General features: G+C 38.9%; 4 protein-coding genes and 1 long non-coding RNA gene across 6 annotated transcripts; 4 read left to right on the plus strand and 1 right to left on the minus strand.

Annotated features, from left to right (window-relative positions):
- Positions 11323-12846, plus strand: LOC109826386. The gene has a single exon (XM_020393418.1). The coding sequence runs from the start codon at positions 11323-11325 to the stop codon at positions 12844-12846; it is 1524 nt and encodes a 507-aa protein (XP_020249007.1).
- Positions 36888-38378, plus strand: LOC109826041. The gene is made up of 3 exons (XR_002243178.1): positions 36888-37145; positions 37226-37363; positions 38140-38378. It is a non-coding gene; the product is annotated as an uncharacterized LOC109826041 (long non-coding RNA).
- On the minus strand, positions 39687-40579 carry LOC109825560 (3-hydroxy-3-methylglutaryl-coenzyme A reductase-like). Of its 2 annotated transcripts, none has more exons than XM_020392415.1 (2): positions 40424-40579; positions 39687-40049 (listed from the first exon to the last, which is right to left on the minus strand). In XM_020392415.1, exons 1-2 carry the CDS (start codon positions 40448-40450, stop codon positions 39765-39767), a joined length of 312 nt encoding a protein of 103 aa, XP_020248004.1. In that variant the 5' UTR covers positions 40451-40579; the 3' UTR covers positions 39687-39764. The 2 variants fall into 2 exon arrangements, with proteins under 2 accessions (XP_020248004.1, XP_020248003.1); XM_020392414.1 differs by having other exon boundaries at positions 40364-40579.
- On the plus strand, positions 43065-43388 carry LOC109826387 (histone H2B.3-like). Its single transcript, XM_020393419.1, has one exon. It carries the CDS (start codon positions 43065-43067, stop codon positions 43386-43388), a length of 324 nt encoding a protein of 107 aa, XP_020249008.1.
- On the plus strand, positions 49157-51392 carry LOC109826388 (subtilisin-like protease SBT1.7). The gene has a single exon (XM_020393420.1). The coding sequence runs from the start codon at positions 49161-49163 to the stop codon at positions 51390-51392; it is 2232 nt and encodes a 743-aa protein (XP_020249009.1). The 5' UTR covers positions 49157-49160.

The following is a 54455-nucleotide window of genomic DNA, read 5'->3' on the forward strand; positions in this document are numbered from 1 at the left end:
ATATATATATATGTAAGGATATATAAACTAACACAAGGGTAAACAATATGAACTAGATAGTGGATCATATAAATGATGAGCTAATGACAATGGCAACAAGAATTATAAACACAAGTATAAATAAACGCCAAAGCACACTCAAACACAAGATATGATCACGGAGTTCGGACCTTCCGTCCTACGTCTCCGCTCCCCACTCCCGGGGAGAAATCCACTATCAACCGGGTTTTCTACGTTCACCCGAATAACGTTTACACCTCACAGTATCGGTTTTCAACGCTCACCGATCAACGTCACTCCTCACACTCGGTTTCTAGCTCACCGAAAACCTCACTACACACTCGGTTTCTAGCTCACCGAAAACCTTACAACACTCACAATGTAACAAATATAAATTTGTTCTCTACAATAGATGAGAACACAATGAAAGCACAATCTCAAAGTTACAAACTCTCACCACCCAACTATACTATGTATGTAAATACTAAAAGCTCAATGTGGGTGTGTGTAACAATGAGTAAAATGAAATCTAACTCAAATAGCAAACTAGCAATAATTAATATATGATAAATCAATAATGAAATTGCTAGGGAAAAGAGTTAGAAAACTTCTCTATAAACACAAAGAGAGGATGGGAAGATTTTGAGGATGAAATCCTCAACTGGTGATGCAAACTCCTCTTTGTAACAGCAAACCCCAAAAACAAACTAAACAAACTCAAACCCTTGTTTAAAACTTTCTTAAACTTGTTTTTAAAAACTCTCTTAAACTTGTTTTTGAACTCTCTTAATCAAAATGAAAAGACATCAGCAATGGGGTATATATACCTACTAGAAATCTCAGCAAAAACCCCAAAACAAAATGACCAAAAACCCCAGCAAACAGCTCAGAGAAAGAGCCGTTAAAAGACAACGGTCATATTGTCGGGCGTCGACCGAAAACTGACATTCTAGAAAATTCGGTTTTAGAGCTGATTTTAAAACCCTGTTTAAAAATATCAAATAAATTTCAAAAAATGTAAAACTTTGGGGAATGATTGTAGACATGATAATACACATGCTACAAACGAAAGAACAAACGAGCGGTCGACCGGTGCGGTCGACCGAATACAGATACTTCTGAAAACTGTTTATCTGATTTTGAAACACTGTTTAAAAATAACAAATAAATTCCAAAAAATGTAAAACTTTGGGGAATGATTGTAGACATGATAATACACATGCTACAAAAACTGGTTTTCTAAGAAGACTTCCCAAATGAGAAATATCATCATTTTGCAAAATAGTCCAAAACATGAAAATATGAGATACTTGAATTTTGATGTTTTGACATAAACCAACTTTTGAAACTTTGTGAAATGTTTTTATAGACTTAGTAAAACATGTATAAACTGATATTGAAGTCTATAAACTAAGAATACAATATTTTCACAAAATTGCATATTCTATGCAATGTTTTCAAAAACACAATAGAAAATATGAAATTTATAATTTCATATATATAATCATAAAAACTCAAAACACATGTATGTATATATATATAACTATATATATGCATAGAAACCAAAACTTGTATATATATATATAACTATATATATACGAAGAAACCAATGAATGTGTGTGTATAGATATTGAGCTTAGAGTATATAACACACATAATATAAAATCTAAAACTACATTACCCAAGCAATCTTGATCTTCAATTAAGCTTGACTTGGTAAACTTGCGGATGAAGCTTGAACTTGATCTTTAACTTGAATTGTATAGGCTTCAACCCGACATTCCGCCAACCTCCTTTGGATATCATCGCTGAAGCGCAATCCATCCAACCTCCAACTACGTTGTTTGTCTACAAAACATGGGAATGCACAAACACTAGACAAACAACATTAGTAGTAAATTGTTTGTAAATCATCATCAAAACAAGAAGGCCAACAATCTCCCCCTTTTTGATGATGACAAACAATTTACAAAAAGGATATATGCATGAAAGGAAATGAATATATAAATTACAATTCACATGCATATAAACAAGAAAGAATATACTTACAATATTTCTCCACCTTTGACAACATCAAAAAGGGGACAAAGGTATGAAGAGAGCGAAAGCTCCCCCTATCAATAAGCATGGGTGAGTATAAAAAGAATATATATAGGGATTGCTTCCCCTATCAAAAAGCCATATAGAATATATGCAATGAAGATCATGGCAAAACATATGTGAGCAAGCATACATGAATATGCTAAAAATTTACTCACATACATAAAGATAATGAGAACACATATAAATATGTCAATATGAAAATAGTGTCTCATTAACACAAAAAAAATATAAAAACCATATAAAAGAATAGATTTATGAAAACAACTTTAAGAGGAACATGAGAATCATGCAAAAAGTTTTCAAATGAAAACAAATCAACCAAAAGAAATCATAAATCAAAGTTTATATTCAAAAACAATGTTTGATCAATAAAGACAATTTTCTTTGTGGGATTTGATCAAACTACATATGGAATACATTATAAGGCACGAATAGATGATCCATAAGCACAAACACATAAATATCATCATATAGGTAAAATATAATGAATTCAAAGCAATAATTCAAAACAAAATCTTTAATAAAATAATTTCAAGAGAGGCAATAATATATCAAGCTATTAAGCTTGTTCTAACCCATATAATCATTCTAGCATCCGGCAAACATGATTTAGAAATAAACACCCAAAAAATCCGGAGGGTTATATAAATACAAACCTCTCATCAAAATCAAAACTAGGAATTATGAAAACAAAAGAATTTGACCAAAGATTTTAAGACATAATTTTAAAACCAAGAAAGGAAAAAGTATGAACACTAAAATTCTTGGTTTAAAATTTAAATTTGTTTTGGTACCCAAGAACTCTTGGTACCAAAAGATTTAGGGACATGACCCCTATCATTAAAGCTCAAAGCCTTAGGGTTATGAACCCTCTTAGGCACATATGGTGCACTAACATGGTCAAAACAATATTCATTCAAATGACCCTTCCGATTGCAATTTGTGCAATGAAAGAGATCCATTTGTTTTTGTGGACCATTAGCTCGTGCACGGGAACATTTGCAAATAAAGATTTTCTTTTAAAATTATTTTGCAAATGAGAAACATTCTTAAACAATGGTCTATTTGGAACATATTGCAATTTAGAAGCTTTTTGTATATCAAAACAAAATTTAGCAAGATGTCCAAACCTACCACAAACATCACATTTAAAAGCATGTGGTCTACTAGAAGCATTTGGCAAATGAGATTTCTTTTTCAAATCAAAACAATATTCGACCAAATGACCAAAACGACCACAATGATCACACTTGAACACACTAGCATGCTTATGATGAACTTTGAGAATGAGCATGTGAATGTGTAAGTGTACAAGATGAAGAAGCTACATGAGATGCACCGACCACAAAACTCACATTTGTACATATGGGCATGTTTATGATGATCTATACGTGTGTGTACATGTGAGTGTGATGATGAAGCTTGATGGGATGCACAAACATGATTAATCTTGATGGGTTTTTGTGCATTATAACAAAATCTAGCAAGGTGGCCTTTACGACCGCAATTAGTGCATTTATAGACTTTGTTATACATGTGTGCATAGTGTGTAGGTTTCTTAGAAGAGTTTGCATTAGACTTTGCACACAAGTCCATAAGCTTGTTATGATTATCAATGCATGTGTTTAAGGTTGAATCTAAACAAGATATGCGGTTTTTCACATGATTCAACTCATCATTAGATACAACATCATTGATAATAGAAGTAGAGCATGTATGGTTATTCTTAAAAGAATCAAATTCATTTCTAATGCATTCTACTTCTAGCATGGCATTATTTGCATGAGTTAAGCTAGAAATGGATGAGATCAATTTTTCATTTTCCAAATTTAACATATCATTGTTTTCTTTAAGCATTATATTTTCATTTTCAATGATGTCAAATTTGGACACTAGCTTCTCATGATCGGATTTCAATTCTACATGCTTGCTTTTAAGATCAATAAAATTATTTTGTAATTTTGTATAGGCATGCAATAATTTCTCATATGCACAAGCGAGTTCATTGATGGATATATCACTATCGGATTCCGAATCGCTTACCACACTAGGGCTATCGCCTAGTGGCCGTGTGCATGATGATGCTCCACACTCACTTGAAGAACAATCCTCCAAACTACGTCGGATTTCCTCCAAGTTGCCTTGATGTGCTTCTATGAATTTCCATAAATTGTAAGCACTATCAAAATGAACAAATTTGTTAGAAAATGATGAGTCAAAGGCATTAAGCAAATATTCTAACAAAAGCTTGTTCATTGAAAACATTTTCTTATCATGATTGCTCCACTTGGATATCTCCAAAGTGGGCACAATATAAGCATAATCAATAACTTCCCATAAGTCGATATTTCTAGATTCAACAAATAGTTTAAATCTAGAAGCCCATTGTGCATAGGAAAAATTAATGAATTTAGGAGCAACATTGGATTTATAGCCTAAACAAAATACATTCATATTCAAGATATATATGTGAAAATATGCAAGCAAGACTAATGTAATCATAACTAGATTAGCACAAATAAGATAACTTGGATCTTTAACTCAAGGCGGTTAGACCTTAAATCAAAGAGCACCAAGCTCTGATACCAATTGTTAGACCCTAGAGGGGGGGTGATTAGGGTCTTATGCTAATCTAATCCGATTAAATGCCAATTAAAATTAATTAATACGTTATCCTAGCAAGTATAAAATACAACAAGATGTGTGAGCTAGGATAAACAATATGAACAAGGGATATATCCTAGCAATGAGATATACTATGAGTTATATGCAAGGATATGAAACTAAGGGTGATATAAACATAAATAAGATAAACAAGATAGTGGATAATATGAACTAAGAGTAAATGACAATGGCGATATAAGATATGAGCATGAATATAAATGAACGCCAAAGCATACTCAAACACACTATATGATCACGGAGTTCGGACCTTCCGTCCTACGTCTCCGCTCCCCACTCCCGGGGAGAAATCCACTAACACAATCCGGTTTGGAAGCCGGAACTTCTTCTACACACTCGGTTTTCTAGCTAACCGAAAACTCTACAAACACACTATTTGTAATCCCACTCTACACCCACTAAGTGTTGGACCTAGCCGTGTCTCCCTCAAGTGCTCGGTTACAACCTCTCCCTAGGCACGTCAACCGACGCCACTCCTCTTGGGACGATCCCCGACTCTCACCACACACTCCTCACTCGGTGTACAAGTGTATTACAAAGTGATTCTCACGATAAACACAATATAACAAATGATTGTTCTCTCTAACAAGGTGAGAACTCAATTAAGCACAACTCAATGTTATAAACTCTCACAACCCTAATATACTATGTATGCAAATACAATAAGCTCATGTGGGTGTGTGTAACAATGAGATTAAAATCAAATCTAAACTCAATATAAAACTAGCTTTAATAGAAATGATAATCAACAAATAATCATAAATAAAAGCTAGAGTTGAGTTTAGGAAAACTTCTCTAGATCAAGATGGAGAGATGGAGATATGAGCCCAAACAAGAAGATAATCTCCTCCACTTGTGAAATCCAAAACAGCTTTAAACCAAACCCTAAAACAAGCTTAAACCCTTTTTCAAACCCTTGTTTAAAAACTTCTTTTCATTAGTAAAAAAAAAGAGATAGGCAATGGGGTATTTATACCCTCTAAAAAAAACTCAGCCAAAACCCCAAAACAGATGACAGAAAAGTCCCCAGAAGACAGCTAAGAAAAATAGTCGTTAGTGTCTAACGGATCTATTGTCGGTCGACCGAAAATTTTGTCGGTCGACCGATGAGAGCAAAAACCCTATGAACTGTTCTGGACCATCGTCGGTCGACCGATGAGAGCAAAAACCCTATGAACTGTTCTGGACCATCGTCGGTCGACCGGTGCGGTCGACCGATGGAGATTTCGGTCGACCGGACCGGTCTATCATCATTTTACAAAATAGTCCAAAACATGAAAATATGAGATACTTGAATTTTGATGTTTTGACATAAACCAACTTTTGAAACTTTGTGAAATGTTTCTATAGACTTAGTAAAACATGTATAAACTGATATTGAAGTCTATAAACTAATAAAATAATATTTTCACAAAATTGCATATATCTATGCAATGTTTTCAAAAACACAATAGAAAATATGAAATTTATAATTTCATATATATAATCATAAAAACTCAAAACACATGTATGTATATATATATAACTATATATATGCATAGAAACCAAAACTTATGTATATATATATAACTATATATATACGAAGAAACCAATGAATGTGTGTGTATAGATATTGAGCTTAGAGTATATAACACACATAATATAAAATCTAAAACTACATTACCCAAGCAATCTTGATCTTCAATTAAGCTTGACTTGGTACACTTGCGGATGAAGCTTGAACTTGATCTTTAACTTGAATTGTATAGGCTTCAACCCGACATTCCGCCAACCTCCTTTGGATATCATCGTTGAAGCGCAATCCATCCAACCTCCAACTACGTTGTTTGTCTACAATACATAGGAATACACAAACACTAGACAAACAACATTAGTAGTAAATTGTTTGTAAATCATCATCAAAACAAGAAGGCCAACAGGTTACACCCCCTTAATCCCCTATAAATAGTGGGGAAACTCAATTGAGTTTAGACTGGCTTTTTGGATCGGGGACTTGGCAGTAAAGAGGGAAATCTTGGAGCATCTTGAAGATCTAGAGATTGGCTTCTTGGGATCATCTTCTCGGTAGCAGATCATCTTCGAGCTTCCAGCAATAACAAAGTTCTTGGAGTTTTCGGCCTTGGCTGATTAACCGACTTTCGGTTCAAATCAACTCTTTTACAAGAGTTTATACTCACTCAGAGTTTTATAACTTGTTCAGAGTTCTAAAACTTGCTTTGTAAGTTCTCCATAACGTCAAATCGTGAGGAGAAGACCATGTTCCAGTGAAACAGGACGTTCGGAACGTCAACGGAGAGCAAACTCGACGCGAGCATTCGAGGGAGGCACTCCATCCCCACTGTGAAGAACCCAGAATTAAACAAAGGGGAGAATCTAGATCAACTCTTCTATTTTGTAATCAGGAAATCCAATTGTAATTGAGATCGAGAGAATACAAATATATTTCTTTCATTTCTTTTACTACGAATTTTTCCACCAAACACCCACGGGTTCATACAAGGCTGCAGTCCAAGATGAAACCAATGATGTCAAACTTGCCATGCACCTACACTGTGCAATAATATGTTTCACCATCACAACAATATCTCTCTAGTAGAATCAAACAATAAATGTAGGTACAAAATAGGCAAATGAAAGTAATAATGAAATGAACATGATAAAATAGGTATATCAACCTCTGGTCGCACCCCTGTGCGGATCGATAAATAGTATATCAACTCATCGCACCTCATACGGACCGATAAATAGGTATATCAACCTCTACGCAAAACCATGCGGACCAAAATCATAGATTCAACGACCTATGCGCACGCTCGTACGGACCAAAAATACATAAAGGAGTGAAGTCCATCGTGGTCTCATTACGGTTCTGACTAACGCACTCAGAGTGTAGTCCATCTACGGTCTCATTGCAGGCCCCAACTAACCCCACTCAGCATCCTCAATAAAAGCTAACTATAATAGTCGTTACTCATAACGATTGCAAACTATTTGGCTATTCCGAACAATGGATTTGTGCGTACTCAATCTCTGTACGTGTACTCCTCAAAATACGTGTATAGAATATCACACGACTTGTACTACGCGCTCGCACATCGACCCCACATGTAAAAGGTTCAAACTCACAATATTGAGCTTCTTCAGTCGACCGACGAAAGCTTCGGTCGACTGATAAGCTGAGGTCACACAAATCACACACAGCTGAGCCCGTCAGTCAACTGATGTTGCCCATCAGTCAACTAATGACCTCCCGTCAGTTGACTGATGGCAACATCAGTCGACTAATGTTGATGTCGAATATCACACAGCCAATTAAAATCACGGATTTTGTAGAAAAAGGAGGGGGGATGCTTCCTTCTTCGACTTTATGCCTGGCTCTACTATTAGGATGACTGGGCAATCTGCATAGAAAGAGTCGTAAGAGGACCGGGCTAAAGTCCCCCGTGGTACCTCCGACGATCAAGTCAATTGATGAACTTGAGTGGAACTAAAGAAGAACCATTTATTATTATCATTGTGCAGTGTATCCTCTAGGAGTTTTTAGATTGCCCACCTGTTTCTAGCTTGAATAGTACTTGTATTTATAGAGGATGTCTAGGGAAAATTAGTCACTTCAAGAATACATAGTTAGAGGGCGGCGAAGAGTGAGCTGGAAGTTAAGACATTTCTTGCTCGACAGGTGTCGGCTGACGACTGGAAGAAGATCCCTTCTGCCTCGATTTGAGGAGCGATTATGGGCTGATAGGCGGCGTAATGATGCATGGTCTATGAGTAGACGTGATGTGACTTGTCGTCAGGATGGATAGGCTTTGGCGAAATTATCTTCTAGCTTCGTTGAGAAGCAATGTTCCTTATGATGGGATTCGCGAAGAGAACCGTCTTGTCTAAAGGAAATGAAGACTCGTCCCGCCTTTCGGGTCGGCATAGAGGAGCGTCGACTCATCTGATTGATTGAGTTGGACCGCTAGCTGATTTCTAACAATCTCTTCCATCGGCGAGATGTCGACTCACTTGGGAAGTCAGTACTTCTCGTATTAGTTAACACCGCATCTCGTGTCGACATTGGGGCGTCGGCTCGTCTGACTAGTCGAGATGCTGATTCATCAAATTGCATGTTCGTGGAATAGATAGACCCCATAACAACTAAACAGACCAAATTTTACAAATTCAGGTTTTTACTTGATTTTCTTCAAAGCTCGGCTTTTTATTAACTTATATGAATAAAACTTGATTCAATACTCATGACTACTTAACCAAGGGTTTGTTTAAACAAGATGAAACCAATATGAACTCATGGATCTAAGGTTTAACATGCAAATTAACTAAATTCATGTTTATTTCGACAAATTAGTGCATATAAACCAAAATTAAACTGTAATTAACATATTAAGTTTAACTCTAATGACCATGATCATCTAAACATGAAAATTTCTGACTTACTCTAATGTTCTATGCATGGGTTTAAGATACTACATCACAAATTAGGTTCTAACGCATAAGATTAACCCTAAGCATGAGATTAATTGCTAATATCACGTAAAAACTTTATTTTTAAAATAAGGGAAAAGTTTGGATAGAGGTTATCTTGCCTTATCACGTGTACAACCCTCTGAAAAAATCAGGAAGCGATCCCCCGTCGCCAAAAGCCGCAAATCTCGTCTTCTCTTCGCTTCTCGCCTCACAAGACTTCCCTGAAACCACAAATCTAGGGCAAGGGGTTGAGAGAGGAGGAGAGGGGTTGCTAGGGTTTGAAATACCGATGAAAAGATATGTTTTTCATGTATAAACACATATTTATATAGCTCCAAACCCGAAACAAAACAGCCCAAAACCTAAACAGGAAACCCAGTCAGACTAAGAAAATTGACTTCAGTATTTTTGCTGTAACTTTTCATACAACCTTGGAATGAGGTGATTTAAGATGTGTTAGAAAGTTATGGAAGATATCTATAACTTTTGTCTTTTGAGTTTTTCCAAATTCGAACCGCATCGGTGTGTAATGCATATATACTCTTAACTGGTCATTTTTTCAGATTCGAATTGCATCAGTGTATAATGCATATATACTCTTAATTGATCTCAAATCAATTGTGAACATAATCATGCATCCATAAAAGATATTTTTCATATTTAAAAACTCACTAATCAAAAATTTTTACGGGGTTTTACAGTAGAGTAGTTGATTTGACGAGATTGCTCTTCAACTTGGGATATGAGATAGCCGAGAGATTTGAAATGGTAAGAGTAGTTGATTTGACGAGATTGCTCTTCAACTTGGGATATGAGATAGCCGAGAGATTTGAAATGGTAAGAGTGTTGTATTTTAGCTAAAAATTCTTTGTCTTGACATATCTATGACGGACAAATTTTCAAAAACAACCCCTTTAGGATTTTATTTGTAAAAAAAGACCGGTTTTGAAAAAAATTATAAAAACCGACCTGTTTTCAACCCAGCGCTGAAAACAGGTCGGTTTCTATAAATTTTTTACGAAACTTCACGGGAGTTCAACTCCCGTGAAGTTTAGTACATTTTTAAACATCACGGGAGTTGAACTCCCGTGAACTTTAATTTGTTCATAAATCTTCACGGGAGTTCAACTCCTGTGAAGATTTATGACGCTCTCACAACGCCCATAGTTACGTGAAGTTCGCGTGGAGTTGGGGCTAAAACTCCACGGGAGTTGAACTCCCGTGGAGTTACAGGCGACATTTCCCAGAGAGTTGTTCTCTGGGAAATGCAGCCTCGTCGCTCAGATCTCCGACCACCGATCTAGATCTGACATTCCATTTTTAAGGTAAATTCTTCCTTAAAAAATTTGTATTCTTAATTTTTTTTTGTATACTCTCAGTATTTCATGGTGATTATATGTAAAAAATTAGATTTTAGTATTTACTTATGAAATTTGTGAAGAAAAAATTAAAAAAAATTGTGTAATTAGTGGGGAAATTATCAATAATTGTTGAAATGAGTGTTACTACATATGCATGACATGAATTAGATTTTAGAATTTAATTGTGAATTATTTATGAATTTTGTGAAGAAAAATAAAAAATTTTCGTTTAATATCAATTAGTAACAATCAATAATTTCCTCGAAATAGAGTTACTACAAAATAAAATAATTTCGTGAAGAAAAATAATTTCGTGTAATATCAATTAGAGGTGAAAATATCAATTAATGTGAAAAATAGTGTTACTACAAAAATGTATAAATTAGTAACAATCAATAATTAAATAATTTCGTGTAATATTGATCTTGAATTTTTCACTCTACAGAGATAACGATGAACGATCGAATCGTAATTCTCTGTTCTTATGATGGGAATATTAATTACCTCGAAAATAATATGCCCGTATATTGAAGGCGGCGCGACGAGACCGTTGTTCATAACAAAATCGTGTACTTTCGATGAGTTGGTTAATGAATTACACAAACTTACATTAACCAATTCACGTGAGTATCACCTCAGTGTGGTTTGCAATTATCCTGTTGTGGGGAACAGAACAAGTGGCATTCAAATATCAAGTGACTACGATATGAGTCTCATTCATGTCTTACACGACGAGAAGCGTTCGATCGAATTGTTCATTGAAAAACATCAGAGGGATTTGGGCAAATCGTTGAATTACGAAGGAATGTATTCCCGCATGTTGGCGGACCCTGAAGTTGATTCCGTAGGCTTTTTATCTCCTCAACAAGAACCATGTTGGACACAATCACAATACATGAGCGGTCCTTCGTTCGTGGGCACTTCGAATGCTTTCGATACTAACACGGGAATTCAAGAAGATAATGCAAGTGTCGAATCAGAGAATGATGATGAAGAGGAGGGATTACAAATTAATAGCATGACCTTGATAGATCGCGATGACGGGGAAAACCAACATATCGACAGCTGTTATGATAATAATGAGTATGTCGTATTAGAGGATCTGCCGCCCGATGAACTACAAGGAGATGAATGGATTGATAACTCCGTGATGGAAAGTGTTCCTATTGACACTAATATCGGTGTTAATACACAGGCCGAGGACTTCTCATTCATAAAGGGAGATCTTTACGAGAGTAAGGAGAAATTGATCCATGCGCTTCACACATATTCCATTGCAAAAAATGTGAAGTTCAGGCCAACCAAAAATAATACTACAAGCTATAATGTGGTTTGTTTCTATCGCAAAGATGCCGATGATGAAGATATTGGTGGACACCACAACGGCAATGCGAAATGTTCGTGGAAGCTTAATTCACACTCCGGTGTAAGAGTAGGCGGGCAATTCAAAATCACGGCATACAACGGACTCCACACTTGTAGCAATCCTCGATTAGAGATGAATAACAAGAATGCATCCTCTTCCTTCATATATCTGTTGATTTTACCGCATCTGAGGGAGGATCTTGATCTAAGGCCGAAAGATATTCGTCTTCTAGTGCAAAAAGCCACCAACTTGGATGTATCATATCACAAGTGTTGGAATGCTAGGAGGAAGGCGATGATAAAAATATTCGGTGATTGGGATAAATCGTATGAGATCTTACCTCATTATCTTGAAGCACTCAAAAGAGAAAATTCGGGGACTGTCTACGAAGTATCTTCAGACCCCGTTGATGGCGAAGAACGGCGGTTCACCAGTGTATTTTGGGCATTTGGGCCCTGTATTGAGGGGTTTCGATATTGTCGTCCTCTTCTTAGCATTGATGGCACCCACTTATACGACAAGTACAAAGGCGTTTTGCTTGTTGCCACCGGAGTTGATGCGGATGGTTGTTTGTTTCCTTTGACGTTTGCAGTGGTTGATATTGAAAACACAGAGAATTGGGCATGGTTTTTTGCATGCATTAGGTATCATATCCCTAGTGTGGGGGCGCGGCCGATTACATTCATATCTGATAGGATGAAAGGAATTCCAAGAGCACTCCAACGTCATTTCCCGTCACCACATGCACATCGTTATTGCTTGCGACATATTAGGGACAACTTCAAGAAGAAATATGAAAACGGTCAGGTTCAAGATCTTCTTTGGCAAGCCGGCTGTGCAACAGAAAAATTAGTTTATGACTAAATACGAGAGAGGATTAAGTTTATCTCCCGAGCTGCACATGATTGGATCGAAACTAGTTTGGAACAACATAATGTTGATAAGTGGGCTTTATGTGAAGATGGCGGGAGACGGTTCTGTATGATGACTACGAACGCTTTAGAGAGTTTCAATGGCGTGCTCAGGGGAGCATGCGGTATGCCAATACAGTCACTAGTTGCTAAAACATTCGACAGACTTAATAACTTCTTTCTACGACGTCGCGAACTTGGTGAAAATATCCGCTCGGAGCTCACACCGAAAAATGATGAAATGTTAGCGGCTCGGATTGTGCAAGCTCGATCCTTTCATGTCGTAAGATACAGTTTTAATGAATGGGAGGTCATTGAGGAAATATCACATAGAGAAAATCGCTCTTACAAAGTTAACATGTTAGTGGATCACTCGTGTACGTGCACTTGCAATGTACCGCAATTACAATGGATTCCTTGTTCACATGTTGTCGCGGCTTGTTCTGGTCTACAAGGTGGTGCGAGGATTTCACATTATGAGTTCGTCAAGGCCTGGTATTCTACTTACAACTATCGACAAACATACAAAGAGTGTTTTCGTCCACCATATGATAGTCGATATTGGACACAAGACGGGCCACTGATATTACCTCCTTTGTGTAAAAGGTCGGCGGGGCGCCCTCGTTCCGTACGAATTAGAAATTGTATGGATGACGGTCGTGAAGGAGTTAGGAGGAGAAATAAGTGTAGTAGATGCGATCAACCGGGCCATAAGAAAAATAATTGTCCAGTTAGGATTAGGCGTTGATGTTGTAATTTGTAGCGGTTTCGATCTGTGTTTTCTTCCGTATGTCATTTGTGATTGTAATTTGTAGTGGTTTCGTGAGTTGTTTGTTTCTGTATCTCATTTGTGATTGTAATTTGTATCGTTTCGTACTATGTTATATAAATTTAATGTTTGGTTTCAAGTTACTATGTTGCGCATTCGTTTGTTGTTTATATATAACTAGATGAGTATTTTAACAGAAAGATCTAACACATTGTAGTTGTTTATATATAACTAGATGAGTATTTTAACAGAAAGATCTAACACATTGTACATTGTCTTCTAATATTATTCTCAGTTATATTCCATTGTACATTGTCTTCTAATATTATTCTCAGTTATATTCATTATGGATCCGGGACCGATATGCCCCGATGTTTTGACCCTCCAGGCGAGCCACGTTTCAGACCATATTGGCTCAGGATAGGTAAAACATCTTTTGTATATGCTAGTTAGCATTGGCACTAATTTTAATTTTTTACATTATACTTAATCAATTCTTTTTGATGTGCAGCCCGTACCAGACATCACCATAATCGAGCATTCCCAGAGCCATTCAGCTTGGGTCATTGAGGATGTGAGAGTTCTAGCGTTGATCTCTCAGGCCGGTTTTCGGGAGTGTTTGACGGTTCGATATATCAGGCTTGATTGGCCGCTTATCACTGCACTGATTGAGAGGTGGAGGCCAGAGACCAACACCTTTCACATGCATATAGGGAAGTGCACCATCACTTTACAGGACGTGGTCGTCATACTTGGGCTCTGAATCGATGGGCCGGCAGTTATGGGCATCGATGATCATAGTTGGCCGGAGGTATGTGCCCGGCTTCTTGGACAGGTTCCTGACTTGAGGAGTGGTGCGATGAAGCTATCATGGCTTCGTCAGACATTTCAGGGCGACATACCAGACGATGCCAGTATGGAGAAGCTTTAGTTCCATGCTCGTGCTTACATATTGCATATGATAGGGTGCGTGCTTTTTCCTGATGCGAGCAAGACTCTTGTACATGCACGATGGCTGCCGTTGTTAGAGGATTTTGACGTATGCGGCGCACGATCGTGGGGTAGTGCGGTGTTGGCATACTTGTATCGAGAACTAGGTAGAGTATCTCTGATGCAGAATAAAGAATTCAAGGGATGCTGCACATTGATACAGATTTGGTCATGGGAGCGCATTCATATTGGACGCTCTACTTTACTTGTGCACCGTGACCTACAGGGGCAGTTTCCTTTGGCGTACAGGTATAATTATACACACAAATTTTATTTGCACTGAATTTGTACTTATATATTCTCTATTCTACATATAGGTATAACGTGCGGTACGCTAAGTACCGATCAGCGACGCGCCATCGTGAGTTTTACCGAAATAAGCTTGATGGCCTCCAACACGAACAGGTAAATATAAATCTCAAGTCGTTATGAATATTATAGTTTTGTTGTTGATACTGATAAATGTTTTATTTTATTTCAGTTCAAGTGGAGACCCTATACACCGCCGGAGCTTGATATGCATTCTCTTGCACCCATCTGCCGAGATAGTCCCGACTTGTGGAGAGCCAGAGTTCTATTGATTTGTTGGGAGATCGCGGAGATGCATGTCCCTGACCGTATGCTACGATAGTTTACGCTCTCTCAACATGTGCCAGACCCTGTCGAGCAGATCGATCGTCGGCGGCGACCTACTTCGCACCATACCGACTGGGCCGTAGTCCGTGCGGCCTACATAGACAGGTGGGCTCACAGGTAGGATTTCATCCAGGATACAAGGCCCACAGCTGTTGACTATACCGCGTATATGGGTTGGTATTGGGGTATCACACGTAGATGGATCACACGTGACCCACAGCCCTTAGCTGGACACATGCCACGGCCACCGACAGACAGTTACATCCCTAGTGGGATGAACGAGAGAGATTACGTAAGTTTCTAAGCTAAATTATAATATTTTTTTCTTGAGTAGGTACTTAATAAATTATTTACCTCACAGGTCCGTTCTTTTGATAGCATTGGGGCTGATATTGATGTGACTGTGCCTGAGATTCAGGATCAAGTGGCGTTAGAGCTCCTCAGCAGGATCAAGAAGACCATAGCACATGTATTTCATAAGACTCACGTCGACGAGTTCGTAGGCCGTGAGGACAGGTCTCGATCATTTGGGCAGGCGTACACTCGGCGCCGACGGCCACGTGACGATGACGGCGGCACTTCGCATGCTGATGGAGCCGGCACTTCGCATGCTGATGGAGCCGGAACTTCACATGCTGATGAAGCCGGCACTTCACATGCTGATGGAGCCGGCACTTCACATGCTGATGGAGCCGGCACTTCTCAGCCTCATACACAGCCGGATACTCAGATAGTCGAGGCTCATCAGCGCGGGGGGCGGGGAAGAGCGAGGGGGAGGGGGAAGAGAGGGAGAGGAAGGAGAGGAGCTATATTGGGTTGTATTTGAACTTATTTTGTTAAAATTTGTAAATTGTATGAATTTTTAAATACTATACTTTTATGGATCAATTATAGCTCGATATGTGATCTTTTTGCGTATTGTTTGATTCGTGCGTGTTTAAATAATATATATATTGCAGTAATTATTGTCAACAGGTAAATAGTTGTATATATGAGTTAAATAGGTATGCAGCGAAATGATCTTCACGGGAGTTCAACTCCCGTGAAGTTTAACAGCGTACTAAACTTCACGGGAGTTGAACTCCTGTGAAGTTTCGTAAATTTTTTTTAAAAAACCGACCTGGTTTCAGCGACAGCGCTGAAACCAGGTCGGTTTCTCTAAATAAAATGAAAAGATGTCTTTTTTTGCAAATAAAATCCTAAAGGGGTTGGTTTTGAAAAATTTTCCTATCTATGACAAAACCGAACAAACTAAACCGGACCACACTGAATCAACTTGATTCGGTTTTGTTCGATTTTGTATCTAATTCTGTTCGGTTCGATTTGAAAATAAAAAAAAATTCAATACCGACCGTGCTGACGGTTTGCACACCCATATTGGCGAAGTAACTATTATAGTATCCACTCCTTTTCAGTGGAGTTCTTGTGGTTGTGAGTCCATGGAAACAAGCTGAAGTAACTATTATAGTATCCACTCCTTTTCAGTGGAGTTCTTGTGGTTGTGAGTCCATGGAAACAAGCTAACCCCTAGATTCACTAGCAGTCCAGCAACGACAAGTTATAACACATTTTCAAAATCTCATGCAATTATACGAAACTGTGAAACATGCACACTACAAAATAATTTATTTTCATATTTTACTAAAACAGTAGAATTTGAAAGAAAAAAAATACGGATAATACCTAAAGAGGAAAAAAGAATCAAAAGAAAGTTAAGAAACAAATATTAGATAGACTCATCTATATTATTTATTGTTTAATATAAAAAGGAAACCGAATATGAAGGGATCCAATTAGAGTTCCATTATATTCAGAAGGTTGTTTTATTATCACCTTTATTTTTAAAACTGGTAAAGTTCAAAATTCTATCATTAACTAAGTTAAAAGATGATTCTACGCTCTATAATCCAAAAATATTACCATAAAATTCATTTTTAAAAGCTACTTACTTCCATCATCTATCAAATAAATGTAAGCAATAAATCAGTTAAAGTGGAGAAAGTATCTGAGCTAAGCTAGGATATTATTCATAGTATTCAAAACAATGGATAATATTAATCCAAATATAAAAATTTTGATTTTTAAAATTGAAATTATAACTGTTATATGCGACCTCATATGCATGAACTACCTTAAAATAATATTTCAAATGATTTACATTCATCACGTGAGTAACAAAAATTATGCAATTTTTAAAAGAAGTAGATCATATTTAAAGTTAAGATTCTTCAATTTCAGAATCCAGGTTTTATATTTTGACTGATGTCGCTAAATGTTAATATCTATACTACCATATAATGAACATAGTGATGGTAGCGAAAATTGTATGAGCGGTGGACATTTTTCTCATTCATATTGTAACTTGGAGGGTAAAACGGTAAGTTTATAAGGGAAAATTTTCCCCTCTTTTCTTTCTTTTCATATATTATTTCTAAAAGATTATAAATTATGACATGAGAATAAGAACTCGTATAATTATTTTTGTTCTTTTCTAATAGAAACATTTACTTTATTTCTTGTCTTCTATCCTTTCTAATTCTAGAACATTCTAAATCATGAAATGACAATACACATTAAATTAATTTGTAATATATATATATCCTTATTTTTCTTTTTTTATTTTAATCACTTACTTTAATTAAATTATCTTCAATTTGAAAACTAATCAACAAAATCGGGTTGAAGGATGAATTTATTTGTTAAATAGCAGTTTAAGATACATTTTCTATGCAGAGCTCTATAATAAACTTGCATAAATTAAATTATCATTAAACTATTATTACATGAAAATGTAAAATTAATCATATAATTAAATAAATTTGTACCCGCATCGCACGTGCCAATGGCCCAATGCCCTAGTAACTTTAGGAGGCGAACGGAAGCGTCCAAGTTAGAAATCCCACCCAAGTCGAGTCCGAAGCTCAATCCTAATCCGCATCACATACCAAATCAAAACCAACGGTTGATCTAACACACTCACTCATACTAGAGCCCAATCTGATCGAATCCCGGACGGACATTTAATTGAGGCTTCGTTTGGATACCATGATGTTTTTTTTATCGTGTTTTTGTAAAAAAACACCATGGTGTTGTGTTTTTCCCTTAAAATGTCTTCAAAACACAATGTTAAGTATTTTTGGTCAACACTAGTTTGACTCATTATAACATTAGTATTAAACATATTAATATATTATATATTAATTATAATAAAATATATTGTAAATAAAATGTTATAATATTTAGTTTACATTATTATGTTGGGGATTCGAAACAATCAATCGAACCCTTGCCCTTCCGGACCTTGTGTTGAAAGTAGAAAAGTAGGAATAATACCACAAATAAAGATCTAACCTTGCAAAAATAGTAAAGGAGACGAACACACAGATTTAACGATGTTCGGCAACGTGCCTACGTCCTCGGGAGCCACACCACACAATCTCTTTGATTAATTGAAAAAGAATACAAGCTCTCAAACTAGGGTTTTATCTCTCTGAGATTCTCTCTCTTTTTTGCAGTCAAAAAGCTCTCTTTTTCGTGTCTTACAAACCCTAAAAACGTTTGGGTATTTATAACAAACCCCAGCCAAACAGGATAGGAAACAGGGAAACAGCGTCGTGGTCGACCGTCGTACCAAGGTCGGTCGACCGGCCAGAGAGAAAAATCCATGTTTACAGGGTCCTGTGCACATTTGCGGTCGACCGCAGCGGCCACGCCGGTCGACCGACCAGAGCGAAAACTTCTTCTCAGTCTCCTGCAGTGCACGCGGTCGACCGGCTCTGCCACTACGGTCGACCGCACAGTCTTCTGACTGTTTTCTTCGTCTTTTCGATTGCAGCTTCGGGTCTACACACTTAGACTAACAACCTCCCACTTGGAGACCAAAGCGCCATCAACGAGCTCACCCGAACTCTCCCCTTCTTCGCATGTATCTTTTCCCTGAAAAAATTCTTTCTTCAATCAACATCACGGTGATCGCGCCGATCCTCGTTGTGTGGCTCCGCCTTCGTCTTCTACTCGTGAAGGCCAACTGAAGTTGCGCACAACTCCAGTTTCTCAATGGTGACTGCCTTTGTCAACATGTCCGCCAGATTTTGACTCCCCAAAATTTTCATTAAGTGTAACTTTCCGTCCTCGATCAGCGAGCGTATGAAATGGTATCGTACATCGATATGCTTCGTTCTGGCATGATATATTGGATTCTTGGCAAGATGTATAACGCTCTGGCTATCACAATAAAGTACTCCTCTCCTTTGCTTTAGATCCAACTCTTCCAAGCACCCGTTCAACCAGATTATCTCCTTGCTTGTTTCAGTCACCGCGACATACTCAGCCTCGGTTGTAGACAAAGTCATAATCTTCTGCAGACGTGAGACCCAGCTCACTGTTGTCGACGCTAAGGTATAAACATACCCCGTGGTGCTTCGTCTCGTATCATGATCACCGGCGAAGTCCGCATCCACGTATCCCTGCAGTACCAACTCCTTCCTCCTGAAACATAGTGGTTTGTTTGTTGTCCCCCTCAAGTACCGTATTATCCACTTCACGGCCTCCCAATGCTGCTTCCCTAGATTGCTTGCAAATCTGCTCACAACTCCCACTGCATGGGTAATGTCCTGCCTCGTGCAAACCATCGCGTACATGAGTGTCACGCCCCGCTTCCCAAAATACACGGGAACCGGAACGTGAACAAGCCCGCGACGTATTAGGTTGAGAAGAAATATACTCTACTTTTTTTCTCTTTTCTTTTCTTCTCAATCCAATACGCTAAGCGTCTGGAAATAAGTACAATACGAAGTCACAGGTCCCCGATCACAATAGCAAGAATATAAAGACAACTCAGAATAAGGAATAGACATATCATCAACAGTAAATCATCACAGCATAAAAATATGGGTCAAACACGCCCTTATTACAAAACAGTTCAACTAGGAAATAAGAAATACATAGTCCAAAATAAAAGAAAATAAAATAACTAAATCTATCATCAAACTAAAGAAAAGTACGGTAAACGAGTTCTAATGTCCAACTACTACTACAGGAGAAAATCACTATGCTTCAGATGGTTCTTCTACTCCTTCTGCAAGACACCCCTGCTAAGAATCTTCTGGCTCCTGTACGATTCCGTACTGAGGCTGCTCATCTCCTAAATCCGACGTACACCCAGAAAATAGGAGTACGTCAGCGTGTGAAACACACGGCAAGATCCCCCAAGGCAGAAACAAATACAATAACAGTATTGATAATATATGCGTGGTTAATGCGATAACAGAAATAGAAATAGAACATGTGATGATAATAATAACAATAGAGACATGCAACTGGAATACTAATAATCAGAAGAATCTAAAAATCAACCAAGTAACAAGATCCTGTAGGTAGCGATCAAAAATCATCCAAGCAACAAGATCATACAATAGATAGAATTAATATTTAAAAATCTACAACAAGAGGCGTAGTACGTCGAGCGAAATAATCCAAACAAGGAAACCCTCATGTATATACCATATGTCTCAAATTATAGATAATTAAATACTAATCCCGATCTATATATGAAAAAGAGTACAACCGGCCTATATCTCACAAGAATCATACTTAGCCAAGAATCGATGTCATGTAACTAACTATCACATCACTCATCTAAAATACATCAACAATCACATATCACGATACCTCAGACCCACCCCAGGCCGAAACAAGGCACTGGCGCGAGCCTGGAAAACAATCAATAATCATAACCGCTCACGTGGACCAAGACTTCTCACCTTAATTCTCGTAATTCAAAGTTAACTATACACGAGATCTAGATCATAACTGTGTCATACAGGTCACTATAGTCAGGTACTTCTCATGATTCTTAACATGGAATAATAAACGTAATTACGCTAAGCGTCAAAGTCATAAAGTGTGAACAGGGGGTCGTGATCACATGCAAGAAACATACGAAAGTAAAGCTACTATTAACAATGCAAGATGAAACTACCATTATAAAATTCCAAGGATAATTTACTTTAAAAATTTATCTCCTTTATTAATTCCAAGAATAATCTCCTTTAAAAATTATTTCTCATTATAAAATTCTAGAATAACCTTCTTAAAATATATTTTATTATTCTTTATAAACAGTAATACTTTTAATTTCATAAATGATTTCTATGGTATTTTATAAAATAATCTAAAATACTCTTTTTCTTAAAATAAAATCCTTTCAGTCATAACAATTATTCAAAAGTACTCCTTATCCCAGATAAATTATTTTCTCGAAATAATTCCTTTTTAAAATATTTTCTTCATTATAAATAATTCTAAAAATACTCTATAAATATATTCTTCCTTTCAAACAACACAAAATTAACCATAAATTATTTTTGACATATTTATTCATCATTCATAGCATCATTTCACAGCATATATCCACCGCGATATCATCAACAACTACGCAATTAAAATCATATCAACACAAACTAATCTACGCACATACACATAATAAATTCATAAGAGATAAAAATGAAATTAACAAGACAACGGCAAGAGGGATCTTGCCTCGGGGTTCGTCGAAGGAATCAACGTCGACGGCGCGGGGATCTCGGCGCGGCTACGTGGCTACCGTCAGCGGGAGGGATCGTCGGCGACGACGAAGGGCAACGACACGACGGTTGGAGGAGCTCTCGGAGGGGGTGACTGCTGGGGTTTGGCCGGCGGTTTGCTGGTCGGTGGAGGGGAGCGGCTCGGTCGGCAAGGGCAGCGGGTTGTTGGGGCTCGTTGCCTACGATGTAGAGGGGGCTGTTTGCGTGGCCGAGGGGAGGACGAGGGTTGGCGGATCTCAGGCTTGCCGGCGACAGGGAGACGAGTGGGGCGGCGAAGGGGATGGTCGGAGAAGGGTGGCGGAGCGGTGATGGAGGTCGGACAGCGGCGTTGGGCGAGGCTGTGGGATCTCGGCGGGGAGAGAGGGGGACGGCCGGAGGCGAGCAGCGAGGGTGGGGCGTCGAGCTGGTGGAGGGAGGAGCGGCGAGTGGGGGTGCTGCACGGCTCGGATGGCGCTATTCGTGAAGGCCAACTGAAGTTGCGCACAACTCCAGTTTCTCAATGGTGACTGCCTTCGTCAACATGTCCGCCGGATTTTGACTCCCCAAAATCTTCATTAAGTGCAACTTTCCGTCCTCGATCAGCGAGCGTATAAAATGGTATTTGACGTCGATGTGCTTCGTTCTGGCATGATATACTGGATTCTTGGCAAGATGTATAGCGCTCTGGCTATCACAATAAAGAACTCCTCTCCCTTGCTTCAGATCCAACTCTTCCAAGCACCCGTTCAACCAGATCATCTCCTTGCTTGCTTCAGTCACCGTGACATACTCAGCCTCGGTTGTAGATAAAGTCATAATCTTCTGCAGACGTGAGACCCAGCTCACTGCTGTCGACGCTAAGGTATAAACATACCCCGTGGTGCTTCGCCTCGTATCATGATCACCGGCGAAGTCCGCATCCACGTATCCCTGCAGCACCAACTCCTTCCTCCTGAAACATAGTGGCTTGTTCGTTGTTCCCCTCAAGTACCGCATTATCCACTTTACGGCCTCCCAATGCTGCTTTCCTGGATTGCTTGCAAATCTGCTCACAACTCCCACTGCATGGGCGATGTCCGGCCTTGTGCAAACCATCGCGTACATGAGACTCCCAATGGCTGAAGAATATGGCACCCTGCTCATATGCTCTCTATCTGCATCTGTCTTAGGCGATTGCTCCTCAGATAGCTTGAACTGACTTCGAAGGGGTGTGCTAACAACTTTAGCATTCTGCATGTTGAACCTCTGAAGTACCTTCTCAATGTATTCAGCTTGGCTCAATCTCAATATCCCTTCAGCTTCATCCCTACTGATTCGCATCCCTAGAATCTGCTTCGCTACGCCCAGATCCTTCATTGCAAATTCCTTTGCTAGCTGCTTCTTCAAACTGTTTATCTCTTCTAAACACGGTCCTGCTACCAACATGTCATCAACATATAATAACAAAATAATGAAGCTGGACTTTAACCTTTTGAAATAACAGCAATGATCCGAATTGCATCTTCTGTAGCCATTGTTCTGCATGAAGTTATCAAACTTCTTATACCACTGTCTCGGAGCATGTTTCAAACCATATAAGCTCTTCTTGAGCTTGCACACCATCTCTTCCTTTCCTTCTTCAATGAAGCCAACAGGCTGCTTCATGTAGATTTCTTCGTCCAAGTCACCATGAAGAAAGACAGTCTTCACATCCAACTGCTCAAGAAAGAGATTTTCTATAGCTACCAAGCTCAACACCACTCTGATGGTAGTGAGCTTCACAACAGGCGAAAATATCTCCGTGTAGTCCACTAGTCTTATAAAAAGGCTATTTCTTTTGAATTTGTTGTAATCGACCGAAGATATAATGAATTCCACAGCGAAACCAACTTTTGACGAAAACAAGCCTGGCCTTATACCTCTTGCTTCCATCACTCTCCTGTTTGACCCGGTAGACTCATTTATTATGCAAGGCTTTCTTCTGCGCAGGTAGCTGGGCTAACTCCCATGTCTCATTAGTGAGTAGAGAATCCATCTCCTCCTGCATCGCATGCTCCCACTGCTGAGATTCACTCACTTGCACTGCCTCTTCATAACACTCCGGCTCTCCGCTATCTGTTAAGAGTAGATAATCAAGTGACGAGAGGTATTTGGGATTTGGTTTGGGTACCCTGGATGACCTCCTAAGCTCCACGCCCTGGGTAGTAGCTTCTGCACCTGTAGTCTCCTCAGTTCTACGGTCAGAACTGACATCGTCGCCCCCATCTGGAAGTTCCTCCAAATCCATGTACTCTGATCCACCTGTATCCGTAGTGTTGCTCCCACTACTTTGGCTATCCTTGGCATTGTCCCAGTCCTTGTACATCACCTCCTCATTGAATATCACATCCCGGCTCCTGATGATCTTCCTGTTCTTCTCATCCCAAAGGCGATACCCGAACTCATCAATGCCGTATCCAATGAATGTGCACTTCTGTGACTTAGCTTCTAGCTTGTCCCTGACATGGTCACTGATATGAACATAAGCCATGCAACTAAATATCCGCAAGTGTGAGAGATTTATCTTCTTTTCACTCCAAACCTCCTCTGGAATCCCAAAATCTAATAGAACTGATGGCCCGTGATTAATCAGGTAGGCTGCCGTATGCACCGTATCCGCCCAAAATGTCTTAGACAGACCTGCATGTAATCGCATGCTCCGCGCACGCTCAGTTAAGGTCTTGTTCATTCTCTCCGCAATGTCGTTCTGTTGCGGTGTCCCTGGAGTAGTTCTCTCTAAACGAATCTCATTCGTAGCACAGAACCTCTTGAACTCCTCCAGCTCGTATTCTCCACCATTATCTGATCTCAAGCACTTCACCTTCAGATCTGTCTCGTTCTCGACCATGGCCTTCCACTTCTTGAAGATTTCGAACACCTCTGACTTGTGCTTCATGAAGTAAACCCACACCTTCCTCGAGTGATCGTCGATAAAGGTGACGTAGTATCTCGAACCGCCAAAAGAAGACACACTGGCTGGGCCCCATACATCTGTATGAATCAACTCTAGCTTCTGAGCCTTAGGTGGCCTTCCACCCTTCTGAAAACTAACCCTCTTCTGCTTCCCAAAGATACAGTCTTCACAAACTCCGACTTCAATGACGTCGATCCCGGTTAGCTTTCCTTGTGAATGTAGGATTTTCATCCCCTTCTCGCTCATGTGTCCCAGCCTATTGTGCCACAGATCTTAACTCTCCTTGCCAGCTACAATTGCGAGGGTGTCACTCGCATGTGAAGTGAGGTAGAGAGTTCCCGTTTTATTACCATGGGCAACAACCATCGTACCGTTGGAGATTTTCCATGAATCCCCGGTAAATGTCGAAACGTAGCCTTCTGCTCCAAGCTGTCCCACCGAAACAAGATTCATCTTCAGCTTCGGCACGTGTCTCATGTTCTTCAAGTTCCACTTAGAGCCCTTTATCTGTATCTGAACATCGCCCTTTCCAACAATATTACAAGGCTCATTGTCCCCCAAATATACTTTACCAAAGTCCCCTGCTACATAGTTCTGAAGTAGTTTCCTATTAGTAGTGGCGTGGAAAGAAGCTCCTGAGTCGATGACCCAAGAATCAGAATCGTTATCCATAGCAAGGATCAAGGCATCCTGCACGATATGAGCATCCTGCTCACCCGCATCCTTCTTTGGTGCTTTACAGACCGAAGACATATGGCCCTCCTGGCCACAGTTCCAACACTTCCCTTTGATGGTTCTAACCTTTGAGTTTGACCTCTTCTTTACTGATTTTGACCGATTCCTGTTCTGGTTTCCTTTCTTCTGGCTTCTGCCTCTCTGCTCGAAACTTAGGACTGAACCTGAACCTTCTGATTCGGACGATTTCCTTCTAACCTCCTCGGATAGAATCATGCTGACAACCTCACTTAGCTTCAATTTCTCTTTCCCCGCCGAATTACTGATTGCCGTCACACAACCCGCCCAACTATCCGGCAACTGCGATAGTAGTAGAAGGGCCTGCACTTCGTCATCGAACATGATGTCCATGGAGATAAGTTGATCAACAATCGTGTTGAGCTCGCTGAGGTGCATCGTGAAGGACCGTCCTTCAGCCATCTTGAGGTTGAAGAGAGTTTTGACTAGATGCACATTGTTTGCTGCCGACGGTTGCTCGTACATCTTCGCGAGCGCTTCCATAAGCCCCACCGTCGTCTTCTCCTTCAGAATATTGTGGGCTACTGATTTGGCGAGCGACAACCGGATTTGCCCTAGAGCCTTCCTATCCAGCACCTCCCAATCACCATCTGACTCCTCTTTCTTCTGCCCTTTTTCCTTGCCCATCAGCGGGCGATACAAGTCCTTCTGGTACAGATAGTCCTCCATCTGCGACTTCCAGTAGGCGAAGTCTGAACAGTCAAAATTCTCGATCTTTGATTTGTTTTCCTCTACCATGGCTTTCACACAAATTGCTGAACGAAGCTCTGATACTAGTTGTTGGGGATTCAAAACAATCAATCGAACCCTTGCCCTTCCGGACCTTGTGTTTAAAGTAGGAAAGTAGGAATAATACCACAAATAAAGATCTAACCTTGCAAAAATAGTAAAGGAGACGAACACACAGATTTAACGAGGTTCGTGTTTGCGGTGAAAGTTGATTTCTTCATTGCTATCGAATCTATTATAACTTTAGTCGTTACAATAAACTCGAATAAAATAAAAAGTTGATCTTTTTATAAGATCTCCTTACACAATGAAAATAAAAAGTTTACAACTTTATCAAACAAATGCAGAGATCGTTTATCGGTCTTCTGCTTGCATGGGATCTTTGCATGTGCCGGGGTTTATCCGTGGACCACTGTCGATCAGATCTGATTGCTGAAAAATTGGGCAGAGCTTCGTTGATTCGCGAAGGAATCAAGAAATTGTAGTGCTTATCTCGGCAACGGCGAGATAATTGCTCTTCTTAAGATTATCGCAACGGGATAATCTTAAGGAACGGATCCGGGAAACTGCAGATCTGACGAGCTCCTCTTCTTTATGCCGACGAACTCAATCCGATCTCTCCTCCTCCTCTCTGAAATTCGTGCACCTTCAATCTTCAGTCCGGCAGAGCTTCGCCTAATCTCCAAAATTCCAGATCTGAAAAAATGAGGTTCTGGGGCTTCTATTTATAGGCATGGGGTGAATTCGGGCTGGAGACACCCTTGGGTGTCTCGGCCTTGGCCGAGACACCCTAGGGTGTCTCGTTTGGGCCGAGACACCTCGGGGTGTCTCAACTCAGGCTGAGACGCCGCTTTTTGTATGTTCGTCCATTTCCACCTTAACTTCTTTGTCCGAACTCGGATTTGAGTGATTCAAAGTGCGTTGGAAAGCCGACGAGGAGATCTACAAGTTCCGATGATTGGATCATTGTGGAGTCAACTAGGACATGAGGGGCGTAGCGCCTTTTGTAGGCGATGCGGGGCTCCCGATAAATTCGTATCCACGTTATTCTAAAATTCCGGTGCTTCACGTAGTTCGTCGATTCACTTCAAGCATTTGTCAACGTCAATCAAGCTTCTGTAAACTGGATAGTGACATTCATCGTCTTTTCTTAGTACTGAGCCATTCGTGGAGACCTATAGGCAATTTTCGATGCCTACAGATACCCCCTCCAAAGCGTTCCAGACTCGGTTCTTTTGTAGAAGAGGCTGGAATACTTTGGATGTGATTGGTCCAGCCTTCAGTCGGCGTGAAGGACCTGTAGTTAGTTTCGATTCTTGACTCCTTCGATTTTCAGTCTATTCGATGCTTTGACGAATAGCTGAAATCCTTTCGGCGCTGCGCTTATCGTCTGGCCGTCGTCGAAGTCTCAAATCTAAAACTGATGAGTTAAGTTTGGCTCGTGTCATTGAGTTGACTTAGAACTGACTATCTCCATCGTATCGTGCTGACTTAGGGTTTCAGATCGCTATATGCTGACTTTTTATCACAACGCGTTGACCGGCGTTGACCTAGGGTTACGCGTTGACCGGCATTGACCTTAGGGTTTAGATCATCGTACGTTGACTTTTTTATCGCAACGTGTTGACTGGCGTTGACCTAGGGTTACGCATTGACCGCCGCTGACCTAGGGTTTCGGATCACCCGACGTTGACTTTTGGTCGCAACGCGTTGACTGGCGTTGACCTAGGGTTACGCGTTGACCGGCGTTGACCTAGGGTTTCGGATCACCTGACGTTGACTTTTGGTCGCAACGTGTTGACTGGCGTTGACCTAGGGTTACGCGTTGACCGGCGTTAACACAGTTTATACTCGTACGTTTGCTGGAGTCTACACGGTTTAAGCTCTTAAGGTATTGGAACGTGGGGGTCCTAAATATCGGGCTACAGGACCAACTGTTAAAGCTGATTCATCTGCATGTATAGATCTTATCCTGAAGTTGTTGGATGCTCAAGTCACGAGACCAACTAATGGAGCTGGTGCGTCAATGACTCGCATTTATAGAATTTTTGGCAAATTCTCAGCCTTCAACGGGTTTGATGTGCCTTTACCGACTACCGTTTGAGTCGGGCTAGCATGCAGATTGTTTAGATCCGTTCTGCACATAACGTTGTGCTAAAAGAGTTAACTCTTTTAGAGCTACGACATTGAATACGTAGACTTTGTCTTTCTCACGGGAATAGACTACCCGGCAACGTGTGTTAGACGTAGACTTAGGATTTTTGGCAAATCTTCAGCCATCAACAGATTTGAGTGCCTTTACCGACTACCGTTTGAGTCGGGCTAGCAAGCGGATTGTTTAAATCCGTTCCGAATGTGACGTACCGACTACCGTTTGAGTCGGGCTAGCAAGCGGATTGTTTAAATCCGTTCCGAATGTGACGTTGTGCTGAAGGAATGAACTCCCTTAGACTTGATGCTACGACTTCGAATACGTAGACTTCGCCATTGTTACAGGAACAGGCTACCCGGCAACGCGTGTTAGGCGCTGACTTATCCTTACTTAGGATTCAGGATAAAAATCCCCAGACTCGGATTCTGGTGTCTTCTTCAATCGGTCTTATCCCTGCTTAGGCTTCGGGATAAAATTCCCCATGCGTGTGAGGCACGGATTATGGTGTTATTAATAACAACCTGCCACAATGTTGAATATGTGGTCTTCTGTCCTTTTACGGTCAAAGACTAACCGGCAACGCGTGTTAGGCGCTGACTTATCCCTACTTAGGTTTCAGGATAAATTTCCCAGACTGGAATTCTGGTGTCTTCTTCAATCGGTGAAAGACTAAACTGGCAACGCGTGTTAGGCGTTGACTTATCCCTACTTAGGATTCGGGATAAAATTCCCCGTACCTGTAAGGCACGGATTTTGGGAGTTAAAAAAATGGTGTCTTCTCTTGGGGCAAAGACGAACCCGAAATGAGAGAGGAAAAATTTTATATTCTATCTCCCAACACTAAAGAGGAAGAATTTTATATTCTATCTCCAGTTGGAAAGGAGACTCGAGATGGGATCTCCACCCCCAGAATCTGGAAAGGTGAAACTAGGAGTGGGATCTCCACTCCGAGAATCGAAAAGATTCAGATAACCCTAACTGTCAGAAGGTTTGATTACCGAACTAAAGATAAATTTTTCGTTTATCGAGAGTGAATTGTGGTTTTGATCCTAACTGTAGGAAGGTTTGACCAAGCGGGAGTTTGAGATGACCCTAGCGGTAGGAAGGTTTGATCACTCGATTTGAAAGTGGACCTCTCGTTCATTGGAGGAATCAAGAGGGGATTTTGGTTTTGGTCCTAACTGTAAGAATGTTTGACCAAATAGGAGTGGGAGTACAAATTATAATGGGGGTGTTGACTTGTACAAATCACTCAAATGGGGTTCCTGGTGTTAAGTGATAGTGACTTAACACGAATGGGTTTGACAATTTGTCAATGATGGACTGATTAAAATTCCAAGCATTATATTCGGACTCTAACCATGAAAGTGTTGAGTGTACGAACATAACGGAAGTTTGAATGGATTAAACCAGAAAGAATTTTAGTGGACCAACTGTCAATAAATTTGATCAGTGAGGGATTTTATAGTGGAAGACTATGAGTCGTCGAACACCAATGGGAGTTTTGTGAGGGAAGATTGATCCAATGAAGTGATCGAATCTCGTCCCAGCAAAAGAGTGTTCGGAAATCACAGTAAGAGTTTAGTGTTTATCACTTTATTCATAATGATCAGGTTATCCCTAAGAATATTACATTTAACATTCTTCTGGAAACTTCCTGTTACATAAATTATCCACCCCCAGCTTCCTTTGTGAAGCTGGGTTTACCATTGTATTCAATTGCATGATCGGGTTATCCTTAAGAATATTACACGTAAAAATTCTCCAGGAACTTCCCGTTAAGAGTGGGAATAGTTTAGACTCATATACCTATTGGAGTATTAAGAAGCAGTTTATACTCGTATACTTATCGGAGTGTTGCCATTCTTATTTGGCTTATCCTAGCGTTATGACGCCGGCTTCAACCAAGGTTTGGATGCTATTCTTTAAAGTAAAGAAAGCCTTGGTGGGATGAAGGATCCTCCTGTGGTACGCGCAGTATTTCGGATCCGCAGTATTGTCAGCTTCCTCCTGATTCGTGATGGGTGGCAGCTTGATCTTATTGTTTTCGAGAAGGGTCTTGAAGATGGCTGGAACATCTTCGTCCTTGAATGAGTACTCTTTTTGGAGTCTCGGATCCGAAGTCTTCTGCTGTCTTCGGGGTTGCTATTGCGACGTCTGATTAACGTCAACAACTGTTGTAGGTGCATTCTCTTCATCATGGGAAACGAGACTCGGATTCAGAGGGTTAGTCATCGGTTGGCTTCTTTCGACCTTCCTCCTTCTGAGAAAGCGTTCGGCCTGCTCTCCGCGCACCTTCAACTCTTTCCAGGTATTGAGCGGCTCTACTCCCATAACGTCCAAGATGTTAATGGACAAATTGTTATGACAGGTCTGCAAGACGAACTCCTCCGTGACGGGATCCTTACAGTTCATTGCCTGATTGCGGAAGCGTTTGACGAAGGTATCCACCGACTCTCCATCTTTTTGTTTCTCATCGAAGAGTGTCCTGATCAACACTTCGGCGTCATCATCGAAGAAATGAGCGAGGAACATGCTCTCCAGGTCCTCCCAACTGTTGATGCTTCCGGGCTTGAGACGGCGGTACCAATCGAAGGCAGACCCGCGAAGGGTGCCAACGAATGACCGAACCATCAAGGCTTCATTGCCGGAGATAGTGCCTAAGTGGGACTTGAAGTAGATTAGATGCTGAGTGGGCGAGCCCTTCCGTCGAATGGCGTGAAGTTGATCAGGTTGAACTTCGCCGGATACGGGATCGAATCCCACTCTTTCGGGTAAGGACACGGAATCCCGGTCTTCTTCACCTCTCGAGCAGACATCAGAACGTCGATTTTGCTCTCGAGATCTTTCATCTTTTCGTCCTCATCTATATCCTGTTTTGAACAATTTCCGAGAGGAATAATGCGGCCACCCCCAGTGTTATCATCATTGGTGGGTCCACCCCCAGTGTTTGAACCATACCCAGTATTTTTGGGTGGTGCGTCGGCCATGATGATTTCGTCCACTTCTGGATCGCTGTCAACTGCAGCGTTCTGGGTGCGACGGCTGGATTCAACTAGCTGATTCGACAAAGCTCGGATTTGTTGGTCATGCATTTGTCTCATCTCCTGCATAGCCATTTCCATTTGATTTTGAATGTTTCTTTCTGCTTGGCTAGAGCATCCTCAATGATTTTGGCTATTTGCTCGGTGTTTCTTTCTGCTTGGCTAGAGCATCCTCAATGATTTTGGCTATTTGCTCGGTGTTGATCATAAACACTTCCTGAGCTTGTCCCATGCTAGACGTTGTATCGTCGGAGGCGAGTGCGGAATAAGAATCCGAGAGTTCGTCATCGGAATGGATTCCTTCATGGATTCCCGAGTAATCGTTTTGTTCGACGGCTTCTAGCTGAAGCTGAGATATTCGTTGGGTTATTCCCGAATTGACCCTTCTTCCTGGAGAAAAATTAGGGTTGGAGCTATTTAAACTAATCGGAGACTTTCCCTTATCGACCATGTTGATAGTAACTGATGGGAGTTCGTCATCTTGAACAACCGATCGTCTTTTGCAAAAACGCCTTGATTTGGGCTTTGATGCTTCTACGGGGATACTCTCGAATACCGAGACCCTCTGCGGAGTGGTCTTGGGGCAGCTACATGTTGATAATACTGCCCTGATAAATTTGGTACACGGACAGTGAGAGTCCGCTTCCCAGATACTTCTCTTTCGAGATTTATTCGTACCCCCAGCCCGATAGTACAACTCATCGATGTTGCAGTCAGAGCAACCTATCGGCTGTTTACATGAATTCTCAGGTATAACGCGTTCGTCTGTCTGACGCGTTTTCCTCTGAGTAAACATTGCCTTGTTGGCGTCTGCAGGAGTCACACGTTTGGAAACATACTTTTGTGAGGGTGAAACCTTAACGGGCTCCTGGTTATCTGCACGCACCCCCAAGCGGGCCGTTGTAGAAATTAATTTGTTAGGAGGTCGCGTACGACCCCCAGTCCGGATGTTTGCTCGAAGCTCCTTCAACGGTCTCAAGCTTTCCTTAACAGACGTTTTTCCTTGATCCTCGGGTAGAGAACCGATGCGATCCTTCAATGGGACTCTAGCTTTGGGGAGATCCACGTTGTCATAGAGCTTCACCGGAGGTGCGGGAGCGATAGGAGCGGGATCTGGAGTTGACAAAGGCCGGAGAGCAGCCTCGGACGCTCTTTCCTTAGGCGCTGATTTGACCTTTGGCATCCAAACTTGGTTAGATTTTGGTAGCTTTTTGGCCACTTTTTCCTTCTGCAACTCCTGTGTCTTCCGTACAAGGATCCTCGTCTGCGCTAGCAGTGCGCGGCGCTTGTGGATACGCTCCTCAAGAGTTGAACGGGTTCGTTTGACACGAACTCATTCGTTTGACACGAACTCATTCGTTAGTAGGTGGTTGGGAGGAGGTTCCCAAAACTTGTTGCTGGAACACTTTGCGCCTTCTGCGTTTCAGATCCGCATCATAGCAGATCCCGTCAACAGGCTCCAAAGCCTTGGCAAATTGACGCGCGAGATGTTGACGACGCCTTTGACGAGCTCTCTTCGTCAACACTGGTGCACTTTCAACGGGCAACTCCTTGACTTTCGAGGAGTTGTCACGAACGTTGGATCTGGTTTCTTTGAACGCAGGAGAGGAATCTTCCACTGCATTCGGGTTCAGATCATCAGTCTTGGTTTTTGGATCTGAAGTCACGTTCTTCGCGGCAGTGGTTTTCCTGCGTTTGCAAGAAGAATATCTGGAGGAGGAGGAGGAAATATATTCCTCGAATTTCTGCTGGTCAAATTCGTATTCGATCTCTTCGAGCACCGGGATCTTGATCGTCGGCTGTGGCACGACAGCTTCGGCAGCGAAGCTGTTGGCTCCCACTGTGGTCGCCAGTTTGTTTGCGGTGAAAGTTGATTTCTTCATTGCTATCGAATCTATTATAACTTTAGTCGTTACAATAAACTCGAATAAAATAAAAAGTTGATCTTTTTATAAGATCTCCTTACACAATGAAAATAAAAAGTTTACAACTTTATCAAACAAACACAGAGATCGTTTATCGGTCTTCTGCTTGCATGGGATCTTTGCCTGTGCCGGGGTTTATCCGTGGACCACCGTCGATCAGATCTGATTGCTGAAAAATTAGGCAGAGCTTCGTTGATTCGCAAAGGAATCAAGAAATCGTAGCGCTTATCTCGACAACGGCGAGATAATTGCTCTTCTTAAGATTATCGCAACGGGATAATCTTAAGGAATGGATCCGGGAAACTGCAGATCTGACGAGCTCCTCTTCTTTATGCCGACGAACTCAATCCGATCTCTCCTCCTCCTCTCTGAAATTCGTGCACCTTCAGTCTTCAGTCCGGCAGGGCTTCGCCTAATCTCCAAAATTCCAGATCTGAAAAAATGAGGCTCTGGGGCTTCTATTTATAGGCATGGGGTGAATTCGGGCTGGAGACACCCTTGGGTGTCTCGGCCATGGCCGAGACACCTTGGGGTGTCTCGTTTGGGCCGAGACACCTCGGGGTGTCTCAACTCAGGCTGAGATGCCGCTTTTTGTATGTTCGTCCGTTTCCACCTTAACTTTTTCGTCCGAACTCGGATTTGAGTGATTCAAAGTGCGTTGGAAAGCCGACGAGGATATCTACAAGCGCCGATGATTGGATCATTGTGGAGTCAACTGGGACACGAGGGGCGTAGCGCCTTTTGTAGGCTACGCGGGGCTCCCGATCAATTCGTATCCTCGTTATTCTGAAATTCCGGTGCTTCACGTAGTTCGTCGATTCACTTCAAGCGTTTGTCGACGTCAATCAAGCTTCTGTAAACTGGATAGTGATGTTCATCGTCTTTTCTTAGTACTGAGCCGTTCGTGGAGACCTATAGGCAATTTTCGATGCCTACAGTTCGGCAACGTGCCTACGTCCTCGGGAGCCACACCACACAATCTCTTTGATTAATTAAAGAAGAATACAAGCTCTCAAACTAGGGTTTTATCTCTCTGAGATTCTCTCTCTTTTTTGCAGTCAAAAGGCTCTCTTTTTCGTGTCTTACAAACCCTAAAAACGTTTGGGTATTTATAACAAACCCCAGCCAAACAGGATTCCTAAACAGGATAGGAAACAGTGAAACAGCGTCGCGGTCGACCCAGCGTCGCGGTCGACCGTCGTACCAAGGTCGGTCGACCGGCCAGAGAGAAAAATCCATTACAGTGTCCTGTGCACATTTGCGGTCGACCGCAGCGGCCACGCCAGTCGACCGACCAGAGCGAAAAATCCTTCTCAGTCTCCTGCAGTGCACGCGGTCGACCAGATCTGCCACTGCGGTCGACCGCACAGTGTTCTGACTGTTTTCTTCGTCTTTTCGATTGCAGCTTCGGGTCTACACACTTAGACTAACATATTATAGTATTATAAGTATTAAATGTAGTGCGGTATATTATTGTATAATGTATTATAATATTATATTGTAATTTAATGAGTTATATTATATTATAATTAGAGATTAATGTGTATTCTTGTCAAGGAGGGGGTTTCTCTCTTCTTGACAATGATGTGGTACAATTCCTATAGTTGGAATAAATATACACTCTTGGCTGAATAATTGAAAACAAAAGCAGCAATACATACCTGAACAATGCCAGCATCGCACAAGTTCTTCAGCGCCATTAGGTACTTTGTCTCTCCAACGCGGTCTAGGTAACGCCGGCAACAGGCCAAAGTCGAAAAGTAGTTGCTTAGCTCGAGGCAACCTTAATGGTACATGGTCAGCATCAAAGTTCTTCATGTAATGGCTGCGCTCAAGGTCTTCTCTAACATATCATTTGCCTACAAAATGAAAGATGTAATAGCATTAATGAGTTTGAAGTCACATGATTCTTTGGATGCATTGTCTTCGACATATTAACTTAGTTATTATAAACTACATGAACAGTTACATGAGAAAAATTCCCCTTCTTATATAATATATATACACAAACATTACATTACACGGTTGAGCAGTAAATATACTTGTTGAACCAAAAGTCTCAATTGCAAAAAATTCACCCTCCTCCATCTTTGTCTGCTCACCACTGTTGAACCAAAAGTCTCAATTGCAAAAAATTCACCCTCCTCCATCTTTGTCTGCTCACCACCTTTTACAATTGGAACAGATTTTCCAGCATGTATTTGCCCACCTTTTACAATTGGAACAGATTTTCCAGCATGTATTTGCAAGACTACAAAACTCTGTTTACTCTTAACATTCGGCATTTTCCTTCTGCAAAATATGCACGCAGAATTTATTGTTATCAAGTACATGACTTCTAAATTAACAAGATAATACAAAAGAAAGAGGACAGATAGAACCACATAAATAAATAACAAAAAAGGGCAGAAGAACAAAACGTAGTATACACAAGAAATCGCATCATAAGTTACAGTAATAACAAAGGCCAGAGCCCTAAAACACTTCTTTTTCTCCAAGAATACTTTCTCCAAGAATACATGCACAAGCTAAGCATTTCCGTTTCACATTTTTGTATTTTTGGTAAGTATGAGGATGTAACGCACCAATAACTCTTTTTAATCTTTAAGCACTGCTGCTGTCCATGGGAGCTTCGTTGCCGGCTCCGAAGGCAAAGTTATTAGGGGTAGTTCGCTCAAAGATAGTTGTACCTTGGTTGAAGATCAATCCCCAACCAAATATGCCAAAAATCCTGCAACTTAGAAATATTCAATGATTAAATGTAATCACCTCAGGAAGTAGCAAATACTAACCACTCGAATTTGTAATAGAACTCCCAATATTTTGAATGCACTCTATAAGCATTATAGGCGCTATATACCTTGATTTACTAAGTTAATTTGCTTAGCTTCTCCTGTAATTTACAGAAAAGAGTTAACCCAAACCTTCCTGATTTCCAAGAAACTCAACTCAAAGACACAATTTCATTTAGTACTTGGATATATAAAAATAACGGTGTCTCTTCACATTGCTTCTATTTTTCTCAACTATTACTTCCTTGCCAACAAACAATGAAATATAATTGTGACTCTATTCCTTGAAAAAAAGAAAAAGAAAAAAAAAACGTACCGTAGATATTTCCTAAGGAAGCAACATATAATCAAGGGGAAAATGTGTCAAGGCCCCAAAAAATAAAGGGGATGTGACCCAGTTGGACCAGCTCCCCGTATTATTTTTTGTGTGTGCCAAAGTTCCAAATACATGAAGCCATTATTTTCAGCCCCTATTTACATTTTCAATGTAGCATAGAGAGAAACAATTTTTGAAAACCCAAAACTACCCCCTCTCTCGCTCTCTTCTCTCTTCTCCCTCTACGCCAACATCCTCAACTCTCTGTCAAGAACCAACAGCAACGACGACCTCGACGGCGAGATTGACATGTTCTTGATGGGGGTTTTGGGGGAGTTCAGGGGAATGGGAGGGGGAAGATGGGGGTTGTAGGTGTTTGATGAAATGCCCAAATGAGTTTCCTTTTTAGCATTTCTTCAGTAAGGTTATCTTTTTGAGTTTGTTATATTTACTAGTCGATTGATTTAAGGTGTGTGGTTATTAGCAGCCTTTTTACTGATGAAAAGTTGAAATTTGAGTGCTATCGTCCAATGAAAACTTTAGCTCTGGACCCAGATTATTCACGGAAATCATCAAGAAGATATGTTGCTGGTGGTTTAACTGGTCAACTTTTTTTGAATTCGAAAACCTGGCAATGGTTATTCTAAACAGGTATCTGGTGGACTTGACACAAGGAAAAAATTTAATATTTGCTGCTCTAAATTTCAATCATAAATATGTTGTTGTCTCAGGTATTACATGATGGAGAAGGTCCAACACATGCGGTCAAATGGACGTATGGCATGGCGAATGATGCACGTATGACATTCATTGAGAGGCTTCAGGGAAGTCCACGTCCTGAACTTCTGCTTCCTCATTTAGTTCGGCAGGTGTGTTCAGGTCGTTTGTTTTAATTTTTTTACCATTCTGCATTAAGCAGCTGATGCAACTGAATTAACTGAGTATCACGGGAAGCCCACTTTTTGCTACAACAAATGGATCTATTTATATGTCTTATCTTGACTAGAGAAATAGCAGTTTAATATTTCTAGTTCTAGGTTTCCCTCCAATTCATAACAACGTTCAGTTAGTATTGTACACTGAGCACCCTTGGTGATTGGTTCTGTAGTGAGGGGAAGCATAGGGAGACATGGTCTGATTCACGCAGTGATGCTTAAGTGCACTATTATTTGAAGAGAAGAAAAGGAAGTTGGGCTCATTGGTGGACATGATTTGCTAATTTAAAGAATAACTAACTGGTTGATATTTTCCGTCAAGTTAGCAAGTGGTATGTTATTGAATTTCTGTAGGGATTTTGTAATTTCTTTAACTTTATCAAGGTTGATATGACTTTTGAGTAAATAATAGTTACAAAAGCTTACTGCAAATCCATGTTGGTATTGTATATCTACGAAATCAGTCTTGTATGCTATACAACATAATTGAATGTTTTATGAGTAAATTACTCTATAATAATATAATGTTGTCTTTGTCTTCAACCAACCTTGAGGAAAAGTACTTCCTTTTCTTTTAGTTGTTCTATTATACTAAAATGGACCAGCCTAATGATAAATTTTATGACTGGAATGATATAATTTACTTGAGAGGGTCCTAAAGATGTTGTATATTCTTGTTCTCTAATTAGATTGCTTTACTTCTTCAATAGATGCTAACAAGGATGTACGCACATAGGATGACATAATGTTGGTCATTGGTTGGGTAACATGTGTAAAGATTGTTGCAATCAGAACTAATGCATCTGGAGCAAATGGAGTGCAAAAGACTGTTCAAGCATCAAGCACGAAGTATGTGGATATTGTAGCAAATGGAGTGCAATCCAAAATTGCTTGTAACGTGCCATGTTTCATTGTTCAACTGATTATACTATGTATTGTTGTGGTTTGGTTGTACTTGGATCAAATTTTAATGAAATGTATTATGTCTATTTAGTGATCAATTTTGGTGTAATTTATTTGCGATTGTATGTGAAATGTATTTTGATTGTCATGTGAATATGTACAAGTTCATTCAAATAGAACTTGATGTGCATAATAAACTGAAGATTATATATAAATTATGTGTATCAAAACCTGAATATTATGGTACATAATATGTACTTAATATTGAGGCTATTGTGTACATAATATATGCATATTATGTACATAATCTTCATGTTATGATACACTATTAAATCTCATACACTTGTACATAGTTTGTACAATATCCTTCAGGTTATTATGTTTGAACATGAACATGATTAGCAAGAACATGACCTGTTTTCTATGTTAACTTTAACTATTACATGTTAACTTTTATCATTATATGTTAACTCTCCTCATAACATGTTAATTTTCTAGCTGAACATGTTAACGTTCATTATAATATGTTAACTTTTACTATTACATGTTAACTTTCATAATAATATGTTTATTTTTTATAACATGTTAACTGTTTGCTGAACATATTAACTTTCATCATAATATGTTAACATTCACTATTACATGTTAACTTTCACCATAATATGATAACTTTCTTCATGACATGTTAACGTTCACCATAATAAAAATCTTACATTCTTATGGCTGATATTACTTGAATACGCGAAATAATTAGACTTACAATCTTAGAACTTTCTCATTTTTACATGTTAGAAATTTCTGAATTTTTAAAAAATAGAACTCTCTATATTAACAATAGCTTGCATAAGAACTCTCCATATAAATCATCTTGAGAGACTTTCAGTCTTTCAAACACATCGAATTTTAGTTTAAAAAACTTGTTATGAAGAAAGTTAACATGTAATAGTGAAAGTTAACATATTTAGCTGAAAGTTAACATGTTACGAAGAGAGTTGACATATAATAATGAAAGTTAACATGTAACAGTTAAAGTTAACATATTAGGATGAAAGTTAACATGTAACAGTTAAAATTAACATAAGATATAGGTTCGGGTTTTGATACACATAATTTATATATAATCTTCAGTTTATTATGCACATCAAGTTCTATTTGAATGAACTTTTTGATACACATAATTTATATATAATCTTCAGTTTATTATGCACATCAAGTTCTATTTGAATGAACTTGTACATATTCTATATAATCTTCAGTTTATTATGCACATCAAGTTCTATTTGAATGAACTTGTACATATTCACATGACAGACACAATACATTTCACATACAATCATAATAAATTACACCAAAATTGATCACTAAATAGACACAATACATTTCATTAAATTTTCATCTAAGTACAACCAAACCACAAGAACACATAGTATAATCAATTGAACAATAAAACATGACACGTGACGCCCCGATGGCCTTGCACACAAAGCACAAACCTCACCGCCAGGGCCCTAGTCATCCCATCCCTCAGCACAACACTCTGGGCCCCACCTGGCTCCCCGATGACCTTGCACCCTCTGTTCGTGCTCGCAACCAAACACCATTCGGTTGTGGCCATCAGCATGTAGTAAGTCCTCCCATCCAAAACCAGCGGGCCCTCGATGCCAACAAGCAATGCGACGAACCCAATCAGCACGTAGTAAGTCCTCCCATCCAAAACCTGACAGGATAATGGTATATCATGTTTGAGCTTGTTTCCTTACATAGAAGAATATAATTCTTGTTTTGTCTATTCCATGTTCGTTTCTTTCATATGTGAACCTTCTCCAAATATCAGCTAATCTCATATATTTGCTTATGAAATTTGAGAACTCTTATTTGTTCCACATTTTTTCATAGGATAAGAATTTATCCATTGTATACGTCTTCCTTATCTCTAGTGGATATCACTTATTTCAGCCATTCTAATTCTCTTGGCAGCTCCCCTTGGCATCCATTGATAAAAAGCAACAAAGGAGTATGTGTATTACTCACGTTAACATAAGCCGTATCATCCAACACCATCAAAAGTCTGACAGGCGTTGAGATTCCTACCGGGAATGGAGGCATAATCGAACCCATCAAGAGGTAGGGCGTTGAGATTCTTTTCGGCGATTCTCCTTAAAGCCTCGCGTCGAACACCTACAGCGTGTTTGGCTGTGATTCTCCTTGTGACTTGGTTCGAGGGATTGGTGACCTCCATGAAAGATCATAACCTGAAAATATAATATCTTGTTTGGGAGTGAAATCGTAATAAATGAAAATATAATATCTTGTTTGTGAGTTTGATTGAGAGTAACGGAAGGAAACTTGCTTCATCATATTTGATAAAGCAATATTACATGCATGTTTGTTCATCACTTGCTGCTTCCTTTTATATCTTGGATTCATTATCACCTTATCAAAGTTGATACATTGTTCTAACAAATGCCAAATTAAAACGGCTAAAAAATTTAGTTTCGTGGTGCTCCTTTAAAATGCACTTAATTAATTACCGGTCCTCTCAAAAGTAGACAACAACGTATCCTCCATTATTGAGTTTTGATCATTGGAGTGATTAAAGAAAGTTGATTAGCTAGTTAGTCCATGTTAATATTTCAAAGAAACAACAAGGATATAATCAATATTTTCCCCACATAAGTTAGGGACTTAGGGGGGCCAAACACATGGCAGGATTCTCCAAGCACATGATTAAAGTATATTGACTTGGTTCGTGTTCTTAATTGAACATAACAATTTGCAGTTGGGCACAAATTAAGACTAGATGGATTACAGGATAAGTTATTTTTCCTTTTGTTTAAAGAAAATAAAAGAGAATTGCTAGCTAAGGGCAAAGATGTATGAGACTGTTGAGAGCTGCGGAAGCTAAACAACCAAACCAACGTGCTACGAGAAATCAAATCAAACGAACATCGAGAGAAGGCCAAACGAACCAAATCAATGCCACAAACACAAACAACCAATTTTAACGTGGTTCGGCAAGTTGCCTACGCCCACGGGGCAAAAAGGAGATATGGTTTTTCACTAATAGAGAAGAAGAATACAAACTGAGATTACAAATCACTCAGACTCACCAATTAATATCACAAACAAATCTCTAATTCTCTCTCGGCGATTGGTTTGGTTTCTCGAAGCACATCAGTTATTTGGCTTCCGCCGCGCACTCAACAGAGACCACATATTATATTTGTCACTAAGTTCTTTTAATGGTCTGTTTGGATGGAGACATGGCGGCTGGGTGGCGGATCGCCTGACCGGGGGGAGCGAGGCGGTGGCTGAACCAGGTGACGCTACTGTCGCGAGGCTAGGGGTGCCGCGCGCGTCATCTAAGGGGAAGGGCGGGGGTGGAGGGGGCAGATCTGGAGGCTGGGTAGGTGGGATTGAGGGTTTCGAAAGTGGGGGGTCGAGTTTGGTTGTTAGGTGACTGAAGATCTAGGGTTTAGAAGAAGCAAAGGCAGTAGGTTAAGAGAACATGAAGGCGGAGGAACAGAGGGCTGAGGGAAAAAGGCGGGGTCAAGGTGGGTGTAATACCCCAAATTATCATCAACTTTTGTAAGAATAGGGTTCTTTCCTTCTTCAGAAATATGTCCTTTGACTCCCAATACCTTGATTCTCAAGTCCTAAATTTGACCGATCTTATTTCAATCCTAATCTTGACCAATCTTATTTTTGGGAATCCCTATGGCCCCAAAAACATCGACCCCTTACTCCAGTTGTCCCTCGTGTGCTTGGAATTTAATTTTGAGAACATGATATTGGATTGAGGAAATATGAATAAGATCTTATTAAGAGTGGAAAAAAAAATTTGTATAGAATTTGGATTTGATGTTGAGTGAGTTGAGAAGATATATTCATATTATATCAAGATTAAGGTGATAAACAAGGTGGGTGAAAAAGAAACCTATTAGAGATATCAAAATATTAGTTTGAAATTTTAATCTATTCTTTTATACAAATGAGAGAATCAGATAATTACTGTTCATGCTACATAATTCTCTCTCCTCTCACCCCTATATTATAATCACTTTTATTTAATTTTTTTAAAAAAATAAAATAAAATTCAAGTATTGTTTAACTAGTTTCAAGGTTGATTTTCAAAATTCAAAAACAAACACCTAGGGGCTGTTTGGTTGTATGTTTTTACCATGTAAAAGGATGTAAAGTGTAAAAAAGTGGGTCCCAATGTCAGCTTTCATCACTTTCAATTGTTTGTTTGTAGTTGTGAAAATAGTGTAAAGTGATTTCATATGCTGATGTGGCTTGTAAAGTGATTTCATGAAAAAAAGACATGATTTTAGGAGAAAGCTAACATTGAAGTTAGGAAAAAATAATAAAAAATAATTCTAACCAATATGATCATTTGAGTAGGGACCACTTTTTATACTTTCCAAACAAACAATTAAAGTTTCATTTTGCAAACCAAGTGTTTTATGATTCCAATGGAATCAAAAACAAACAAAGAAAAGTATAAAAGTGAAATTGATGAGATGGACAACAACTTTCCAAGTTGTGTCATAAATACACAACTTTACCAACAACAACCAAACACCCCCTATTCTCAACTTGAAAGGGGAAAAAATACTCAGAGAGATCTTTATTTTACTCTCTCCTCCCCTATCCTTGATCTCCCATCTCTCTTCTCTCCGTCCTTCACCGACTATGAAAAAAATCCCCAAATTTTAAAAACCCTCCCCAAATGGCGCCCAAGGCCGAGAAGAAGCCCGCGGAGAAAAAGCCCGCCGCCGCCGTTGATGCCGAAGAGGAGCCCAAGGCGGAGAAATCTCGCGTCGGCAAGAAGCCAAAGGCGGTGAAGCGGATCCCATCAAAAGAAGCGGGAGGAGTAGACAAGAGCAAGACGATGATGAAGAAGAAGAAGAGGGTGAAGAGGAGCATGGAGACGTACAAGATCTACATCTTCAAGGTCCTGAAGCATGTCCACCCCAACGTCAGCGTATCGAGCAAGGTCATGGGCATCATGAACTCCTTCATCAACAAAATCTTAAATGCCCAACTCTGGTGAGTCCTTTTTAAATCTAAATTTGGATATGGGTAAAAATTTTCATTAACATTGAATTGTTTTTAAAATTCAAAAACGAACAGGGCTCAACTTGAAAGGGGGGAGAAAAATAAAACTACCTCTCCTTTTCCTTTCTACATCTCTCTCTGCTTTATCTTTATTTTCCTCTCTCCTCAACTTTCCTTGATCTCCCTCTCTCCCCCTCTCCTCTACCAGGAAAATCCTCAACCTTGGTCGCCTTTCCACGACGGCGTAGGAGGGTAAAGAAGAAGAGGATCTCATTTTTGAAGATCGGAGGTGCAATTTCCATTGGGTTTTAATTTCTTATTATTTTAAATTTTTTTGTTGCAGATTCGATTTATTTTGCTCCAAAATAGGCAACAAAAGACTCGGCTTGTTAAATACTACGTCCCTCTCGAAGAATCAGAGAAGCACAAGGTCGAATACGAGAATCTACTTCTTTATTACTAAAGGAGAATAATAAAAAAAAGAAAAATGAACAGTAACCTAAGGTTCTGATCTAAGAAAAAAATAAAATGAATAACCAACCAACAAAATAAAAAAAATTCCCACGTTCTCTAATAAAAACTGCCAAAAAAACTCTCACGTTCTCCTAAAAAAAACTCCCACGTCTTCTCTCGCCTTCCCCTAAAACCGAAACCCAAAGCCAGCCTCTCCTCTCCCCTTTCTTCTTCCAAATTCTTCCCAAGAAAAAAATCTAACTTTTCAATGCCCCTATCTTCTCAATTCTCGCGGAAAACTAGAGTTTTCTGCCCTAAATTGTTAAAGATTCGACGATCCATGACGGAAGAGGAGCCTATCTCAAGCAGAGGGGTTTCTGCCCTAAATCGTCAAATATATTCGACGATCCATGACGGAAGAGGAGCCTATCTCAAGCAGAGGGGTTTCTGCCCTAAATCGTCAAATATTCGATGATCCATGGCGGAAACCTTCTTTTTCTATTTCCTCACTATCAAATCTCATCCGTCCTCAACCGAGTCCAGTGCCGCCGCCTCCTCTTCAATCGGTAACATTCTCTCTCTCTCTCCCCCTCTCTAAAATTTTTGCCATGTTTGGTTTTCTGCTGTTTAGTTGAGATCTAAGCAACTAATTTTTGTCTTTTAAGTTTAAGTAGAAGTTTCTATTAATTTTTTATTATTTTCTCTAATTGGGTATATTTGTTTGGATGTTAATTAGATCGTCAAGGGCCAAAATCAGAGTCGCCTGACAAATACAACACAAATGAAGGTTCCCAAATCAATAAAGTAATTTTAAGTATTTTTTTGTATATTTTGTGCTAATATTTGTTGGGTTGATAGAATGTTAACTATTTATCTTTTTATTTTAAATATTTATCTATTTGATAACAATGTATAGAAATATGCATGCTTGCATTTTAAATATTTATCTATTTGATAACAATGTATAGAAATATGCATGCTTGCGTCTTTTCTCACACTAAATACAAGCTTACTTACAATTGTTACAGCAATGTATAGAAATATGCATGCTTGCGTCTTTTCTCACACTAAATACAAGCTTACTTACAATTGTTACAGAGACTCAATTTCAATTTTTAGTTCTTGAATGTGTAGTTATTCATAGAAAGTTCATGAATACGTTGCCCAAGACCTTATCTTATTAAGGTATTTTACAATTGAGAATTAACAATTTCTTTTTTTTGCCCTTTAATTTTGCTTCTAATGGATATTTATGATGATGGTTAAGTTAATAGTGGATCCCGAAGCAAAGCTTTGGCATGTAATGTGAGATATTTTGAATTTTTAAAATTTTTTAATTTTATTTCAAGTGAATTTTAAAACTTTGGGATTTATGGTAAAATTAGGATGATGCTTTTTCTTTATGGTAAAATTAGGATGATGCTTTTTCTTTGTAATTATAGTGATAAATGTTTACGGAATTATGGTATTATGACTCACATTTCACAGTACATGTTTTTTTTTTTCCAGAATATGAATATGGAAAAAGTCATGAGAATATGCCTCTTATCAACTTTATCTGCGTTAATTTTGCTAATTATTTACATGATTTTCATGTACCTTGCTGAGTTCAAAACTGGTGCTGAGAGGAAAGAGGCTGCTAAGAACACACTCTTGGCCTACAAATCTGCTCAGGTCAGTAGTTTACTACATATCGAAGATATTCCTACTTTTACTGTCATCGACCATCTATCATCCCATAATTGACCCATGTATCTTATTTGTTATTTTTTATCATATATAACTCTTCCTTCAACATCCACCTTAGGATTGGTCATCTTCATTTGATGTTCTCAAGGAGCATATCTATATCTATATGCATTGTCACCATTTATCTAATATGTCTTTCTTCTTTAAACCAAGTTTTTCTCTCGTATTTTCGTGACAATTTACTGTTTATGTTGTATGTTTATAAATGACAAAGAATTCGAACTTTAGCTATATATCTGCTTCACGTTGTGGAGTTATCATTGTGCATCATGATTTTCTTGGGTGTTATGCACTCCAGACAGTATGGTGGATGTAGAATAACTGCTTTATGTTTATTTTTTATCCCATAAGATTAGCAGTACTTCTATTATCAGCTTAAAAAATGAGCTTGTTTATGTATAGGACATTGCTGTGGGTTGTCTCCAACTCATCTGATCAAACTTGGTTTGTGCTCTTGCAAAGCAAGTATATTTTTGTTTTGCATTGAACTCACCTGATCGTGCTTGTGCTCTTGTGAAGCAGGTAGATCTTTGCAAAGCAGGTATAATTTATTTGTAATACAAATCATTTTTGCATTGACTCAAGCGATTCTGTTGCTCTAAGCATTAGATTTTCTATGATATAATTACATGTATTGACATGCATTTTGAATTCGATATTCAAGTTTTAGTGGTGTATGATCCTGGTACACTCTCGATTACTAATTTTTTTGGCATGCCTTAAAAAGTTGTGTAGTTCAAACATAGATTTTTCATAGATTAATTGAATATCAGATTTTCTGTAAATATTGAGACCCGTGCATATTTATGTTTTCTTACTTTTGTTCCAGTTGTTTCCTGATGAATGTAAATACTGTGTTATCTGTCTGTTTCTTCTTGGTACTAAAACATTTTGCAATATTTCAGATTACTAAAACATTTTGCAATATTTCAGATTGTTAAAATGTGGGTGAAGCAACTGACTCGACATAGAGGGTATACTGATCAGATGGTTGAGGAGGCCAATGCTGTTATTTTTACATTTGGTTCTTATAGCTTAGGAGTAAGTTGAAATATTACTTTCTGAGAAACATAATCTATTTTTAAATTTGAAGAAGCAAATTGTTTCTAATGCCTATATGGGATGGACTAAATACTTGGAAATTCATGTTCAATATTTGAAGGAGCAAATTGTACCCGTCTTCGATTCACTTTGCACATGTTCAATATTTGTAAAAAATCTTGTAGAAACCGTGCTTTGCACGGGTCTAAATACTAGTATTATTAACATCAGAGAATATTTTTTTACCTTGTGATTATTACTAACATCATAGAATAATGTTTATAAAATATAATCAATTAATGCTAAGCTATTATATTACAGTCTTTGATCAATTTTAAGTGATTTAGTTTTCTATCAATTAATGATACCTCCGTATTTTTGATACTCCAACTTATGAGTAAAATTATATAAAATTATTTTTATTTAGACAATGATATTAAATGTTAATCTATCAATATATTTTTCAAATTTCATGGTTTTTTAATTTTAAACTTTTGAGGGTGTTTTTACAATTTTTAAAACTTTAAGGGTGCTAATTGTAATTTTTAAATTTTAGGGGGCTACTACTAATTTTCAGATTTTATGTTTATTGTTTTAAGCTTTGAAATGTCAGTATGTTTTGTGTAATTTTAAATTATTGAGGGTGTTTTGTGTAATTTTTATAACTTTTACTTTTTTGACAATAATTCATGTACTATCTTTCTCTATTATCCCTGAGGCTTAATTGATGCGACAAAGAGCTTTTTATAATGGAGAAATGAGAATCTATGTTCAAGTTTGATGGTAATCTCTAGAATTTATCTATGTTATTCACAAGTTTTGAGGGTGTTTTTTTATAAATTAAACTTTTGAATGTGTTTTTATAATTTTTGTAATGTTGTGGGCATTAATTATAAGTTTTAAATTCTTTAGAGGATACTGTTAATTTCTAAATTTCATGTTTTTTATTTTAAGTTTTGATATGTGAGAGTGTTTTGTGTAAGTTTGAATATTTGAGTGTATTTTGTGCAATTTTGAAACTTTTTGGGGTTTTTTTTGTTATTGTTGTAATATTTTATGTAACTTATTAATCTTATTTTTTTAAAATTATTGAGCTATAAGTAATTCACGTGGGATTAAGATAAGATTTAATTATGATTATGATAGATTAAGATCTAATAAGATATTTAAAAAAGTGAAAGGTAATATTGACCAATGAAAGACTTTTCCGAAGAAGTATATGATGGGAGGCTTCTAATTAATGAGTTGGTTTCTAATGAACAATATTGGTTGGTGTAATTTTGGGGTAAGTGGGATAATTTTTAAAACTTTACTTTATGGTGTTATTTATTGGGACAATGGGATTGAGATTTTACTTTAAGGTGTTATTTATTGGGACAATGAGATTGGGACAATTAACCCCACTTTTTCCAAAATTATCCCACTTCTATACAAACTTTTTGTCCCAACCTCCAAAAATGACATCATTCTTAACTTTGGGACAATCATGAGGAAAGTGAGATAATTTTGAAGTGCTAATTTACTAAATATCTAATATATATTAATTGTATTATATTAGATAATATATTTTAATTATATTATATTATAAAATTCTATTATAATATAAGATAATAAAATATTATATAATATTATCTAATATAACATTATTATATATGATTATTACATATTGGTTAATAATATTTCATATATTATAATATTAGAATTATATTATTATTATATTACTTTTTATTATTTAGTATATATTTTATTAGTTAGAATAAAAATATTATTGTATTATTTTTATGATATAAATATTAAATAATATTTTATTATTACTATAAAATTATAATAAATTACTATATATTAAAGTATGATTATATATATAATTAATGTAATATATTATATTATTTAATAATATTTTGTAGTTAATAATATTGAACATGTTAATAGTATATTACGATTATTATAAATGTTATATTTTAATAAGGAGTCATGTCATCAATTATCTCACATGAATAGTCAAATCAAATTTTTAAATTGTCCCATTATCCTAAATTATTTCACTTTACACCATTCAAAATATCCCAAAGGGATAAAATTGTTCTATTGGAACAATTATCCCACTTAGCCCCAACTTGTCCCAATCAATAACCCACAAAGGGATAAAATTGTTCTATTGGAACAATTATCCCACTTAGCCCCAACTTGTCCCAATCAATAACCCCACTAAACGTAACGAAAAGAGAAGTAGAGCTACAGTCATTTTTTTCGTGCTTTATTCGCCCATATGGCCATATAGGATGCTTCCTCCAGCATGGCATACACTGCTCCTATTGTGTATATGTACGCACACATTATTTCCAGCTTTTTTTTCTCTTTTCTACTAAAGCAAAATTTTCATGTACATTGGATCCCTGCTCCCTACGTATCATACTACACAATGCAATAAGTAAATCTTGGATGCAACTACGAGCCTGAGCTTGTCATGGATTCTATATAACCTGATCTATGCTACAGTCTTCCACATTGGTCTATATCCACTTCAATGGAGATCCATACACCCATCTATTTCTCTCATCTAACCTTTCTTTCGTTCTTCTTACTCTCTTCCTTCCTCTTTGAAATCCATGGAAGCAATACAACAGATCCTCAAGCCTACATCGTCCACGTACAAAAGCCCAAACACACCAAATTCCTCACCTTCAGAGATCGGAGAAATTGGTACATGTCTTTCTTGCCAAACACAACCTTAGATTCCGGTGAGCCTCGGATGATCTACACATATAGATACGCAATCTCTGGCTTCGCGGCAATGTTAACTCCCGACGAATTGCAAACGCTGAAATCTAAACAAGGAGTAGTGAGTGCACATCCTGACCACGAGTGCAAGCTACGAACCACCTACAGCCCGAAGTTCTTGGGCCTCAGCCGGTGGTCTGGACTGTGGCCTGACTCAGACTACGGTGCAGGTCAAATAATCGGTATGATGGACAGTGGAATCAAGTACAGCCACCCTTCATTCGACGACCAGCAGATGTCTCCGCCTCCCCCACCTTCCATATGGAAAGGAAAATGCTACTGGAGCCAAGGCGGATGCAACAAGAAGATCATCGGTGCTGTCGGTTTCCATCGAGGACAGCTAGTTTCGCCGTTGGACACCGAAGGGCACGGGACAACCACGGCGAGCATAGCTGCCGGGAACATCGTTGATGATGCCAATGTCGTCGGTTATGCAAAGGGCACGGCTTCTGGGTTAGCGCCCGGAGCTCATCTCGCAGTCTACAAAGTCACGCCTGGGACTTCTACAGATTTGCTTAAAGGTATAGACCAAGCTATCCATGATCAGGTACATGTGCTCTCTATGTCTATAGGCTATTCCAAGCCTAGGAAACTTTATCGCGACGCGGTAGCAGTTGGATCCTTTGCGGCCGTTACAAAGGGGATCGTCCCTGTTGAGGCAGGGGGGAACGCGGGGCCTCTACCGAACATGGTCGACGGAGCTCCATGGATCCTAATGGTCGGATCGAGCGTCATGGACAGAAGGGTAAGATCGATAGTAGAGCTCGGAGACGGTCGAGAATTCTATGGGGAATCGGCTTATCAGCCAGATAAATTCCCTCCCACTCAGTTTCCTTTGATTTATCCATACGGCATCCTGAAATCGGAGGATTCGAAGAAATGCCAGGGCGACTCTCTAAATTTGATCGACGTCAGGGAAAAGATTGTGTTGTGTGAAGCGAGCTTGGATTTTACGAAGAATGTGGAAGTGAGCGATCTCGTTAAAAAGGCCGGTGGCGTCGCCGTTATAGTCATGAACCAGCCGGGGATGGGGAATCGAACGGACGCGGATGCTTTTCTCCATCCAGCTTCTCGTGTTACCTACAACGACACAGTGGACATTATAAAGTACGTCGACCAAGCATCAAACCCAACCGCAGCGATAAAGTTCAACGGAACACAATTTGGATACCGCCCCGCACCTGTAGTGTCCTCATTTTCCAATCGAGGGCCTAACCTCTTTAACGGTAACATAATAAAGCCAGACTTTATTGCACCCGGTTCGGACATTCTCGCAGCTTGGCCAACTGAGGTGGGTCCGAATCCTACAGGCACGGATAAGACGTTTATCATGGTAAGTGGAACTTCGATGGCTGCACCTCACGTGTCAGGGATCGTGGCTCTCCTCAAGCACAATCATCGACATTGGTCGCCCGCTGCGATTAAATCAGCCATCATGACAACAGCCTACACGAAAGACCGAGATGGTAATCCGATAAAAGATCAATATGACGGTACAGATGCCGGAGCCTTCACGATGGGATCGGGTCATGTGGACCCGGTGGCAGCTAATGATCCGGGTCTGATATATGATAATGACCCGCACGATTACATCCGATACCTTTGTGGGATGAAACTTCCGGATTCTGAGGTATCCACAATTGCTGGTAGCCCGATTGTGTGTTCTCAAGTTCAAGCTATTGAGCCTGAGCAATTGAACTATCCTTCAATTTCGGTGTCACTCGGGGCTAAATCGGTATCGAAGACTGTGAATCGAACGGTGACGAATGTCGGTGATGCTAACTCGGTTTACACTGTGAAGGTTGATAATCCAGAGGGAGTGGATGTGGATGTTTCCCCTATTACCCTTACATTCACTAATGAAGGTGAAAAGCAAGATTTTACTGTGACCAAAGAAGGCAAACTTTCAGAAGGGCAACTGGTATGGGATTCTGGCAAGTATTTTGTGAGGAGTCCTATTGCAGTTACATTCACCTGAGATCCCAAGGAGTCGTAAAGTTGTTGAAAATAAAAATAGGTAAATAAACACATGGAATTTGGTGTGCATGCACATAATATTCTTGAAACGAGTATTGCAGGCATCATATCAGAAGAAGTATGTCATAAAAATGGCAATGTCCACTGCTCTATATAAATTATAATATAAATCTTCAGATAAATCCAAACGATCACTTTGTTTCGATAAACAAATTTGTCAAATTTCTATTCAGACCAAGTAGGTAGAGGACTCCTAATCAAATCTATATTACTAATGTACACCTTATATATTGGCCAACTTCTACCTCTTCTCTCCTAAAGCTACAATTTCATAAACTTTGTATTCTTGATTCCTGCTTGTTTCTCTTCTAGCTGCGATAAATAATCTTGATGCAAGTTATATAAGGTCACATATAGATCCATATTGTTGTTTTGACTTTGAATTCCCACCTAACCTTTACTGTGCCACCAACTCATTTACTATTACACTAATCATTTTATTAATTTTTTATTAATTTGAAAGGTTATAAAAGAGGGGTGGGAGAGAGAGCTTAGAACACAAAACAAAGATTCAGAACAGAGAGAAGAAAGAGAGATTTGAAGAGAAAAGAAAAATAGAGTTTCTTTGAGTGTTCTCTTCTTTGTGTGAGTTTGGTAAGGTATTAGAGTGATCTTCTTTTGTAAGCTTCTTTTTTGTGATTAGTGAAGTTCTATGTTGTTCTCGCCCGTGGACGTAGGTAATACTGACCGATCCACGTTAAATCCTTGTGTGTTGTTCTCTTTGTCTTATTTGTGTTATTTAGTTTTGTTATTCTCCACTCTTGTATAGACATCTTCTGTGTCTGTGAAGTCTCTCCACTGCAACAAACTGGTATCCGAGCCTGGCTTAAAGTACGTGTATCTATTTATTGTATGCTCTGTGACTGCCACTAAAAGTGGATCATCCACATCAGAAAATAAGCTAGATTATCATTTACTCTTTAAAAGCACTAGGCACTATTCAAGTGTATGTTATTATTCATAAGTACTGCTACTATTCATATGTACGGTTACTAGTACGGTTATTGTTCACAAGTACAGTTACTGTTGTATTGGGCTTCAAGATGTCTTCTGTAAAATATAAAGTGAAAAAATTCGATGGGAAAAACAGCTTCAGTTTGTGGAGAGTAAAATGAGGGCTCTCCTAGTACAACAAGGACTGTTCAATGTTTTGTCCGGAAAGGATAAGTTGCCAGAATCTATGCCCGATGATGAGAAAGAAGAGCTGGAGATGAAGGCGTATAGTGCCATACAGCTCTGTTTGGCCGATGACTGCGGGAGGTTGCAAATGAAGGTATCGCCGTCGGCTTATGGCTCAAGTTGGAGAGCTTGTACATGACAAAATCTCTAACGAACAAGCTCTATTTGAAGCAATGTCTCTTCACCCTTCGCATGAAGGAAGGTATGCGAATTAAAGACCACTTAGATGAACTTAACACTATTCTGATGGATTTTAAGAATATTGATGTTAAAATCGACGAAGAAGATGAATCCCTCATCTTGTTATGTTCATTACCTCCTTCCTATGAGAATTTTGTTAATAGCATATTATACGGTAGAGATACACTTTCTTTGGATGATGTCAAATCAGTCTTACATTCAAAGAGTTAATACAGAAAGTGTATGTTTGTAAAACCCTAAAATTTTGAGAAATAATTTTAAATAATAATAAATGAGTTTTATTATGATTATTGATCATTCGGGGATGAATGGATTTGAGAAATAATTTTAAATAATAATAAATGAGTTTTATTATGATTATTGATCATTCGGGGATGAATGGATAAGATTGGAATTAATTTGAGATCGATTCAGAGTTTTATTATGATTATTGATCATTCGGGGATGAATGGATAAGATTGGAATTAATTTGAGATCGATTCACAGTTTCAGTCTCGGTATCGCGAGTCTGCTAAAATCTATCATATTTATATTTTTAATAATTTTTCTGTTGACTAGATAGATGCGAGATTTGTGCTATTGATCTTAGAATCCTGAGATGGTGTTGTGGTTAAAGTTTCATTGCGTTCTAACAATGAAGACTGAAACCCTATGTTGAGACGGTATCGCGAGTCTACTGACATCTGTCGCATTTATATTTTTAATAATTCTTCTATTGATTAAATAGACGTGAGGTTTATGCCATTGATATTAGAATGTTAAGACGGTACTATGGGTAAATTTCTGTTGCTTTTTAAAAATGGAGACTGAAACCCTATTTTTAAATAATATAAAATATTATTTATATTATTTTATATTGCACCTAACCCTACCTACACTATTCCACCTACTCTCCTAAAAATCTCTATAAAAACCTCTCATCACACTCCTCTCACTCACGGGAAGAGAGAGAACCAAAAGAGGGTGGAGAATTTGGTTATTCGAAGAGAATGAACGGATAGGGAATTCAATTTCAGAGTTCAAGTAAGAAAATTCATCTCTTTTAAATCTCATCCCAGTTAAAATTTAATTTTGATAGATTAAACCCTAAATTGATGAATAGAAATGTAGATCAAATCCGAAATTTATGAATTACTATTCAGCACCGATGTATATGTCCACCGTCAAAATTACTGTTCACTACCATAGTTACTGTACACCGATGAAAAAATTATTCACCGTCGGAAAATATTGTTCACCGTCGGGAAGAAATATTCACGGCCAGAATAATTATTTACCGTTGAAATTATTATTTACGATAGGGTTACTATTCACCTTCGAAACTACTATTCACTATCGGTGATACTGTTCACTGTCGAAATTACTATTCACCGCTGCTGTTGTTGTTTACCATCAGAATTACTATTCACTAATAATAGATTGCATTATTGTAAATATTGCACGTTCATCACTGTTCGGCCGATGCTCAAGGACAGTCGACCGACATGTTAAATTGCTGATGAAGGGTTTTTCCGTGCTTATTTGGTTGTGAACACGAGGTTCAAAGCGTATGTATACACGCGCGACCATGTGTAGGAAGTAAAAATTACCTAAGTAGTAGAGCTCGCCTGACTGGCCCCGCCTG

Source organism: Asparagus officinalis, chromosome 10 (assembly GCF_001876935.1).
Source record: "Asparagus officinalis chromosome 10, Aspof.V1, whole genome shotgun sequence".
Lineage (NCBI taxonomy): Eukaryota > Viridiplantae > Streptophyta > Magnoliopsida > Asparagales > Asparagaceae > Asparagus > Asparagus officinalis.

Excerpts from the sequence above, each read along its gene's own strand:
- LOC109826386 (XM_020393418.1), top strand. The coding sequence starts at position 11,323 with ATGAGTCTCATTCATGTCTTACACGACGAGAAGCGTTCGATCGAATTG.
- LOC109825560 (XM_020392414.1), bottom strand. The coding sequence starts at position 40,450 with ATGGGTTCGATTATGCCTCCATTCCCGGTAGGAATCTCAACGCCTGTC. Across the intron at positions 40,050-40,363 it reads ATGATACGGCTTATGTTAAC|GTTTTGGATGGGAGGACTTA; the intron begins GTGAGTAATACA and ends TTATCCTGTCAG.
- LOC109826387 (XM_020393419.1), top strand. The coding sequence starts at position 43,065 with ATGGCGCCCAAGGCCGAGAAGAAGCCCGCGGAGAAAAAGCCCGCCGCC.
- LOC109826388 (XM_020393420.1), top strand. The coding sequence starts at position 49,161 with ATGGAGATCCATACACCCATCTATTTCTCTCATCTAACCTTTCTTTCG.